Genomic DNA, 72,089 nt, shown 5'->3' with positions numbered 1-72,089 from the left:
TCTACACAATTGCTTGTGGATTTTTCTCAACTCTTACCTTTCCATTTCTATACCATTGAGAGGTTGATAGCCCAAAAACTTACCACATCCTTTCAGAGTATCAAGTGAGGTTTTGGTGCTGCTAGGAAGCATCACAAGAAGTCAAGGATGGCAGATGCAACATGGAGCTTGTTGCGGGATCCGAAGAGCCAGATAAGACGCGGTTCCGAGAAGTCTTGTTAGAGTAGGAGCTTAGAAGGCTTAGGTACATTGAGTAGATTAGGCTTGGAGGGTCTCTTGCTAACCTATGTATCCCAACTGATTGTCTAATGGATCAATTACTGCTTAAAGGGCAGCGGAGAGATTTTTCATCGAGTTCTTTGATTTCCTCTTTGATAACACATTGGCGTGTTATCTTGTGTTTGCATCTCTCTTCTCCACTCTTTTAGATTCTATTTTACTGCTGTGTTGTCATGATTATGGATTAGAGTAGCTTTTTTGTTTATCTACTCGCATTTACACTATTCCGCACTTAATATTAAGTTAGTGTAAAATCTATCGAGCCGTAACTTTAATTTGGGGGTCTAAATAGCTCTTGTGTTTTCAACACATTTTCGAGCTTTCAATGGTAATGTGACTTTTCAAGCCTAATTTACCCGCTCCCAAACACTCTCTACATTCTGAAAATGTATAGGTTGTGTTTGGGTACAAATCTTCTCTCAATGTATGACAATAGGAAAGGGAAGGTGAAGAGGCTACAATGATGGATGTGGTGTTGTAGAAAGCCTATCTAGGGTTTTTCTATCTGAATGGTTTTTTTTACATTTGTGGGTAATAAGGGTATATATAGTATGATTGAAGGGTAAGAAAGTCACACATAAAAAAATCCTCCAGACAAAATGTTTCGTGACTACCTCATGGGAAGGCCTTACCCACGAGATACCCGTGAAACTGATAGCCTGAGATGACTCTTCAGCTTCTAGTCATGTGCTTCTCACGTGGCTACTTCGCGAGTTAGCTTCTCGTGAGCTTCTCGCAAAATCCACTTGATCTTCAATTAAGCTCGAGTCTTCACCAACTTAATACTAAACCCAATACAATAAAATCTCACAAAATACAAGGAATAAAATTAAAGCAATTACAACACTTTCTGTCATGCAATAAGTGAACACTAAAACATAGTTGTAAATCACAACTTTATATAGTTGTATAGACTCTAAAAGGAGCTTTGACACCTAATTGTCCAAAGTTAGGCAGAAGGATGTTAGCAAAGGCGTTGGCCATGGACAAAGGTATATTGAACTCCTTCAACCTTATCTCTGGATGCTAGCCTTGAGCTAAAAAAAGCTTGCAGTTGGGTCGACTGCATTGACGCTGTGGGAGGGTAAGGTCTGAGTACAGAATAGAACCCATAGGCCCAGTTCGAGGAGGTGGAGGGGCCCACCCACACATCAGTCCTGACTCAACACATGGATAAGAATTCAAGGAGGAGAGACAAAGAGGCCGACTCCCTGAGGAGCTCAAAGAGCAAGTGTTCCTTAAATTACTTCAAGCAGGCCACTTGCACCAGAAGACAAAATAACAATGAAGACGGTAGAGATGTGCAAGCAAAGAAGAAGGAAAATATACATATAAAGTATGAAGGTTATAAAGATAAATGCAGCGGAAAATAAGTTTTAAAACGGATCTACTTCATTCGATATTGATAACATGCACAAAGTAAATTTCAAAATTAGAGAACAAGAGAGTGTACCTTGAAGCGATAAATTTCAAAAAACTGAAGATTGAAGCACTTGGGACTACTTTTAATCTTCACTCCAATTCCACTAACGCCCAAGATGTGTGGTCTCTCGATTGGTAACAAAGGGATGACTTGTGAGTGACAAAAACTCACATGCACACCACTTTCATGATGTTTTTCTCACCTATATATTTCTGTACGTTTTTCCCTTTGTATCTAACCAATTTATCTAATTGGGCCGGCCTTTTGGGCCTTACCAATTGGGCTTAAGTGTGTGGCTTGGAGTGGGACCAAAAGGGACCAATAAGACACTAGCTCCAATGGGCCTTGGGCTTTTCTGTCAACTCTTGACAAGTCCAAAGTTACCATTAACTATTTTTTTTTTTTTGAAACAGAAGCATATCATTCAATTAATCTGAAAAATTAGCATCTTGGTACAAAGCTTCCCTAGCTATTGGAGGAACATCTTCCATCCAAAACAACTCATGACTAATGTTTCTAGCAAATTGAGTACGAACTATAATTCTGAGTTTACAAAGAACTTGTGATTTATATCTTCTGTGACTCTTCACATAAATCACATACTATGCATCTCATGGACTATATGATAATGTCTGAATATTCATGTTACCATTATTTCAGATAATAATAAAACAAATTTATTAAACATAATATTAAGTCATACATAATGTCAAACACAATGTCACACTTAATATTATACATAGCATCTTACAATAGATTTAAGGGCACCAATCCTAACAATCTCCCACTTGCCCTAAAGACTATTGTGCACTAATCTAACTCCCATTCTTTCCAAATGCGACTCAAAAATCCTTTGAGGCAAAGCTTTAGTAAATGGATCTGCCAGATTGTTTGCACTTTCAATCTTTGCTACCACCACATCTCCACGAGCAACAATATCTCGAATGATATGGTACTTCCTCTCAATGTGCTTTCCTTTCTTGTGATTCCTTGGATCTTTAGATTGTGCAACTGCTCCACTGTTATCACAAAACAATGTGATTGGAACTTGCTCCATTCTTATTACACCAAGGTCAGAAAGGAACTTCTTGAGCCATACAGCTTCCTTTGCTGCTTCACAAGCAGCAACATATTCTGCCTCCATGGTGGAGTCTGCAATACAAGATTGCTTAATACTCCGCCAACTAATGGCTCCACCTCCCAAGGTGAAAACACATCCTGAAGTGGATTTTCTGAAATCTAGATCCGATTGAAAATCTGAATCTGTATAGCCAATAGGTATCAAATCCTCACTTTGGTAAACAAGCATATAATCTCTCGTTCTCCGTAGATACTTGAGAATATGCTTTACAGCTTGCCAATGTTTTGGTCCTGGATTTGATTGATATCGGCTGACCATGCCAACTGAATAGCAGATATCTGGTCTAGTACAAAGCATGGCATACATGAGACTTCCTATTGCAGAAGCATAAGGAACTTGTCTCATCATATCTTCTTCTTCTTGAGTCTTAGGCCTTTGGTCATCAGACAGAGGAACTCCATGTCTGAAAGGAAGCAATCCTTTCTTGGAGTTTTGCATGCTAAACCGTTCTAGAACCTTATCTATATATCCAGCTTGTGATAATCCTAACATCTTATTCTTACGATCTCGCAAAAGCTTGATCCCTAGAATAAAGTTAGCCTCACCTAAGTCCTTCATATCAAATTGGCTTGACAACCAAACCTTTACTGATGACATTACCCTACATCATTTCCAATGAGTAGAATATCATCAACATAAAGCACTAGGAACATTACTACTTTATCTTGATGTCTTTTGTACACACATGGTTCATCAAGATTTTGTTCAAAACCAAATGTCTTGATTGCTTGATCAAATCTGATGTTCCATGACCTAGATGCTTGCTTAAGTCCATAAATGGACCTTTGCAACTTGCATACCATATGCTCTTGGTTCTTTGCTATGAAACCTTCCGGTTGCATCATATAGATTTCTTCTTCAAGATTGCCATTAAGAAATGCAGTCTTGACATCCATTTGCCAAATCTCATAATCAAAATGAGAGCAATGGATAAGAGAATTCTGATAGATTTAAGCATTGCTACTGGAGAAAAGGTTTCATCATAATCTATACCTTCTTTCTGTGTATACCCTTTCGCCACTAGCCTTGCTTTAAAGGTTTCAACCTTTCCATCTATCCCTCTCTTCCTCTTGTAAACCCATTTGCAACCAACAGGTTTAATGCCGTTAGGCGCCTTTACAAGATCCCAAACTTGATTGGAATACATGGAATCTAATTCAGATTTCATAGCTTGGACCCAATGATGTGCATCTATATCATTTATAGCTTCATCATATGTGTAGGGATCCGATTCAACCTCTTCTGAGATAGCTTCATAAGTTTCTCCCAAACCTATGAATCTTATAGGAGGCCGAACAATTCTCCCACTACGACGAGGCACCTGAGTACTAGACATGTCATGAGTAGTATCTTGTGGTGTATCTAATACAGCCACATCATCCCTAGTTTCATTTATTGGTTGTTCATTTACAGATTCATTCATTTCAGCCAACACAACTCTACTTCTAGGAGTAAAACTATTCATATAGTCATTTTCCAAGAACTTAGCATTTGTACTAACAAAGACTTTGTTATCTTTACGACTATAGAATAAATAATCCCTAGTTTCTTTTGGATAACCTACAAGCAAACACACTTCTGATTTTGGTTCCAATTTATCAGGCTTCCCTTTTAAAACATGTGCTGGACAACCCCAAATATGGAGATATTTCANTGACTAATGTTTCTAGCAAATTGAGCTAACTCATGAGCAACTCTATTCCCCTCTCGCCTAGTACATTCAATCCTAACCCATTGCAAGTTCCTAACCAAATGATGAATATCCCCAATTACATTCCCAAGCAAAGAATAATCATCCTGCAAAGCCGAAACAGTTTTCATGACAGAAGAATTATCCCCTTCAATGACAAGTTCAGAGAAGCCAACATCAACGGCAAATTCAATAGCTTTCCGACATGCAAGAAGCTCAGCCTCCTCGCTACAAGATACCTCAGGACCCTTTGCTGCCATGGCTGCCATAACCTCACCTTTTTCATTCCGGATAACTGCACCAAAACCTGAACTGTTAAGAGCCGGAAACAAAGTTGCATCAAAGTTAAGCTTGAAGATCGAAGTAGGAGGGGGCTGCCAGGTGACCCGAGAAGATTGCTCTCTGTGTGCTGGTCCCATCAGTCCTGATGCAGTCCGAAAATCCTCAAGAAGCTCTGTTGCCCGAATATTCAACCAGCCTGGATCATGAAACTTACCTCCATGCACAACCCGATTTCTTTGATTCCAAATTAGCCAGGCTTGAATGAGCACAACCTCCATATCATGAGACTCTACCCGCTCCATTAAGTATTCCATTAACTGAAGCATATCCACCATACCTGACCCACCTTTCTGTAGAATTTTTAAGCTACCTGCCCACACATCTCTAGCCGCACCACATTCCCAAAGCGCATGGACAACTGATTCTGGAAACCTCAGGCAAATTGGGCACATTGCATCTGCAATAATTTTTCTCTTAGACAGATTCAATTTTGTTGGTAAGATTTCATGACAAGCTCTCCACCCAAACACCTTTATTTTGTTAAAATTCTAAGCTTCCAAATTGCAAACCAAACCTCCTTTCCAGCACAACCCCTAGAACTCTCAGCTACCCTTCCTTCTCTCAATACTTCCCTAGCCACCTTGTAAGCGGATTTAACAGTAAAAATCCCCTTCCTTTGGTGCATCCAGATCATAAGTCCTCCACATGTCTTCGGCTAAGCTGTATTCTACAAATAGCTTCGGCATCTTCTTTTTCTGTCAACTCTTGACAAGTCCAAGTGTACCATTAACTATTTTTAATACCACTATATAAAAATAGTTGCACTCTAGGTCTTATCTATAAATTATATCCCAAGACTTTATTATACATGCAACCCCTTCATAAAATATTCGTAGTAATACAAAGTCATTAATGTAGACTGCCACTTTGTAAATTACTACATCTTAATCCTTGAGTACCCGGTTTAATCCTTTAATGTTATTCATTATATATTTATGAAATCCAATTCCATAAATATATACTTTAGTCTTACTAAAGTGGTTAGGCCTAACTCTTTGAATAACAAACCCATTAAACTTATCTCAAGGGAATATTTTATATCTCCGTTAAGAGACTATGAATTCCATCTTGAGAATACATGTTCCATCAACACTAAATGTGGCTGCCCAACATACTGAGGTTTTGACCATAACTGTAGATCTCACTCCTGATATATCAAAGCAACCTACACCTCATGATCAGGTTCATTATTCTCTCAGGATTAAGAGTTCATGCAAATACAAGTCGTGAGATTTATTATTCATTTGACAGTCATTAGGAGAATAATAAATCTCACAGCGGTCCAGTTCAATATGTCTTAACTCTTAAAACATATTAACACATCAACTAGAAGTCTCCACTTCCATGATCAAGACAAATCATCGTAGTTGATATGTTATAGTCTTCGCAGATGAAATGCCCAATTTCATCACCGACTACGAACTATAATTCTGAGTTTACAAAGAACTTGTGATTTATATCTTCTGTGACTCTTCACATAAATCACATACTATGCATCTCATGGACTATATGATAATGTCTGAATATTCATGTTACCATTATTTCAGATAATAATAAAACAAATTTATTAAACATAATATTAAGTCATACATAATGTCAAACACAAAGTCACACTTAATATTATACATAGCATCTTACAATAGATTTAAGGGCACCAATCCTAACAATCTCCCACTTGCCCTAAAGACTATTGTGCACTAATCTAACTCCCATTCTTTCCAAATGCGACTCAAAAATCCTTTGAGGCAAAGCTTTAGTAAATGGATCTGCCAGATTGTTTGCACTTTCAATCTTTGCTACCACCACATCTCCACGAGCAAAATATCTCGAATGATATGGTACTTCCTCTCAATGTGCTTTCCTTTCTTGTGATTCCTTGGATCTTTATACTAGGCTTACGCCCACTCCACAATTCCATGGGTGTTTTTCCATCTCCAACAAAATTCCCTTTTAAAACATAGCTTGTAACACATTTTTCCATCTCCAACAAAATGCTAAAGGGACAAGAATCCAAAGGAAGGTCAATGACTGTAGAAGTGGAGGGTTAGGATGTAATTCAGCTGACTATATAAAGAAAGGAAACCCCTCCAAAACGAGGGACAAAAAACTGAAAAGAAACACTTCCTGTGTATCACTATCTTGTAATTGAAACTTGAATATTATATGAATTGATGTTCCTCGGCCCAACCTAAGGAAGTTTTAATCTAAGAATTTGCTACTCTCTGGTACTATATGTTATATTTTTCCATTCCCTATCTTCTAAGACCATATAAGCAGATCAAGGTTGACCTCGGAAGCTCACTCTCTAACAAATTAATTGTATTGGGCCATTATATTTAAATTTTCTATTCTAGAAGGGCCTAAGTATATACACCACACCTACAGACGCTATCCAAATCCATTCCAAACTCTAAGGTAGAGTCATTGAAACTTGGGACAGAACTAGAATTTTGATTTTGGGGGAGGTGACGCATGAACTAAAAAAACAAATATATATATATATATATATATCAAGAATAAAAATATATAGAGATTCAAGACCAAATATGCTATGAACATTTAAACTAGTATCCATTGAATGTTAACAAAATATATACAAATTAAATAGACAAAATATTTGTTTCTTAATAAATTTTGAACCAATCATTTAAAATGGAATTCAACTTTCCTTTAAATTCAGAAAATATTCTATGATTAATTTTGTACCAAATTTACAATAAATTTCTTTTCAATATCAATTTTTTTTTTTTTAAAGGGAAAATATCAAAGTCAAGTAGTCATTTAGACTTTCTTTTTACTACAAAGCCTAATTTTGACAATATTTATAAACTCTTGTCTTGTAATTGTATAAACAAGAAAAGTGAATACAAGTACAATCACTCTCTGAATAAGTTGGTAGATTGCCGCTTTTTCAATTCTTACCAATCATTAAACACAATTCATAATAAATAAATAAATAATTATGATGGGAAAAAAAAAATCGTTTCGGATCTACTATAATCTTTCATTAAATTAAAATAATAATAAAATCTAATATTGATTATAAAATAGTTAAAAAAAAATGCACACATACACATATAAGAGACAAATTAATTTAGAATATATATAAATGAGCGATCTTACTAAAGATCCTTAGTCTCTTATTTGTCAATTTGCCCTTAATATTTTACTAATCAAGAATTTTTTTTTTTTTTAATTTTATTTACTTAAGGATTTTAGTTGAATATAGGGTTGCAAATGAACTAAACAGTTTGGGTTAACTCAATAAAAATGCCATTTATGTTTGTTTGTTTATAAACAAGCCAAGTCCAAGCAAAGAAACATGGATCGATAATAAAAAAAAAGCTAAATTTAGGTTGGTTTATGAGTTCAATAATAATTTTGATATGAACTTGAATAATAAACTCAATCGTACTAAATCTTTAATTAATTGAGAGTTGAGACCAATGCCAATGTTATTGATCCCGTTCCGTTCCAGCCGAAACAGCCAGAATTTCTCAATCCTGACTAGAAACTAGAATGGAAACACCTTCTGTTCTACCTCAGATGAAATTACGACATGTTTCAAGCGTTCTAGTCTGTTTCAGGTAATTTCGGCCGGTATGAATTTTGGCTTCCTTTTCCTTTTCTGAACCTACCTCTTTCTTCTTCTTGCTGGGTCTAAACTCAAAGCCACACTGTTTCTCCTTCAGTGAGTCTACACTCTAAAACTCAAAGCCACTGTCTCTCCTTTAGCTTTATCCTTGTCTTTGAAAGTTTCTGAAAAAGAGATTGGCTCAAGCATTTTTCGAAGAGAATTTTGCACAAGTAGAGGCACTCTTTGGAGCTGACCATAACGGCAGAGGAGAGGGAGATAGAGACCTATAGCAGACTACTATCAGGAAGAAGAGAGAAGTCTACACTATTTAGAGAACTAAAGTCCTAAAAGTTAAAAAGAAGAAGAGAACTTCAAAGAAAATTTTGAATACACGGCTGGGATGGGATTTGGGAATTGGGATGTGGAAATATTGGGATTTGGTAGAGACAGGACTTAAGAGAAAAAGGAAGATAAAGGAATACGTAAGAAAGAAAAGATAGAGAAATATATAAGAGAATTGGTTGGTGGGGCCGGTTTTAGAGTGGAATGACTAAGCCTAACCAAACTTGAAATATACAAACACAAATAGAGTGGTGGGATTAAAGCAAAGCAAAGTTGTCACAATTTTTGTGAGAGTTCTCAGTTTATATCAAAGGAAACCACAGTTCCTTTAATACATAGCAAACCGCATCCCCCAATACATTCAAGGGTATAAATGAATGACTCTTTTGTTTTACTTTTCTCAAGCTTTTAAGATAACCGGTCAAATACTCATTTCTTTGGTTTCCCTCGTCATTTCTATCTCTCTCTCTCTCTCTCTGCAGGAATTCTATTTCCAATATTTGACTGGAATTCATATGAAGTATAAATGTAGATTTTAGTAATGATGTATAAATTACAACATTTAGTTTCTACATTTGTATCCATATGAAGTTAAGAAATATGTATGTATGTATTTGGTCTTTCTGTAAATTTACAACATTTAGTTTTATATTTGTTTCCATAAATTTTATATTTTTCTCCAAATCTATAGTCTTTTTTCTTTTTATTCCCAATTCCACAGCCTTTGCATGTGCCTTGTTTTCTAGTTACCATTTTGAGTTATGACACTCATGACTCATGCAATGCATGGGTTCATTGTGGCTTCTCTTTCATAGTTTTTTTTTTTTTCATTCATTTCATTTTTTTGGTTAAATATAGAACCATATTTGTTAGAGAAGTGCTACACTCACAACTTTTTTACAACAAATCATAAGTGATAAGTTGTTACTAATTCTAATTTAAATCTATCACTAAAATTACTTTTTTGCCTATCAGTAACAACTAGTAACAATCTGCCACTTAAAATTTGTTGTGAAAGTTATGTGAATATATTGTAAATATAATATTTCTCTATTTGTTACAATTTTCTCAACAAAAAAGATCTTTGTAATAATTTTGTAGTTAAAAAACTAACTAGATAAATAAATTTCTATCAGTTAGACTTATCAAAACTAACCTACATTAATGGAGGGTTTTAGAGAAAGGATTCCTCAAAATCTCCAAAGAAGAGAAGATTTGAGGGTTTTTTTTTTTTTTTTCTCTGAATGATTTGAAGTTGATTTTTAGTGCCAGAATTAACTAAATCCATCCTTAAGTTAAGAATATTTGCAAATATCTTTAATCATTTCAAATTTCATAGTTTATAGCTTTGGAATTGAGGATTCTTTCATAATTGAAATGATCTTAGTCGCTCTTTCTAAGTGCTCTCATGCTCTCGTGCATGTAGTGGCAAGTAGGGTCTTGCGTTTTACTGCAAGAGATGTGTGGCTTCCCTAGGAGTGAGGCCAACTTTTCTGTACCCTTTCGTAAGTGTAGGGCGTGAATGGGTTGTCTAACCGAATGGTAGACGAGCTTGAGGAACTGTGGAAGAAACTGATTATCACAGAAGAAGAGGTTGAAAGAAGCAGGGAAAATTGTATAGTCATGAAGATTCTAACTCAGTGAAGTGTGAACATGGAAGCAATGAAAAAAAAAAAAAAAAAGAATGCTGTGGAAACTGAACAAAGGTATATAGATAGCGGAGATTGAAGACAACTTATTCATTACGAAGTTCGGAGATGGTCGTGATAAAAGAAAGGTTATGGAGATGAGACCATAGAGCTATGAAAAACAACTAGTCCTCATGCAAGAGTTTGAAGGGGAGCTGGTCCCGAAGGAGATATCTTTGAAATGTTCTTCATTCTGGATACAAATCTATAACCTCCCCCTTATATGCATGATTAGTGGCTCAGGCCATAAGATAAGGTCAACGATATGGGAGGTGATAGAAGTAGACATGCTTGATAAAGGGGTGCAGTGGGGAATGTATCTTAGGGTGCGTGTAAGTATTGACACAACTAAGAAGTTAGTCCGGGGAAAAACGATTAGCATAGAGGGTGGTGAAGGCAGATGGATGTTTTTCAAATATGAGCAGCTTCCCAACTTTTGCTATAAATGTGGCATGCTTGACCATGGTGAAAAGAATGCCCATAGAAGGAACAGGGGGAGGACAGCAGCGGTCGGGGGAGTTTGTAGTACGGACTATGGTTAAGAGGCAAACCAGGTAGATGCTTTGGTATAGAAGCTGTAAAAATGGACGATGGAGGTTGGCCAAATAATAGAAATAGGGAGGAAGGGTTAGAAATGGAGCTAGGGATACCGCCAAAAAAGAGCACCAAGCTGGGCCAAAAAACAGGGGTAGGTGGAAAACCAGTGATAGGGTCTGGTCAGCAAAAAAAGAATAGTCCAGTACCTGGTGACAAGGTGTCAGGGGCCTTGGTGTAAACACCATATTTTGTACCCCTTATAACTTGGGCCCTTGTTCCCTAATGATGCCAAAATTCCAAGGCCCAGGTTGGTTTAGAGCCTAATCAGATGTTAAATTAACTTGAAAGGTGTTAAATGGAAAATATAACTTTTAATGAGAAAAAATATATTTTTGAAAAATAAGACTAAAGAAAACCCATGGTTTGTGTACATAGACACAAACTTGCATACGCAGGCCACACATTACGTATGCAGGCACAAGTCTGTGTACGCAACTAGGGTTTTAGAGATATAAAAATGCAAGTTTTTTGCATTAAAGATTAAGATTTGAAATGAATCACACATTGTCTGGGAGCCATTCCAAACTTCTATTTTTTAACTATATAAAGTCTTGCATGGTACCTTTCCATGACACACAGAAAATCCTAAGGGAAAACCTAAGATTTACTAGAAATAGTGAATCAAAGAGTAAGTTTTTCATAAAACATCCTCAAGTTAATTTTATTTGATTGGGGCATTTTCTGGCCTTGATCCTTTGAGTTTAAAATTACTAATCACATTTTTATTGATTTGTGAATAGATTAACTGAGGGGAATGATCAAAATCAAGCTTGAAAGCTTCTTTTTAAGGTATTCTTTTAAACATTTCTTTTTCCATTTCTACCTTTAATCTTTTCTTTAATTTGTTTTTTTGTTTAGTTTATGTTTATATATGTTTGTTTAGGTTAGTTTTAGGCTTTCTTTATGTTTTTGAGCATGTTAGAATGTTAGATTTATCGTTTTGTGCTTTGCTCTGCTTTGCTGTGTTGTTAAAGTTTTTGGGCTGGTTTCCACATACGCATAATCCTTTTAGCATACGCAGGCTTGATTATGCGTACGCAAGCTTGTTCATGCGTACGCATGATCATGCTCAAATAATTTAGCTCTTCTGTTTTGTTCTTTATCTCGTATAATGTGCTTTTGTTTTAGATTCTTTTTCACATGTTTATGGTCTTGAGTCTCTGTTTCACATGTTTTTTGTTTGTTTACCTTTCACATGTTGGTTGTTTGTTTACATGTTTGAATTAGGATTTTCTCTTCCTTTCTTGTCTTAATGCCATGCACATTCATTCACATGCCCAATCATTGATGCCATAAGTGTTGTAATGCAAGGAGGTAAGTAAAGGTAAGTCATGCATTCATATGTGCATGCACGTTTGTTTTATAACATGTTTTGATGATGAGCATGAATGTGTTTGGTGATCTTCATATTTCCAATGTGATCCTTTGATGTTTACATGTTGCTGCCTTGGATGAGATATGTGATATGATGCTAGATGAATGTTAGGTATGGTAATTTCGGCCGGTATGAATTTTGGCTTCCTTTTCCTTTTCTGAACCTACCTCTTTCTTCTTCTTGCTGGGTCTAAACTCAAAGCCACACTGTTTCTCCTTCAGTGAGTCTACACTCTAAAACTCAAAGCCACTGTCTCTCCTTTAGCTTTATCCTTGTCTTTGAAAGTTTCTGAAAAAGAGATTGGCTCAAGCATTTTTCGAAGAGAATTTTGCACAAGTAGAGGCACTCTTTGGAGCTGACCATAACGGCAGAGGAGAGGGAGATAGAGACCTATAGCAGACTACTATCAGGAAGAAGAGAGAAGTCTACACTATTTAGAGAACTAAAGTCCTAAAAGTTAAAAAGAAGAAGAGAACTTCAAAGAAAATTTTGAATACACGGCTGGGATGGGATTTGGGAATTGGGATGTGGAAATATTGGGATTTGGTAGAGACAGGACTTAAGAGAAAAAGGAAGATAAAGGAATACGTAAGAAAGAAAAGATAGAGAAATATATAAGAGAATTGGTTGGTGGGGCCGGTTTTAGAGTGGAATGACTGAGCCTAACCAAACTTGAAATATACAAACACAAATAGAGTGGTGGGATTAAAGCAAAGCAAAGTTGTCACAATTTTTGTGAGAGTTCTCAGTTTATATCAAAGGAAACCACAGTTCCTTTAAAACATAGCAAACCGCATCCCCCAATACATTCAAGGGTATAAATGAATGACTCTTTTGTTTTACTTTTCTCAAGCTTTTAAGATAACCGGTCAAATACTCATTTCTTTGGTTTCCCTCGTCATTTCTATCTCTCTCTCTCTCTCTCTGCAGGAATTCTATTTCCAATATTTGACTGGAATTCATATGAAGTATAAATGTAGATTTTAGTAATGATGTATAAATTACAACATTTAGTTTCTACATTTGTATCCATATGAAGTTAAGAAATATGTATGTATGTATTTGGTCTTTCTGTAAATTTACAACATTTAGTTTTATATTTGTTTCCATAAATTTTATATTTTTCTCCAAATCTATAGTCTTTTTTCTTTTTATTCCCAATTCCACAGCCTTTGCATGTGCCTTGTTTTCTAGTTACCATTTTGAGTTATGACACTCATGACTCATGCAATGCATGGGTTCATTGTGGCTTCTCTTTCATAGTTTTTTTTTTTTCATTCATTTCATTTTTTTGGTTAAATATAGAACCATATTTGTTAGAGAAGTGCTACACTCACAACTTTTTTACAACAAATCATAAGTGATAAGTTGTTACTAATTCTAATTTAAATCTATCACTAAAATTACTTTTTTGCCTATCAGTAACAACTAGTAACAATCTACCACTTAAAATTTGTTGTGAAAGTTATGTGAATATATTGTAAATATAATATTTCTCTATTTGTTACAATTTTCTCAACAAAAAAGATCTTTGTAATAATTTTGTAGTTAAAAAACTAACTAGATAAATAAATTTCTATCAGTTAGACTTATCAAAACTAACCTACATTAATGGAGGGTTTTAGAGAAAGGATTCCTCAAAATCTCCAAAGAAGAGAAGATTTGAGGGTTTTTTTTTTTTTCTCTGAATGATTTGAAGTTGATTTTTAGTGCCAGAATTAACTAAATCCATCCTTAAGTTAAGAATATTTGCAAATATCTTTAATCATTTCAAATTTCATAGTTTATAGCTTTGGAATTGAGGATTCTTTCATAATTGAAATGATCTTAGTCGCTCTTTCTAAGTGCTCTCATGCTCTCGTGCATGTAGTGGCAAGTAGGGTCTTGCGTTTTACTGCAAGAGATGTGTGGCTTCCCTAGGAGTGAGGCCAACTTTTCTGTACCCTTTCGTAAGTGTAGGGCGTGAATGGGTTGTCTAACCGAATGGTAGACGAGCTTGAGGAACTGTGGAAGAAACTGATTATCACAGAAGAAGAGGTTGAAAGAAGCAGGGAAAATTGTATAGTCATGAAGATTCTAACTCAGTGAAGTGTGAACATGGAAGCAATGAAAAAAAAAAAAAAAAAAGAATGCTGTGGAAACTGAACAAAGGTATACAGATAGCGGAGATTGAAGACAACTTATTCATTACGAAGTTCGGAGATGGTCGTGATAAAAGAAAGGTTATGGAGATGAGACCATAGAGCTATGAAAAACAACTAGTCCTCATGCAAGAGTTTGAAGGGGAGCTGGTCCCGAAGGAGATATCTTTGAAATGTTCTTCATTCTGGATACAAATCTATAACCTCCCCCTTATATGCATGATTAGTGGCTCAGGCCATAAGATAAGGTCAACGATATGGGAGGTGATAGAAGTAGACATGCTTGATAAAGGGGTGCAGTGGGGAATGTATCTTAGGGTGCGTGTAAGTATTGACACAACTAAGAAGTTAGTCCGGGGAAAAACGATTAGCATAAAGGGTGGTGAAGGCAAATGGATGTTTTTCAAATATGAGCAGCTTCCCAACTTTTGCTATAAATGTGGCATGCTTGACCATGGTGAAAAGAATGCCCATAGAAGGAACAGGGGGAGGACAGCAGCGGTCGGGGGAGTTTGTAGTACGGACTATGGTTAAGAGGCAAACCAGGTAGATGCTTTGGTATAGAAGCTGTAAAAATGGACGATGGAGGTTGGCCAAATAATAGAAATAGGGAGGAAGGATTAGAAATGGAGCTAGGGATACCGCCAAAAAAGAGCACCAAGCTGGGCCAAAAAACAGGGGTAGGTGGAAAACCAGTGATAGGGTCTGGTCAGCAAAAAAAGAATAGTCCAGTACCTGGTGACAAGGTGTCAGGGGCCTTGGTGTAAACACCATATTTTGTACCCCTTATAACTTGGGCCCTTGTTCCCTAATGATGCCAAAATTCCAAGGCCCAGGTTGGTTTAGAGCCTAATCAGATGTTAAATTAACTTGAAAGGTGTTAAATGGAAAATATAACTTTTAATGAGAAAAAATATATTTTTGAAAAATAAGACTAAAGAAAACCCATGGTTTGTGTACATAGACACAAACTTGCATACGCAGGCCACACATTACGTATGCAGGCACAAGTCTGTGTACGCAACTAGGGTTTTAGAGATATAAAAATGCAAGTTTTTTGCATTAAAGATTAAGATTTGAAATGAATCACACATTGTCTGGGAGCCATTCCAAACTTCTATTTTTTAACTATATAAAGTCTTGCATGGTACCTTTCCATGACACACAGAAAATCCTAAGGGAAAACCTAAGATTTACTAGAAATAGTGAATCAAAGAGTAAGTTTTTCATAAAACATCCTCAAGTTAATTTTATTTGATTGGGGCATTTTCTGGCCTTGATCCTTTGAGTTTAAAATTACTAATCACATTTTTATTGATTTGTGAATAGATTAACTGAGGGGAATGATCAAAATCAAGCTTGAAAGCTTCTTTTTAAGGTATTCTTTTAAACATTTCTTTTTCCATTTCTACCTTTAATCTTTTCTTTAATTTGTTTTTTTGTTTAGTTTATGTTTATATATGTTTGTTTAGGTTAGTTTTAGGCTTTCTTTATGTTTTTGAGCATGTTAGAATGTTAGATTTATCGTTTTGTGCTTTGCTCTGCTTTGCTGTGTTGTTAAAGTTTTTGGGCTGGTTTCCACATACGCATAATCCTTTTAGCATACGCAGGCTTGATTATGCGTACGCAAGCTTGTTCATGCGTACGCATGATCATGCTCAAATAATTTAGCTCTTCTGTTTTGTTCTTTATCTCGTATAATGTGCTTTTGTTTTAGATTCTTTTTCACATGTTTATGGTCTTGAGTCTCTGTTTCACATGTTTTTTGTTTGTTTACCTTTCACATGTTGGTTGTTTGTTTACATGTTTGAATTAGGATTTTCTCTTCCTTTCTTGTCTTAATGCCATGCACATTCATTCACATGCCCAATCATTGATGCCATAAGTGTTGTAATGCAAGGAGGTAAGTAAAGGTAAGTCATGCATTCATATGTGCATGCACGTTTGTTTTATAACATGTTTTGATGATGAGCATGAATGTGTTTGGTGATCTTCATATTTCCAATGTGATCCTTTGATGTTTACATGTTGCTGCCTTGGATGAGATATGTGATATGATGCTAGATGAATGTTAGGTAAATGTTGTATGCTTCTAACATGCAATTAACATTTGCACACTTCATGCCATATAAGTCACACCAAGAAGAGTACCAAGCAAGAAAGTCATGCTACTCTGGGAAATTCAAGCTCTACCTCCCATGCCTATGATGAACAGCTAGACAACATCATGACTACACTTTAAGAAATTAATACCAAAATATCTGGACTAGCAACCATCATGCACTCCCAACACATTCGCTTCGACCCAAAGTTCACATCTTTCCAAACTCAGATGGACCAAATTCAAAGGAAACTAGAAGAACATGGAGACTAGCCATTCCATGACAAAAATGGGGAGATGGTGTCGTTGATAGGGGGAGTGTAGTGATAGGGGGAGAAGAAGCTAGAAGCTGCTGTTTGTTTGTTGTCTTTATTGCTTTTATTTAAAGCTTTAGTACTCTGTTTTAAATTTTAGTTTATATTCAATATTTGTGTTTATCTCAATGCTTTGTAGCATTTTTTTTGTACTTTTAGAGGTTGATTATATATCTTAAGTACCTCACTCTTGTACCCTGAGTAGGATTTTGTATCCTAGATGCAAAGAGTGTTGGACATGCAATTAGTCCTTGTGATTGTTCTTAATTGCATTATGTGTCCGGATGAGCATTTACTAGCTAAATGTTCATTGTAGTCATTCTTTAATGACTGTTCCTGTTTGATCAAAATATGCTTACATGTTTTATAGTCTTTACAAACTAGGTCGCACTTTACTTGCTCATATACATACCATGTATTCAATTTGTCATAAGCTTAATGAAAGTTTTGTTTGTGTGCAAGTGCTTTAGGTTACAAGTATATACGTGCAAGTGCTTCACAGCTTCTAGATTAGGTGTGAGTGAGTTTTTCCACTGTTCCCAAATTCAAGTTCAAGTCTAAAGTCTGTTTTAGGGGTTTTGTCACGGAATAGCCAAAATGGGAGATTGTAAAGTTGTAATTTACAACTATATGTTTTGTTGGCTTTTATTCCATGCCAAATTTGATTGTAATCATGTTCAATCTTTTATACCTTGTATTATTTGTGGGATTCCATTGTAAGTGTTGAGAGAGAGAGAGAGAGAGAGAGAGAGAGAGAGAGAGTGTGTGTGTGTGTGTGTGAAGACTCAAGGCATGAAAACTAAAGTTGTTTTTGTGAGTAGCTTGCGACTAAGCATCCCACGAAGTAACGCATGTGCCCTGCACATGCCTAGAATGTGAAGAGTCAGGACAGGATGGAGATAGCTATGTTTCACGAGTAGCTCGTGAGTAAGGCCTTCCTGCGAGACACCCGCGAAATATTCTGTTTTGCCAGACTTTCATTTCTGATACACACTTTTTGTGCCTACATTATTTATACCCACATTACCCATAAATGTTGAGGAGTGCTTCTGAGAGAAAACCCTAGCCACAAACCTTGAGAGTTAGAGAGTTACACCCACATTTAAAATTTGTTTGTTAATCTTTAGGAAAAGCTTTTTATTTTAAAAAAAAAAAAAAATTTTGTTATGTGTGATTAATCTTACATTTTTTTTTTTTTTTTGAATAAATCTAGATTAAAACATTTGCAAAACTTTGCATACATCTACAGTTTCTTTTGTAGCCTCTCTTTCTTCTAATTCATTGTATTTTAAAAAATCCTTCTTTGCCTATCCTTTTGTTGAAGCACAGATTTACACAGTTCTCTACCAGATACAACGGTTTGCTATTTTGCAAGAAGAGATACCGAATCATATTGAAAGGTTTAGATTAGACTAATTTTCCTTTTTTTAATCTCTTTTTTTTGGGTTACATTTTTTTTTCATTTGATGTCTTTGGGTTTGAATTAGTTTTTTCCTTGCACAATATAGTCAGAATTGTTTTTGAAGTATTTGGTATCAATTAAATTTTTTTCCCTACCTTTCCCTTCAATTAAGGCAGTGCTGCCATGTTAGGAAAAAAGGCCACTTAAAAATCAACCACGCGTTTTAAAAAAAAAAAAAAAAAAAGGTACAAAACCCAAAACAGCAAAACTGATAATGCCATATGTTGTATCTATTCGGTCAAAGTTTAATAAATTCAATCCAAACTGTGCATTCACATTCACTGCTTCATTTCTTCAAACACTGATATAGTCCCTCACTCTCGATTAAAAGTAGATTTATACCTTCACGTTAGCTGCCAAATGATACAAATAATACCATCATAACCTCAGAAATCTTCACTCAACCCTTCCTCTAACCACCACCTACTTTCCATTTCCGAGTGATCTAAGGAAGAAGATAATTCATGCTGGGAGCTATGGTGGAGGAAACAATATTAAGAATGAATTTGTTCAAACCATGGAAGGCAAAGCCGTTCTAGGTGAGAGGTATTTATCGGTGTGACTTGCTTATTGATTGGCTAAACACTGATGTAATGAATATGAATAGTATTTAATGCAAGTTATCTTTGATTAGTTTAAGGAAAAAAAAAAAGGACCAATACCCCAACATACTATCTCTCTCTGAAATGCTTCCAAAAAAGAAAAGTTTCAGTTGCTCCATATACTCCATGGTGGTTTTGATATATGATTCTATGTTTTCCAATTTGTACTTCATTTGTTTTGACTCTTTCTTTTTATAAATATTATTATAGCTACCTTTTCATTGATTTGTTTTCTTTTATCCTCTATGGGCAGATGCACTTCCAATGTGGACCCTTATGATCACTATTACATTTGTAGACATTTTTATGTCGATTTCAATTTCCAATCATTAGATTCGATCCATATGTGGCACCCTAAGCATGTAATAATTCAAATAAATTTTGTTAGGACATATTTGAATCATGTTAGGAACATATGTCATTTAGAATTGGCTTAGCCTTTGACAAAACGTACTTTACTTGTATTTTGGTAGATCTAGGATGTGTTTAATACTTCAAATAACAAGAGTTCAAGTCTAGTATTGAAGCCATGCAAATCTATCCAAGAAACAAATGAATAAGTGCTAATTCATAAAACCTCGATAGCTCTCGATGGCTCGCAACAGATAGCTCAATAGGTGGCTATCTATCGAGAATTATGAAATTCAGATTTCCAAATCTAATTTTCGACCCATGCTTATGTATTTATGTAGGGTTTCTTTTTTCACAGCCTTAGACATATATAAGGCTTATTTTAAAGGCTGTCACATATGAAAATACAAGGAGAATACATGCAAAAGGTGACCGATGCCTTATTTTTTTCTTAAAAAAGCTACTGCGTCTTTGCACCTTAGGGTTTTGTAACCAAGTGCTTCTTGATTTTCATTATTGATGAAGTGAAGAACTTTGCAGCCAATATCTTTTTTAAGTTGGTGAGTTAGTCACGTACTAGGAGTCGTGCATCATTTGTTAGTCACGTATTGGGATCCGTGCAAAAGGGTGGCGTTCATATATTAAAGAGTTTAGAGGTTTTGAAACGGTAGAAGGTTTCTGCTATAAGTTCATCTACGGGAATTGTAGAGTTTAGGGATGAAGGTTTTGTACTAGATCTGAAACTTCTCTTTACTATAGTGAACTATTTTTCGGGTGGGTTTCCCCCTAAATTTTTTACTGTGAAACTAATTTGTTTCATAGGTTTTCCTGAGTCATCATGTCTTGTCTTATTTACTTTTCCGTTGCATTTATTTTTGACATGATATTGATGTTTATGTGTTTTAACAAGGTTTATTTATAATAAATCTAATTAACAACTTGGATTTAAAACCTATTAATTCTATTAACCAAGATCTAAATTTCACAATAAATTTATTGCAAAAATAGGTAGGAGGGTGATTACTAGTTTACTGTCAACACTTTCATTCATTTACACTTCTAATACATGTTGCATTGAGGGATTTATTTTGAAAAATTACTAATTTTCTCAATTTGCTATAACCTTAGTGATTTTTCCCCCCTACAGGATATTAAAACTAAGCAATTATGGGGTTAGCTTTTAGTTATATTTGATTAGTTTATATTAGATTTCATTTACATTGTACAGCGTCACATGGCAGCAAAGAGAGCAGGAAAAATAATGTAAACAAAGTAGGTATAGGCAATAGAAAGAGGCTTTGGTTGAACTTTGAAGTTCACGAAGAAGACAATAAGGTTTTTTTTTTTGTTAGGACATATGTGATTCACTTGTTAGTAACACATGTCACTATTTTATGTAATTGGCTAATCCTTTAATAAAACGCACTTTACTTATATTATGATAGATTTAGGATGTGTTTAATACTTCAAGAAATTTTGTTTCAATATCAAGTGTTAAAGCCATGCAAGTCTGTCCAAGATTCAAGTCTGAAAAGTGCCTGTCATTAAAGCTCGACAGCTAGCCATCTATCGAGCTTGAAGAGCTATTCCAGCCCCATGGCTCGATAGCAGCTCGATAGATAGGGTATTTGTTGAGGTTTATGAAAAATAGAATTTCAGTTCTATTTTGACTCTAATCCATGATTATGTGTTTGCTTTTCTTTTCTCACAACCCTAGACATAGAAAAAGATTATTTTAAAGGCTGTCAAAGTGGACACAAGTTGCACAAGTGTTGAGCAAAGTTTGTTCAAGTAAATTGTGACCAAAGACAGAATTTGCCCTAGTTCATCTTTCTTGTGAAGAAGTTGCTATGTTTGTGCACCGTAGGATTTTGTGATCAAGCATCTTCTGGATCTTCATCGTGTGATAAACTGAAGAACTTTGCAGCCAACATCTTTTTCAAGTTGGTGTGTTAGTCACGTACTAGGAGCTATGCATTTTTTGGTTAGTCACGTACTGGAATTCGTGCAAAAAGGGTGGCGTTCATATATTAAAGAGTTTAGAGGTTCTGAAGCAGTAGAAGGTTTCTGCTGTAAGTTCATCTACAGGGATTGTAGAGTTTCAGGAAAGTTTCCCCTCAGGTTTTTTACTATGAAACTAGTTTGTTTCATTGGTTTTTCTGAGTCATTATATCTTGTCTTATTTATTTTTCCGCTGCATGATTTTGACATGATATTGATGTTTGTTTATTTTAACAAGTTTTATTCATAATAAATCTAATTAAAAACTTAAGTTTAAAACTTGTTAATTCTATCAACTGGGGTCTAAATTTCCTAATATTTGTAATGTGGTATGAAATTTAGTCTCCTTCTCTCTATATCTCTTCCTTTATTTTTTTTATTGTCCAAAAAATTTATCACGCTCTTTTTTTTGTTCTAATTTTTTTATATCATTGTTTTTCCCTTTGCAAATGTTAATGTTTTGTTATTCACTGGAATTGTTTTAGGGGCCCATGAAATATATCTAGCCTGCAATTCAAATATTATCAATTCTAGATCTCTTGCAAATAGCAAAAGATTTCACATTCTTACCCTTTTTTACCGTCACAACTCCAAAGCCGAAATAGAACAACATTTTGGCCAAACTTCTACTTCTCTTATTGTGTTTGCTGTGTTTATATTCAGTTGCCATTCTTATTAATTTCTTCTAAAGAAAAACCCATACAATATATCTCCAGTTTTTTAAATCAAGCTCGGTTAGTTTGAATGCAATACTAAAAATGTTCACCTCAATTGGAGAAAGAGGAATATGCAAATACAAAATATGTCTATTATTTAATGCCAATCTCTTCCTCACTCGTTGGAAGACTAACAATTAGAGGTTTTATTTTTTAAGGGCACTATTTGTTTTCTCTATCCTAAAAGACACCATATATATATATATATATATTTAAGGACTATTATTGTTTCTGTATTTGAATGAATGCTTTAATGCATGACAAAACCCAAATAACCAAATATTTATTACAAGTTTGAGTATCTTAATTTTGGAACTCTGTGCATCCATCTTAATTTCACTAATTTTTGCATATAGGCTCAGGCTACTGTTCTTCCTATTAAATAAGTAGTGTTGTACTCAAAGTTGTTGGGTTGTAAGTGAATGGTTTGATTCAAGTGCTAATTTTAAGGTAGATCAAGATGTTTTTTTCATATTTAGGTGTGAGTAGACTCAAGTTTGAATTGGTTTTTGTTCTGGATTCAATTGACCTATAACACTATTTTGATTCCATTAATCTTTTTCAATCTTCTTCCAATAGCCAAATAGATAGTTAGAGTTCTCTTGGATTTTTTTTTTTTTTTTTCCTGCTATGTTTTGTAATCAAGCTGGGCTTATTTGTGTGTTTGTGAGTTTTTCCAATTCAATCTAACTCAATGGTTACATTGTCTTGCTTTTAAGGGTTTTGAGTTCTAGGAGTGATTATTCTATAAGTGTTGAAAATGCATGATTTATGTTTTACGAAAAAATTTAGTAATTCCCACACATGAAGTGCTGTTTATGCCTAAAGTTAATATGTCTAGAAGTTCACATTATAACTATAATTACAAAAGACAAAAGACAGTACTTTATAAGCTTATGATTGCCAAATGCTATAATTACGATCTTCAATTTAATTATTGTTACTGGATTACCATATTTTGAACCCTTGATTTTGGTACATCTAAATATGGTAGAGATCATTTTCAATTCTTAAGACTTAATTTGGTTAGTGACTTATCATGTTTTAGTTAGAAAAAAAAGTTTTGGCTTCACATTTGCCACTTATCTTTTAAATTTTGTAGCACATTTCTACGATTTGATATGAAGGAAAATGGATAATAAGTAGGGCTCATCATCATGGCTAACTGCAACATAAGAACATACTAGAATAGATTAAATTCATTTACTTTGGGAGTTATATCTCAGAAAGCCTTTTAATTCTCCATTATTGGGGAATTTCACCAATTGAAAATATTTATGCTTTAATGTTTAAAAAAAAAATGATGCATTCTCTTTGAGAGAACCTTTAAATCCTCTAAATCCTCCATTATTGGTGATATTTTTAGATCGAACATATATGTGTTTTACTACGGTTAAAAAAAAGTAATGCTAACTATTGTTTGTCCAATTTTATCCATAGTTTGTACTTATCAAAAAAAATATTTTATTCTTAGTTTGTAATTTCAAAGTTTTTTCTATTATGCCTTTTTTCTTTTATGTGAATCAGATATGCCAATTGAAGAGTGGTTAATAGTATTGCTAACATATAATTTATAAGATTTCCAATTCAAAATCAATATTTTAAAGAAATTTGACTATAATGAGAATTGTTTTTATACTTATTTCTTTTTTGTAGCTATGATCTTATATGTTTGGATAGTGGGTCATCTTTGTTTACTATAGGTTTTGATCCTCCACAATGCATGTCAATACCATGTAAAATATTCTTTACATCATTTTGCAGTTGTGAGCATATTTAGGACTCCAACGATATTGAAATTCTTAAGTTACCTTATAATGCTGAAGTAGGTATCTTAATTCTTTAATTTTTAGGTGTTAGTTCTAAATAAGTTGGCTTCCTATCACAATGATTGGATATGGAGTTCTATGGTTTTTTTTTTTTTTTTTTTTAATTCATTAATCAAAATAACGTTAAGTTTCATTTTCATTGTCCAAGAATATATACTCTATTTTGTGACTTTAGTATTCTAGTCTAATATGTATGGCCTTCATTATAACCACTATATTCCATTTTATTGATCACTTATCTATGAAGCAGAACAAAAAATATTAAATTAAGTAGTTAAAATTAAGTTTGGTGTTAAACAAAGTTCAAAAGTGTTTTTATGGTTCATTTGTTTAAACACAGTAAGCTTTTCTAGATTTTAGATAATTATAATTGCTAACTTGGTATACAGACAGTAAATGAAATTTATTTCTAAAGCCTCATGCATTCTAAAACTTTTCCTTTCCACATGTTTTTGTAGAAGCACAAAAGCAGATAAGACATGAATTATGGTTTCTATAAAACAAATTAAGGTCCATTCATTGTAATAGTCACTTCAACTATTGTGAAAACTTATAGACGTAACATTTCTTTAAAAGGTATATAATGCCTCAACATCAATAATCCAAATACCCTTTTTTTTCTTTTTTCTTTTTTTAATTTTGTAGGTAACTATTGACTATCATCCACATGGGCAACAAAGCTCTACATCAACTTTGACATTCCAAAAGTCACAAAGGAAATTATGCCAAAAAGACCTCCTAAACGACTGGATGGATAACTTTCTTACATAATAGAAAAACAGTTCTAAAATAAAAGACTTGGAATGGAACTTAAAGACAAAGGTATCAACTGTGCTTAAACAACTTAATTTACACCTGAATTTTTTTTTTTTTTTTTTTTTTTTTTTTTTTTTTTTTTGTTGAGAATCAATAGTTTGGTTTTTATTGAAATGGTTGGTAAATCAACTAATAACAAGTTGGAAATGTCCGAAGGAACTGTCTCCATCCAAGCTTCATATTGACTACAAGATCTAGCTCTCCTAGCTAAGGCATGTGCTACTACATTGCCTTGCCTATGAATGTGAGAGAAAGACGAGCTCCTAGTGGAGATTACATAAGCTATCGTGTCATTGATTAAATTTCCTATAGTAGAATTCATCCTATACCCATTTTTTAGAGCCGAGATAATGGACTGGGAATCTCCCTCCAAGATTGACTCTGAAATACCAATTTCATGCACAAATCTAGTTGCACGACGAGCTGCAAGAGCTTCCACAGCTTCAACCGAGAATGGGAGGGGAATTTTTTCAGATAAGGACGCCATTACTTCTCCAGCTGAGTTTCTGATCACCACCCCTATTCCTACTTCACCTATTTCTTCAAACACTGCTCCATCAAAAAAAAATTTATACATACCAAGTGGAGGTGGGTGCCATCTAGTCCTTGGTAGAGGTTTTTTCTTCTGAATTGTGCTATTCCTAGACTTGTAGGTAGCAAGATAATGATGGGCTTCCGCTGCAATTTTTTGGAGGGGTAGGACTGGTTTGTTGAGCCGTGCCTTATAGCATAAAAAATGCTTAAGAATTATGCACCAAGTTCTTTTCTTCATACCCTTTTCTTATTTACTTAATTTTTTGTTTTAGTTCAGATTATGAGAGATTTAATTTTCTGTATTTAGGCTATGGTTTTGTAAACTGAGCATCCTAAGACTCTTATATCAACATGAATTTTAAGTGTTGTAATATATGTGATTCTAATTTTGAACTCAGTCATAAGTGTAGATTGTAATTCATTTGTCTCTATTAGATTGCCACACTGTTCAGTGCAGCTTATTTTGGGAATACAAGATTGATGAAATTGAGAATGCTATGAGTATGCTTTTTTATAGGTGCTACATTAAAAAGCTTCTAATTTCAAGTAATGAATCCGAGTCCTAATTTTAAGTAATGCGCTTGATTGTTGACCTTTTAGGTTGATATTATACAAATAACAACTGAAGGCCATAAACAAGGCAAATATTTGGAGTTGAGAAAATCAAAATGAACCATTACAGGAGATTGCCAACTTTTGTAAAACTAAATATCAAGAAACCTATTAGTCTATTGTGCCCGGTCTCTTACTTTTTTCCTTTTTTGAAGTCCAAGTTGTTCAAGTATTAGGAAAGTTGTTAATCTGTTAAATAAATAAAATGGAATAGCATAATCATAACATATATTCAATTTTACCACAAATAAATCAAATTAATTGGTGACGTGCGAAGCCAAGATTGTTAACGTTAACAACAGATGGGGTATTATTTTTTCATGTCTTATATTCAACACAAAATTCAAACTTATCAAAGGAGCTTTATGGTGTGAGCAATGTAAAGGTGAGCCTAAATTATAAAATGATCCCTCACATTGTGCGGGTTAAATGCTAGTATTAATAAAGGCAGTGGCTTAAGCTACCTCCAAGTACACAATGAGTTGCTTCAAGCTCCTGGACTCTCTGTGCTCGGATTTTAACTCTACAATGGGAAGTTTCTGGTGGGGGTAGAAAGTAAATGAAAGAAAACATGTCTAAGTTTCATGGAAAAAGCTTTGCTCCCCAAAGATCAAAGGTTGAATGGGGTTCAGGGATTTAAAGGCTTTTAATATTCTACTGGCAAAACAGGGCTGGTGAATCCAACAAAACCCAAACTCACTAGTCCACAAAGTGTTCAGTGAAGTATTTCGCAAAGACATTTTTATGGAAGCTTAGTTGGGAAAAAGGCCATCCTACATATGGAGGAGCATCTTGGAAGCTAGGGAAGTAATTAAGGAAGGATATAGGTGGGTGATTGGTAATGGGAGGAATGTGCATATCTGGAATGACAAATGGATCCTAGTTGCAGAAACATATAAAGTAATGAGCCCAAAAGTCCCAATCAGCAAAGGAGGAGAAATGGTATCAAGTTTGCTGGATGAAGAGAGAGGAGCATGGAACACAAACCTTTTTCGGAACACCTTTCTACCACATGAAGCAGATGTGATTCTAAGCATCCCCATAAGCCCTATGGCTTCGAAAGACTCTCAAGTGTGGGCCAAAACCCTAAATGGAATTTTTACAGTCAACAACGCATATAAAGTCACATCTAAGTTGCTCAAGGAAGCTAAGGAGATGGATAGTAATCCTAGGATGCTCAGACAATACCAAAATGCGAGCTCTTTGGAAAGCTATTTGGAATTTAAAGTGCACTAGCAAAATTAAGCACTTTGTGTGGAGAGCTTGTAGGAATATCTTGCCCACAAAGCATTGCTTGCAGCATCGAAAGGTGATTATGGACGACAATGCAACTTATGTGGGGAAAGAGAGACATTAGAGCACATTCTATGGAGCTATGAGATCGCTAGGGAGACGTGGGATGTGTTAAACATCAAGGTCACCAACCTAAATGCATCCATAGAAGAGTTCATTGACATGGTTTGGTTGCTTCGGAAAAATGAAAGGGATAAAGATTGGGAGGTGATAGCCACTAATGTGTGGAGCATGTGGAATAACAGGAATGTGATAAGACACGGTGGGCAATGCAAACAGGGGAAAGTCATAGCTACGGAAGTGTAGAAGTATGTCGAAGAATTTCGTGCAACCATATCTATCAATCCCCCAAAGGCCACACCGCCCCCTAAGAGGTGGTCACCTCCGCCGCCTGGTTGGTATAAAGTCAACATGGATGGTGCTGTGTTTAGAGATCAAGGAAAGATTGGTGTGGGAGTAGTTATTAGGAATGACCGAGGAGAATTGATGGGAGCAATGAGCAAGAAAATCCACTTCCCCTTGGGAGCAATCGAGGCCGAAGCAAAAGCAATGGAAGAAGGAATTATGTTGGCGTGGGACCAAGGTTTTAAAAACATCATCGTGGAAGGCGACTCCTCGGTTGTTATTCAAGCTCTAAAAGGCATAACCCCCCTACTACCTCTATCTAGAAGGTTATTGAAGGTACTAGCTGGTGTTTAAAGAAGTTTGATGCTTGGAGGATCTATCATTCAAGACGAAGTAGCAACACAGCTGCTCACTCTATGGCTAAAGATGCCATTTCAATTTCAGACTGTGTAATTTAGGTTGAGGATATTCCCCCTATAGTTGCTAATCAGATTCTATGTGATGTAATAGCTATGGACTCTTGTCCTATTTAATGAAATCAAGTCTAAGTTTTTCATCAAAAAAAAAAAAAAAAATGATCTAAGTCAAATGATTGTTCTTCATATTTTAATGAATTTTGGGTTTGAGAACTAGGTTACTGATAAGACATTAATATATTGACTTTTGGATGAATTATTAAGAAAATTAGCCCTCAATATAGTCTTGACTTTAGAATTTCATAGAAGTAACTGCATATTTGTATTCTACTTGAACATTGAGCAGGAACCTCAACTGGTTCAAGAAAATAAATTGTAGAATTATTTTTATTATGTTAAATTCACAAATCTAGGGGAAGTTAGAATTCCTGACAAATCTCACTGGCTAAGTCACATGGCTAGGGAGAGTTTGGATCACCCCTACTCCAATCAAGTAAGGCCTATGATAGTTCACTCACCCAAAAACAAGACATAAACTCTACCTTGGGCCAAAGTTAATTTAAAACTTGTAATTCCTAAAATGTTTGAAGCATTAATAGGTGATATTTTTTTGGGGTGATATCATATGGGTATATTCAGCTTGATAAGATCAAACTGTTAGGATAGTCTTACTATATTTCTAGAAATAACATTGTTTAATTTGGTTCCGAAATCCAAGTTAGATTGAAAATGCATAGATTTAGTTAGTTACTAAATTTTGAAATTAGTAAATTAATTTGCTGAAGTCTTTACTAACAAATTCTCCATTTACAATCTTTAAGGGCTTGCCGGTTGCAATGAAGGTCTACCTTTAGTAGCATGCCTAATTGGAGGAGATACAAAATGTTAAGAAATTTGTACCCCAATTAATCAATATATATATATATATATATATAAAAACAGAGACTACATTATGTAAGTGTCTAAGCTTTTGTAAAGCGGTACTCCCCTTTAAAGATTCTCTAAAATCATTTAACTTTCTCATTAATTGCAACCGCATATGTGTTAGTACTTTTCCTTGGCTCTTCAACCCAAACATGTGGATTGTGCTAAGGGCAAGGTTGATTTCATGGGCTCTTGTGGGCCTCTCTAGGACCAATTTCAAGTCTTGGTTCATATGGATGATGGGCCAATACAAGTGGGCTTTGGGCTGGTAATTTTGGTTCTTTTAATTAGAAAAATAAATGGGCCTTGGAGATTAATTGTGCAGGCCTAATTCAACCAAATTTCCGGTTTTTATTTTCATGGATATTGGGTTGTAGAAGTGAGTTTTGGGCTGAATTTGTGGGCTTTCAACCTACTTATTTGTATCCAAAAATTTGCCACTACAATATTCTTTCAGAGTCTAGGAACACATGATGTAGCTTCGAACTGGTTCTGAGTTCTGAGACCAAACCTAATACCAGAGAAAACATCATAAAACAAAAATACTTGCTAAGTTAGGAACTGCTGTAAAGCCTAGACACGGGCGATCCAAAAAATCCAATCCTTAAACAATCTGTGTCTAAATGAAGACAGTACGTAGTTGGACAATTTATGTTATTAGTTATTAGTTATTAGTCAAACAAACTAATTAATAGAGTAGCTTGCCTTGATCTTAAATACCATAAGTATAAGGAGAAAGAAAGTATTCTATTATTTTTTATGTTGTCCAATGGCAAAAATGCCACTTCTCGATCTAGTACATAAAATATTAACTTGGGGACACAACACATGCTGTGACAACCCATCATTCAGAAACAAATTATAACTATGTTGCAATTAGTTTTGTTTATATGATACTCAAAAAAAAAAAAAAAAATGGTTTTGTTTATATGATACGCTGATTGCTAGCATTTCACACGCCTCGTCGATTATGTTAACGGGTGCCAAAACATTTTTTTTACATATTTAGGCAGCGTGATGGTTTGCACTTTGCACTATTATCCAATTGATGCAGTTAGATGACTTAGATCCATCACATTAATTGAAAAATAAATAAACTCTTGTCATTGGCTCTGTTCAGATTTAAACTTTTAGAGACTTTCATAAAGGAATTCGTATAAAATTGGTAGATTTGCACCTATAAAATTGAAAGGACAAACCAACCGAATCTTTTCTTTACAAATACAAAACATGTTATGTTTCTATTCTCAGTAAATCATTTCTTTATGTTTCTATCATCCCTCTTTTTCTTTCTCTTTTTTCTTTTTTTTTCTTTTTTCAGAATACTAACTATTTTTAACACGTACAAGAAGAGAGGAGAAGGTCTTAAAAAAACTTATAATGATATATATTCAAAAGAGCTTAACTTTTGAATGTCTAGGTACTTTAAAGGTAAAAAAAAAAAAAAAGAATAAAAAAAAAATGCTTTTTTGGGTGTTTGATGTGCTCCATTTTACCTTCTGGCTTCTGTTTTGTAACTTCTGTTTCCTTTTAAATGATATATATATATATATATAATCAGGCTTTATCTTGGGCTGTTAACTCAAATTTTAATTTTTGATGAGAAGGATGATACCCTAAACAAGTGAGTTTGGCTCCCATAGGTTTTTTTGGTTAACTTGCTTGTTAAAGTTAAGACAAAAGGATTTTTTTTTAAAAGATCTTGTTTATTGTTAAAAAAAATGCTAATTTTGTTTCTTATTTGATAAAATGTCAAGAAAAAAGTCAAACTTAGAAGTACATTTGATCTTTCTTTAATCTCATTATTTTCATTTGACATATATTATGATTGATTTGGGATCGTAAGATGTTACACTACACACATAATACTTGAGGGACCAGGCTTAGATTCAGTTTCTAGTAGTACTAGACCCGTTGAAATGATGACATGTGTCCACTTTTAGACATGTGTCACCATCTGACCGGGTCAGTGCACTAAATGCACTGGACCTAAACTAAGTCCATACTTGAGTACTCTACAATGAGCTTTTAAACTAACACATTCATGATCTTGTGCTAGATCCTGATTTTCATAAGTGGGTTTGGGGACTAGTTCAAATTCTCATAGAATCAATCCCATATCAACACTGAACTACAATTTATTTGGAATGGAGGGAGATGAGATGAGAGTATAGAGGAATGTGGTTAGAATATACTAATATTTAGTATATTATAGTCTTCTTTTATTTTTCTCTCTTCTACTCTTCTTTTATTTTATTCCATCCAAAAATAGTGTTATTTAAGTGAATATATATATATATATATATAGAAAATAACATATCTCGCTCATAGTTTAAAGTGAATTTGTGCATTTAAGTCAAATAAAATTACATTTTCTAGTATTAAGTCGCACCTAATATGAATGGATTTGCCTGCTTTTTGTTCGCACATTCAAAACGCGTAAGCCTTTAACCCTTTTTGATGGAGCCTCTTCCGCTCTTTCCATACGACCATGACAAAACTGGTTCAGTGCACAAAGGAGAGAAAAATAGTTGAAATAAAATGTTTTCCATGATTTCAAATGTTGCCTATATATAAGTATATTATTTATTAATTAATTAATGTAGTACTTGGGAAGGAAGAGGATGACAATTGACAAGTGGATTCGTTGGCAGTGCTGCTGGCGTGGCCACAAGCCAAAAAAACATGATGAAGTCCTGCTCTTTAATTTTTTTTTTTTTTTTTTTTTTTGAGAAAGTGCTCTTTAATTAAACAACTAAAGAAAATAAAAATGTATAATAAGACATTTTAAATTACTATATATGCAATCTAAGGAAGGACCTACACAATCACACATAGTGATTCACAAGCTAGCATCCACGTGCTGATGTTTGCCATTTCGATTTTCGACCACCATTCTGGGCCCCGCCCCTTTTCAATTGGATCCTATCAAATCCAATGACCTTTTTGAGGTTTGACCAAATTCATCATTTTTAGTGTCACATCACCCTTGCTGTTATGCAGTATTTAGGCAGTGCCATTTCTTTTTGATCAGCAGAACACGCCATCTCACAAAACTGCTAGCGGCAGTTTAGGTGATGCCATTTCTATCCTACTGGTCCGGCCACTGTTTTATAATTGTGATTGGGCTATTATTATAAGTGTTATTTGTATTTATTCACATTGAAAGAAAAAACTGTGTCCGTATCATTACTATTTCAAATTTCAGCGATGCATATATATGTTTGTGTGACAGAATCACATATTTTAGGTATGTTATAGTACGTGTTACAAAAAAGAAAACAAAAATGAATTTTGCAATTTCAGGAGCCTAAATTAAGGAACAATGTGAATATGTGATGATGATAATATCATGAATATTTTCCCCTTTCATGAAAAATTCTATTTAACACGTGCTCTCCCGCTAGCTGAGCAGGAAATTAAGTTCCCCACCAACCCCAATTTATAGAAAAAGGCAGATTCTTTGTCGTGCTCAGAGATAATAATGGACTTATCTCTCTCTCTCTCTCTCTCTCTCTCTCTCTCTCGATTCTACGACTCCATCAATCTCCCCTAATCATCATCCTCTAAAAGAAGACACTAATGGCGGTGCGGATTGTACGTACCAAAATGTACATTTGACGGTGCATACATAAAGGGCTGTTTTCATTTCAGGATTCAACTGATCATGCAGACAACTCATGTTTTGAGTGAAAGTTGTAGTTCAAATCGTACGACTTGTTTTTTTTTTTTTTGGTTTTTGGTAAGGCCTTGACTTGGGTCCACTATTCCTCAATTTGTAAAAATATAATAAACATGTGTTATGCTTTAACGAGTTTAGGGGCATGTTTGGTAAAAGTATTTAAATATATTTTTTTGTTTTGGAATCTATAAAATAGTGGGTATTGCACTTGAATTTAGAACAGGATTTTGAAAATGGTCAATGAGTATTTTCAAGATACAGAAAATGTTTTTAATGATATAGTTGTAAATAAATTGAAAACAATAAACTCTACATATATGTCCAAACTCTTATATATCTTAAATTAAGGAGCTTATTTTTATTATAAAAAGAATTTTTACACTTCAAATTTGAAACTTATCATTAAAAAAAAAAAGTAACTACAAATTCTACATGTTACTTTTAATAATTTTGTTTTTTTAAATCTTAAAAATAGAAATGGTCTCCCAAACAATTATTTTTTGCTTTTAGTATTTTGAAAATTATTCTTAAAAGTGAGAGCCAAATACGTATAATATAAAAATTATTATTTGAAAACTAGTTTCAAGTTCAATTTTTTGATAAATTGTTTTTATACTATGTTGAAAACAAAAACAAAAATCCCCCTACCAATCAGGTCCTAGTATAAAACAAGTCTAGTATAGAAGAGTAGTAGACCCGATCTTTGTGTTTCTTCTAAATAGGATATCATTTACTCACCAAAACTCTTTAGATAAGGTGCAACATTTGTTTAATTACCCATTTACCCTACTACATGGACTGGTTTAGTGTTGAAAACTTACCCAAAAAAGAATGAAGTTGTGCTTATGATTTGCGCTAGTTACCACACGTTGACGACCTAATCAGGATCGTAAAAATTCAATCACGATCGGATCTGAGGGTTGAGTGTACTAAAAAATTGACATGAATATCAAGCCCTACCTAACTCACGCAGATCAAGTCTTTCTTGACTAAACATCATATTAGTTGTAAGTTGTAACGCAAGCTTATGCAAGTTGTTAATTTTCTTCAATTAAGGTATGTGGATATTTTAACCTTTTCTAATACGATGTTCCAAAGATTGGACAAGATGCCTACCTTATTAAAATGATAACATGTTATTGTCACGTGCATGCGAACTAATCTTCAAGGGTTTCTTTAAACTTTCAATAGATAAAAATTAACCAAAATTCTGGATCAATGGCGGATGGCCTACGCAAAATGAGATTAGTTGTAAGTTGTTATCCAAATAATCCTTTTTTTATTTGGGTGTGGTCCACTTTTCGCTTTAGGCTGAGTTTGGATAGCGGCAAACTGCACGTCTGCGTTTTTTTGGCTGGGTCCTGTGTATTGTTCACAGGACCTACAAGTACAAAAAAACGCAAATTTAATTTTAAAACTGGGTCTCACGGCACTATTTACACATTTAAAAAATTATTTCACTACAGTGTTTTCAGTTTTCAGTTTTCAATTTTCAGAATAAGTAATATCCAAACAAACCCTTTATAGGAGGTCCCTTGTCTTGTTGTACCACTAGCACTGAACTCTTGCATCTATGGCTAGGTAATTGGACGTGCACCGATCAGGCCAATCAACCTTAACTATGCCGAGGGATGGAACCATAATTTCTTGTTAGGGGATCAAAGTACTTTTTAGTTTTTACCATATAAGAAAAAGAATTATTATAAACATTCAAGACTAAATTAATACATAAAAAATAAAATTAGTATCTATTATATGTTAACAAAATATAAATAAAAGAAATTAAAGGAAAAAAATAAATTTTTTTAATGCATTTCAACTTAATTGTTTATGAAAATGCAACTTGACAATATATAATTGACTATGTATTAAATTTTATGTCAATTTTCTCGACTTCAAACTTTAAAGATGTCAAGAGTTTTGTACATAACTCAACTAGCTCAAAGTAGACATCTAAAGTTCAAATTCCTCCTAAAAAAAAAAAACTTTCTCTTAAGTTAGAGGCTACCTTAAATTTTCTTGTATAAACAAGATTATATTATCATATCTTGTTTGGTATATACCTAATTCCAAAATAATTAATTAATTAACATTAGTTAATTAATTAATTATTTTGGAATTAATAATAATAATAATATTAATAAAACAAAAATGATGAATTAATGGATATGACAAAGAAAAATATAACTTCGATAAAATGGAAAACTAAACAAATTGATGCGAAAATTATACTTTCAATTTAATTCTATCAAATCGAAACACTTAACTCCTAAAAGGTTTTTTAAGTAGGTTAAGAGCATCAACATTGGTGGTGGCAAAAATTTAGCAATTTGGCACCACAAAAAGTTACTTTATCTATTTTACCATTGTTGATGCCCACTTTTGACAAAAGGCCCAATGACAAAAGAAGCCCAATAATATAAAGAAGATAGGAAGAGAAAATAGTGAAGCAAAGACCAGCAGGCCGGAACAGCAAGAATAATGATCAATAGGCCTACAAAAAAAAATAATAAGTGGCAAAGAAGAAGCAAATGGGCATAGGCAGCCCAAGAAATGAAGTAGTAAACTCATGAGAATAATAAGAGGTAAAGAAGAAGTAAATGGGTTAGGGAAGCCCAAGAAATGTATTAGTAAATTCATAGTGTTGGCATAAAGGCCAATAAGCCCGAAAGGTAATAAGAGGTAAGGATGTGGTAATTGGGTCGGGGAAGCCCAAAGGATTTAGAAAAAGCCCATAGGAGTAAAAGAGGTGAAGAAAAAAAAATGGGCCCAGGAAGCCCAAGGAATGAAATAGGCTGAGAAAGCTCAAGGAATGGGATGGGCTGGCATAGCAAGAATGTGACCCAATAAAAGCCCAAAAGAGGTAAGGATGTGGAAAGTGGGCTGGCCTAGCAGGAATGTCAGCCAATGAAGCCCAAAAGAAGAAAGAATGTAGGAAATGGACTAGTATGAGCCTCAGCCTGTAAGCCCAAAGGTAATAACGAAGTAAAAGAGAAGTGATATCATAGTATGAGTAGTGCAGTGGCATGGTAGGATCATCAACCAAGCCCATGGACACAAGAAAGAATGGGGCATGGGCTAGGCAGGAAGGAGAGGGCTTGCACCCAAGCAATGCCCAATCCAAAGAATATAAAGAGCACAAGCCCAAAGACCCATGTATCTTTCACGCCGCAAATGCATGAAGGCCAGAAAAGTAATGGATTCTGATGGAAATGGAGCATGCACACAGAGCCCAAGCACCACCTACCTGTACCCAGCTAATACAAGGAGGTGGGTCACGGGTCACGCATATGAGAATGTGTGGTCTGGCGGTGAGGAGAAGGGGGAAGCTTATTTTGGGGTTACCGCTCAAACTTTTTTAGGGAGAAATGTCATGCTGGGATGACATCTCACCCAAAAAAAGTAAATATGGGTTGGAACTACTAGATACATGACATAAAGGTAGGTGAATGAGAGGTTTAACCCTTATCTAAATAAGAGTATTGAAAACAAAGAGAGGTAAAAGACAAAACAAAACCACTTTTGTCTAGGAATGAGGCGTGGTGCAGCCAACACAGTGTAATGGTAGTGGCTGGGCAACTGGTAAGCCAGTGGGCAGTCTTGGAAGGATCCACAACGAGCCAAAAGCGGTTAAAGGGTAAAAATGGTAATTCTCGTCATGGCAGGCAGTATAAAAGGCCATTGTCGTGAACAGTGGATGGGGGGAGGGGAAACAACGATAAGAAACAAAGGTAGAAAGAAGAAAAGAAAAGCAGATTAAAAAAAAAAAAAAAAAGGAAAGATACAGAAATCCCAAAGAAAACATGAGTAATAGGAATAGAGGCATGCACCAATAAGCTACCTATTTCTCTCCCTTTCAATAGATACAATCTCTGATAAGCTAAGAATTCAAGTTCAAGCCATCTAGGTCCTTTTTCCAAAGTGTGTAATCTCTACAGCAAGAGCCTCTTTAAGGTTACCCATATTGAAGATTGGTTCCTTTTTTGGACTTGTGTCTGCTGAATAGCTAAGCCCTTTTCTTTGGCAGACAAATCTTGTTTTTGGCTAACGTATTACATTATTACTGAACTGTTTGCTGCAATTTTGTTATTTGTGATTGTATTGCTCTGCCACGACTTCGTTATTCTTCCTTGTTGTGTTATTTATGTGTTATTATTATTTGTAGAGGTGTTTTAGTTATCTTGCCGTATCATGTTTCTTGTTGTAATATCTATAACAATCGTTCTTGCCGTGAGCACGTTGTACATTTGAGGCTCCTGCCAAGACGCGTCTACATAGGGATGGCCCAACTTGTTCACAAACTAGCCTAGGTGTGTTTCAGTTAGATTAGTCACAACTCTTCTACCTCAGAATCACAGGCTGTGGTACAGTAGGAGAAATCAAGCCCAAAATGCAAAAGGCCCACCACAACCATCTCACTTTACAAAACACCCAATATTAGTAATTTTATTTTAACATTCAACACAATAAAATAATATTAACAACACAAAGATGGCTATGCATAGAAGAGGACCTAATATAATAGTGTTATTTGTTTAACATCTCATGAGCTACAGTGCACATGCAAAGATGGTTGTGCACTATAGCTCAATAGCAAAAAATTATGGCTTTTCCTCCACTGATGTAAAAGCATTTTGTTATATTTAGTTGGTAAATTTAGCATTTTACCAATTTGCTTCCACCAATACTAATTCTCTTAGACTTAAAGTCCATGCCCCCTACAGACTTTGATGTAAAAAGAAAACCAAAAAGCAATTCTCAAGTCCCATTTTCAATAAATCAGCCCTTGACATATAGAAAAAACAAGCAAAATTGTCCCACTTTTGAACAACCCAACCTGAATGAAAAAGAGGCACAAAAACTATCAATTTAAAATTTAAAACAAATTAAGAACATCTATCAGTCTAAGCAAATTACTTCCAATCTAACACCCAAAAATCAAACCACCAAATTATTTCATTTTTTTATAGTTAAATCAGTAAATCTATCACACATTTTCACCCCTATTCACAATAGCTCTTTTTTCCTACCTTTTTTTGGTTCTCACAACAACTTAGCTTGTGGATTTGATATTTTACACAAGAAGGGGAAAAAAAATCAATGTCCCAAGTTCCCAGCTATCTTTTTTCTCTACAGTCTAAAGCCTTAACTATCTTTTTCTCTACTCCATCTCTTGCTTTGCATTCATATTTGATAGGCCAAAAACGTATTGACCCCTTGTGATGAATTAATTGATTAATTAGTCAAGTTTGTTAATTAAACAAATTAACATGCAATTGTACGTGGCAGCACAAACAAATCACCAATTAACTAAAGTATGCAGCGGAAAATAAATTGACACGGTAATTTTTTTACGAATGGGGAAAACCTACACGGCAAAAACTCCACCTAGTGATTTTAAAAGGTCACCACTCTCAAGAATCCACTATTATCAAAACAAGCAATTACAAGTAAAGGAATTCCAGTACCTTATACCAACCTACAGTTGAACCCTTACCCCAATTACCTAATTGGACTTGTTTTGTAATGACAATCTCTCCTTTTCAATGCACGGCTCCCAGTATGTGACTAACCAATTGCGCGAATCTCAGTACGCGACTTAACCACCAACTTAAGAAGGATGTTGGCTGCAAAGTTTTTCTATTCATCACACGACGAAGATCATGAAGTTGCTTGGTCACAAAACCACAACAAAACAAATGAGATATGAGAGCCACGAGTTTCAGCAGCTTTTAAATCTCGATAGATGCTAGCTGTCAAGTTTTAAAATTTGGTACTTCATTACTTGATTCTGAGACAGACTTGCATGACTTTAACACTTGAACTTGAAACCTTGTTTCTTGGGCATTAAACACATCCTAGATCTACCTAATTACAAGTAAAGTATGTTTTGTCAAAGGATTAGCCAATTACATAAAATAGTGACATATATTCCTAGCATTGAATCACATATGTCCTAATAATCTCCCCCTTTGGCAATCTATGACAAAACCACAACAAAACAAATGAGATATGAGAGAAGTCATAAATCATTGCAATATCTATGTTATTTAGCAAAAAAAAAAAAAAAAAAGAGAGAGAGAGATAGAGAGAGAGAGAGAGAGAGAGAGAGAGATTATAATATCTATGAGTTGAATTTATAAAAAACCTGTGGCTACTCATTCCATCATTGGTACTTTATTCTTAGTCTTTTTACATTCATAAATGTGGTATTTACAAATTATTTGATTCCAAAAAATTTGTCACTGACAAACATTTAATAATTAGCGATTAATGACTGTTAGCTTATTTGATTATTTGCTTATGTACAAACAATTTTTAAGACTCTCACTTACACTGTCAACTTTCAACAAATAAAATTTTCTTAATTAAATTCATTAAAACCATTGTTCAAATTTTCTTTATACGTTTGTATGGTGTTTTCTATCAGAAGGCGGCTTGGTTTTTGAAAAAGGTTTTCAAATTGGAGGTTTGTTGAATGAATTGTATTTCTTCCTAATGTATCATATAATATTATATATTGTGGTACATGTTATGTACTCAATAGCTTCCCCGTGCATTGCACGGGTTAGCAACTAGTTTATGTAAAATCCATGTTTATATTGGTTTTATTCTATGTCAAATTTATTTCTAATTATTCTCTTTTTTTAATGTATCTTTCCAGGACTGCAATGTAATTTGAGGTAGATGCACTTGAGCCTCTCCCTCAACATTGGAAAGCTACATCAACTAGTGGTCCACGACCTAGAGGCGATTTGCTGGCGACCAGATAGCCTGCGAGTGACACATGGCAAAAGATCTAGAGTGACTGTTGACAGGACCATCTCGCAACCAATCAGCCTGCGACAAGGTTGTGAAATACCCACTAGCAGTCTACTCTGTTCTTATTTTGATCTTCTTTTCAACCCACACCACATAAGCCAAGACACATGTCCTTTGCATGTATAAATAGGAAGTAAGTGTGCGAGCAAAGCTTATAAGATCAAAAGAGAGCATTTGTTCATCCCAACCCTTTTGTATCAGAGAGAAAGTGCCTTAGCCTAGAGAAACATATCTCTTTATCCCGTCTTCTCCTTTTCTCTTACAAATGACATATCCTTCAGAGAAATTTGTAACCTTCACCTTTATCACCAAACCTTGAGTGTTGTGAGTTTGTTGAAGGGTTGGAAACTTAGTGAAGGCAAATCAAATCCAAATCTTTTGGTGGCTTTCTGTTCGCAACTCAATGATGGTGACTCTGGTAATCTAGATGAAGAAAAGACTCAGTGAAGTTGGTTGATGTGCATGAAATATATACAATAAAGTACTCACATATCAACATATTTAGCCTTACTTTTATGTTATTTTGTGACTGATTATATAATATCTTTGTGTTGATGGTAACAAGGGCTTTACAAGCAAGTGGGGCTAGGCCAATTGAATCAAGCCAAATTACATCCAGCCAGGCATGAATATTAAGAGTAAGGAATCAAAGGAAATTTGCATCAAATCCAAGTCCAATTCAGATTAGGATTCCAGCCTGCACATCAGTTAGTATTTTTGGCATAACTTTCGGCTCAAATGTCCAATCGAGATGATTCAAGTTGGGCTGGAAATTTAACTTAAAGGGCTACAACTTTTTAGTTTACCAGGATCCCGAATTATGAAGTTAAATGGGCCAAAATAGTCAGTTAAGTGAAGCCTAAAAATCTGGGATTTTCTCCAAACGGGAATTTAACTTGTAATAGGATTCCTTGACCTATTTAAAGGCTTTTTAGGGAAAAATTCAGGGAGGCTAGTGCTAGGGCTGAGATGCAAAACAGAAAATTGGAGCAAGAGGCAGTGCCGCATGTGGCTTCTCTGTAGCTTTTCTCCATGATAGCATTGTGACTATTTCTTTCTCTATTTTATTTTTCTAGTTTAATGTTTAGTATTTTATTCTTTTTTTTTTATTTCAATTACCATGAGTAGCTAAATTTATAATTAGGGTTGAGGATGAAACCTTGTTAAGGATTACTAGTAATATTTATGTGATTTAATTTTTCCCATAATAGTTGTTCTTTAATGATTTAAATTGTTCTTGCTTCATATCAATTGACTGAGATGGGATTCTAGATATGAGTTTAATCATGTTTTTCTCATGATTTAGGATTTGTCTTAATTAATTGAATGCTTGGTTTATTAGTTCTTCATTATAAAATTGGACATCGTTTGTGATTTGTTTGTCAATGAATACAATTTATGATTTGATTTTTAGAATTGGATATATCTTGTGATTTTTTTGGCTACGAATACAATTGATAATTTGATTTTATACTTAAGAAGTGAAGAAGAACATGCTTTTGATTTTTAAAATAAGGATTTTAACAAGAATATTTTCCATGATAGCAAGATTGATTTCTAGATTATCATATAGTGAGGTTGGAAAAATTAATGATCATAAATATATGCTGATATGACTTGCAAGGCGGATTCCAAAACCTTAATTCCTTTCCCTTGATTGTTTACATCTTTTTATTGCTTTATATCTTTTGCTTAGTTTAACTATTTGCTTAGTTTATTTAATTTCAAAACAACCAATTTTTGTTAAACTAGATTAGGATTAATTTGGTTAAGGTTTAATTAATTTTCCTACGTTTATTCAAGTCCATGTGGGTTCGACCTCGTTCTTGTCAAACTATACTTCGGTATGGTTCGTACACTTGCGAGTATTTTAAAATTTTACTGGTTGCTAGCTAGAACTTGGAGGGCTCAAGTACACAAGGAGATATAGGCTTGGAGGGTTTATAGTCATCTATGTACTCTAACTATTCATGCTATTGGAGTTTTCTGACAGACGGTCAGTAGAGAGGTTTTTTCACCAGGATGATCTGGTTTTCCTTTTTGAAAACACTTCTTGGTATTTTCATGTGGTTTGTTTTATTTTCTGCATCTTTCATATTGCTCTTTACTTGCTTTAGATTGTTCTTTATCATGTTTGCAATATGAAACTTGACTAAACACTTATATTGGACTAGGTTCTTAGTTTAGTATTAAAAGTGATTAAGCCGTAAAACTTTTTGTTAAAGGGTCTAAATACTTGCTAGGACACATATAACATATTTTCAATTTATGTCAAAAATTTACTCTTAAGTAGTCCCGTGGCATTGCTTTAGACTCTCATAAAGAATGTGCACCCTGTGAGATTTTTTATTTTTTATTTTTTAATTTATTTTTTATTTTTATTTTTTATTTTTATTTTTTTTTTGGGGCAAAAGCCTTGCCCAATCAGGCAATACTTAGGTAGTCTTCGACCTTTCACAAAGTGGGTGAGCCCCATGTTGCGACCCAAGTGTAAGGTCCACCCACTTTGTGAAAGCCCAGAGCAGGGACTAGCTAAATTTTTTCCGCCTAGAGCAAGAGCTAGCTAAATTTTTTTCTGCCCAATCGGACACCCCAATGGGCACGCCTTTCAGCTCATAGAGAAGTGCGAAAGTTGAATGTCGTTTCTTTTAGCCAACCCTCCTCCACAAACATCAACCAAAAACAAAAACAAACAAACAAACAAAAATAAAAATAAAAACCATTAGTCTTCAAGTAAACAGAAAGCAGTACCAGTAGTAAAATAAGTTTCCACTATTCCAAATCAGCTACAAGACGCATAACTCACCAACACAAACACCAATAACTAAACGAACTAGCATTACTATATCAGCAATTAATTATAAGCATCTGATCTGATTATTCAACGGGGGTGAGGGCAGAATGTGACCAAATAGTTGCCACCAGTGCAAGTAGCAATGCTAGTAGGATCATCATAAGCATAAGAGTAAGCCTTAGGACAAGCCGCCTAGAAAATCCTAGAGTATGCTGTGGGTTTACAAGCCTGAGGACTTCCAAAGCTCCCAGTATAACACTACCCCGGCAAGTTAAACGCAAAGCAAGCACTCTCACAAGCCACAACTCTTTTATTATCATGGGACCGAACTTGAAGCCCAACTGGGCACATCATGTTGAGGTCGCTAACACACCCAGCGTAGCTGCATTTGCCTGAGCCTTTGATGGTTGTGATTGAAATGGCCAAGTTGTAGCCATCAACAAGGCTTACATCATAGAAGTCTTGCTCGTTTCCAAGAGTTATTTCTGCTAGAGTGGCTGGTGGGGTGCCACCTAGACCGTTGCAGAGGAGTGAGCCGCCACAATGACCAGTGGCGCAGAGGCCATGGCCGGACCAGAGAGCAGTGAGGTGGAGAGAGTAGGCCTTGCTTGGTTGGAGCTTGAAGCCTTGAAGTCACCACGGGCTTAGATGGGCTTGCCTGCGTTGGGTTGAATGCCTGGCCAAACTGGATGGGACCACTTGTTGTAAAGGTTTATGGTACTTAATTGACCATATGAACTTTCCCAAAGAAACTACTATTAATTTATGTGCTTGGATTAATAACAGAGAGACATTTATTAATTTAAAAGAAAACCGCAAAATCCCAAAAGAGAAAAAAATGGAAAGATCTATACAGAGCAAAACAAACCCCAAAAGAGAAAGGAACTACCTTTAGCCTAAGCAGAGACAGAGAGTGGTTTGTGGTGGAGACTAGAGAGAACAGATAACAGAGCAGAGAAAGAAGGGAGTTCAGTTGGTAGAGACTAGAGAAAGTGAGTGAAAACAGAGTTAGGGTCCGTTTGGATACAACTGAAAATTGAAAACTGAAAAACACTGTAGCAAAATAATTTTTAAATGTGTAAATAGTACTGTGGGACCCATTTTTAATGAAAAAGTTTTTGAAAAGTGAAATTTGTAGGTCCGTGAACAATGCACACCATGCACTGTTCACGGGAAAAGTCAAACATTTCGGTTCCCAAAAAAAAAAAAAAAACAGCTGAAACGCAAAACGTGCATTTGGGAAGCGCAAACATGCTTCCCAAATGCACACTTAATGTTAAGGCGGGAAAAGAGAATGACTAATTTGTTTTCCGGCCCAAATTGTCCCTCTTTAGTCTTTTTTGTAAGAACATATGTAAGTTTTTGTAATAAAGAACAAAAAGATTAAAATGTTATATTGTCTTACAAATCCTTACAGAAGCCATTTAGATGCAGCTAACTAGAAGCTTTTTTAGCGAGCTTCAACCTTAGTAATTGTCACGTCATTTATAGAATAAAAGTCTCCCCCTTTCACTAATCCCAAATCATTGGTACGTCTTTTAAAAATAGAAGCAGGTTGTTTAGGAGAAGGAAGAGTTGTTTCACTACTCAGCATGAGAATAATTGCTAACATTGTTGGTCGATCTATCACATTTTCTTGCACACATAAGAGCTCGATTTGAATGCATCTCAAGACTTCATGGGAAACAAATGTCTCGTTTATTGATGAATCAACTATATCCAAGGCTTTATCCTCTCTCCACAGTACCCAAACCTATGTGGTTCATAGCATTATCCATAAGGGTTGTATTATAAAAGCAAATGGTAAACATTGTTATGTTCTGTTACTTTCATGCCCTATTAAAGTTTGGGAAGGGTGATTCTTATAAGAATTATTGTTCCTCTTGCCACTTATGATCTCCAACAATATGACACCAAAACTAAATACATCTGATTCGGTTGAAAATTTCCCAAAAATTACATACTCCGGTGACATATAGCCACTGCATATGAACAATGTTAAAGATAATGTTAAACTTTGTGTATGCCATTATTTGTTGTATGATTGGCATGTGTTTGTTTGATACTTACTATGTTCCAACAACTCTAGTTGTCTCATCTTGAATTTGATCCCTTTTGAATATACGGGCTATCCCAAAATCTGAAATTTTGGGGTTTAGCTCAGTGTCTAATAAAACATTGCTAGTTTTAAGATCTATATGAATAATTCTTAATCTTGAATCTTGATAAAGATACAAAATCCCATGCACAATCTCAATGATGATTTCAAAGCGTTTCCTCCAATTCAGCAATGAACTTCTTGATCTAGTGTACTCAAAATACGTTGTTTTATGTACTTCAAAATTATTCTTTGAACATATATAATAAAAGAAATTAAGATCAATGAATGCAATAGATCTTTAGAAAGAAGTCATACCAAAAATGAAGGAGTCCTAGCTTTTGTTGGGCATGTACTCATAAATCAACATCTTTTCTTCCTCCTGAATGCAACAGCCAAAAAGCTTGATAAGATTTCTATGTTGAAGTTTTGCAATCAACATAATTTCATTTTTGAATTTTTCTATTCCTTGTCTTGAATTCCTACATAGCCCTTTTACATCTATCAATTGGCCATTAGATAATTGACCCTGAATTCATAATTCAAAATTAAGCATAATAGTATGTCATAACTATTAGTTTTAAGCAATTGAGTTCAATGCCTATTATTTCTTATAGGCTCTTACCTTATGAAACTCATTTTCCCCCATGAATTTTAAAAAGTCAGGGAAGAGAGGGAGAATCATTATGAATTTTAACTATACCTTAAAAACAGAGCCAAAACCACCTTGCCCAAGTTTGTTGGCTAGAAATAAATTGTCAGTAGCAGCAATTATGCAACTTAGATCAAAAAGCAACAAATCTGGATGTCTACTACTGTCCTTAAGCTCATTACACTCCAAAGAGAAATCAATGGAAGCAATTTTGTTACCTTTTTTTTTTTTTTTTTCCCTCTTCTTCAAAAGTAGGAATGGCAACGGGCCGGGCTCGGGCCGGGTTTCTTTATACCCGAACCCGACCCGCGGGTCTATATTCATTACCCGAACCCGACCCGGTTAATAAACAAAATTTTTTCCCAAACTCCAAACCTGACCTGTCGGGCTCGACGGGCCCCGCGGGCCCCGCCCACTTTAGGGCCCAATCCTAAGTCCTAATGGGTAAACCGTGGCCCGATTTAAAAAAAAAAAAAAAAAAAAACAAATTCCGTAATTAATTTAATAAATTCTTCTGTTCATTACACAATGAAGATCATGAAGTTGCTTGGTCACAAAATCCTATGGTGTACAAAACACTGTAGTTTCTTCAAGAACTAGGGCAAACTAGGTTTTTGGCACACTTTTCTTCACACTTGTGGAATTGTGCTCTTGTGCAACTGTGTATGTAACCTTTTATGACCCTTAAAATAATCCTTATATATGTTTAGGATTGTGAGAAAAGAAACCCAAACATATATTCATAGATTGAATGAAAAACAGCTCTGAAAAACTAAGTTTCATAAACCTCGACAGATACCCTATCTATCAAGCTAGTTGTCGAGCCACTGGCTTTAGGAGCTTTTAAACCTTGATAGATGCTAGTTGTCGAGCTTTAAAATCTGGCACTTCATTACTTGATTCTTGGACAGACTTGCATGGCTTTAACACTTGAACTTGAAACCTTGTTTCTTGAAGCATTAAATAGGAATGGCAACGGGTCGGGTTCGGGCCGGATTTTTTAATATCCGAACCCGACCCGCGGGTCTTTACCCATTACCCGAACCGGCCCGTTTAATAACGGGTTTTTTTTAAAAACCCAAACCCGCCCCGTTGGGCTCCACGGGCCCCGTGGGCCCCGTCCAACCGTTTCTGAACCTAATCAAAAGCCGTGGCCCCAACACGACCAAATCATAAAATAAAAATAAAATAATAAAATAAAAAATCAATTTTACATCCAGATCCAGAAATCACAAGATTCACAACCACAGATTCAGAAACACAAATCACAAACCCAAACATAACACATTTTTTTTTTTTTTTTTTTTTTTTTGATCTTCTTTGTTAATACAGACTCTTCACTCATAAAAAAAAATTTAAAAAAAAAAAAAACTCAAATCACAAACCCAAACCTAAATAGAAACACAAATCAGCTTTTCTTTTTGGCCCTTCTTTGTTAGTACAAATTTTTCACTCATTAAAAAAAAAAAAAAAAAAAAAAAAAAAAAAAAAACAAAATAAACAGAAAATGCAAATCTCTCTCCGATCTAACAATCCTATGCTCCGATCTAACAATCCCTGCTCCTCCGTGACAAACTTCAACCACCATAAGATCCACACTCCTCCGACCTCCGTGAAAAACAACAACCACGTGATGAGAGTAAGGGTGAGGGGCGGCTGAGAGAAAATGAGAGTGAGAGTGAGAGAGATAAGGGGCGGAGTGACATCGTGAGTGGAGCGTGAGGCGAAACGAGGCCGTGGGGCCGTGAAGCTGAGTAAGGCCGTGACCGTGAGGGGAGCGTCTGAGGGCAAGGGAGGGTGGTCGGCGATGAGAGCTTGAGAGACAAACACAGAGAGAGAGAGAGAGAGAGAGAGAGAGAGAGAGAGAGAGAGAGAGAGAGAGAGGGGCGGCTGAGAGGTGAGTGTTAGGTTTAGTTTTTAGAAAATGAAGTCTGAATGGAAAAGTGAGTATTTATACTCTAGGGTTTTAAACTTTTTTTAATATATTATGTGTAAACGGGTCGGGTTCGGGCTGGGTATGCATAAAACCCGGACCCGACCCGAACCCGCTTCGGGTTTTTTTTTTAAAAACCCATACCCGACCCTATAATTTATCGGGCCGGGTAAAATCCGACCCATTAGGGTCGGGCCGGACCGGGTATCCGCGGGTCGGATATAAATTGCCATCCCTAGCATTAAATACATCTCAAATCTATCCAATTACAAGTAAAGTGAGATTTGTCAAAGGATTAGCCAATTACATAAAATAGTGACATATGTTCCTATCATTGAATCATATATGTCCTAACAATATTAAATTTTATATAACAATTATTGTTGTTTACCATTGTTATTTATTTATTTCTAATGTCAATTAGTATTTTTATATGCAAATTTTTTTAATAATATTTCCTTTGAGACAGTCTTCCTAACTGAAATTCTGACTCTGTCACTGCTAAAGACTCTTGAATGATTTTCTTTTGACTCGCTTAAAATAATTGTATGAAATCACTTGAGTGTGGTTTTGTAAGTTATATGCATTGCACATGATAGAGACACATGGCATCTTCCCATTTTTGGTTCACTACAAAAAATGCAGCAGTAGACCAATTTTTTTTGTAGTGGTTGTAGCATAAGTTTACAATTACGTTTGTACCCAAGCTTTGTTCTAAGTGAAAAACTTGTTTAATTCTCCTATTTTCTTAGGTGTTCATATTGGGCAGTGAGATAACAACTCGAGGAGGTCTTTTGATCTTGTCATTGTAGATGTATTGGAGAAAATTTAGAAGGCAAGAAATTTTTTTATTAATTCATCATTTTGGCATTGGTAGGAAGAGATGGGGAAGGAAAGTGTGGATGAAAACATTATAAAGGAAGTGGATGTGAGCAAAGGTTTGGAAGAAGGTGTCAATGCAATTAAGGTCAACTACATTGAGGGGCATTCTTCTAAATTTAGTAGGCATTTGAGAGAAATTTGAAAATAACACTTCGAGCATTCCCATTGAGTAATGCAAATGCATTACACTATAACAAACAAAACATAAAAAACACACTCCATTGGGTTATTTATCGCCTTAGCAAAATGCATATGAAGAAATTAATGGGAATGCTCTAATAAAGGAATAATTTGCACATGAAAGTTTGACCCTCAAATTCTAGATGTGTGTCATGAGAGGATTTATTAATAAATAATTTTAAGAAAGTTTTGATATTACTTTTATATAAAATATAAAAAAAAAAAACTATAAAAAATAGTTGTCTTTTGCCTTTTCCATAAAAAGTTTTCAAAGTATTTTTTAAATATATATCCTTAAAGTGTCGGTTAATATATATATATATATATATATATTTTTTTTTGAAACATTCCAATTGGATATATTTATTCAAGAAACTGGTAAATCAGAATTAAGAAAATTGATTATATTTGGGGGAACAGACTCCAACTAGATAGAAAGCAGAAAAGAAAATTTAGCTCTCCTAGCTAAAGCATCTGTTACAACATTGCCCAGCCTTTGTGTATAGAGAAATTATAAGATCCGCATGGTGGACAAATGATGTGGTTCACCATTCCATTAAAAAACTGCTACTTGTTTAAAATTGTCAGTTAGAAATTTTTTTTAAACAAGTGGAAGTTTTTTAGTGGAATGGTAAACAAATGACGTGGTCCACTATATAATATATAATTTCTCATATGTATGAGAGAACCACTAGCTCTTTAAAAAGTTTAAGAGTAACAGGGTGTCCAAGAGCAGTTGTCCATATGTGGAGTGGAACACATCTCCATTTTTTAGAGCATTGATGATGATTTTCGAGTCACCTTCCAGAATAGAGATGTCCAATCCAATCTCCTTGACGAATGACACAGCACGTTTGGCTGCCAAAAGCTCCAAGACAGCTACACTAAGATTTGGGATTTTTTCAAAGAGTGAAGCCAAGACCTGACCCTGTGCATTCCTGACGACCAACACCTTCCCCCCCCCCCCCCCCCCCCCCCCGTTTGCAAAGATTGCGCCATCGAAGTTTGTCTTGTAGCAGTTGCTGTTCAGTGGCTTCCATTTCACCATTTTAAGAGGCTTCACCTTCACCAGCATGGCATTATATTTCCTGAACTCGGAGACGTATTGGCATGCTTCACTTGGGACTTTAGCTAACAATGGAACAACTTGCTTTAGTCGAGTTTTATTTCGCCTAGTCTAGATTATCCACACTGTGATGGCAAATAACTTAAGTTTCTGAGGTTCGGTGCGAACCATGTTCCATAAGTCTACAAAACTCCCTCGGTTAGCCTTCCTTCTATCTATCCAATCAAAATCCTGGTTCCAAACAAATTTGCTAGCTTCACAGTTCCACAAATCGTCGTTAGAGATTATTCTCAGCTTTCATAGATTGTGTTTAGTTGGGAGAGATTTTGAATAGGCTTGCCATAGGAAACGCTTGATTTTTCCTGGGACCTATAGCTTCCACAAACCTGACTAGAAACCTTTATGCAGCACCTGAAGAAGAACTCGAGGCATTATCCCTGACCTACTCATCGCTTAACAGTTTGTAGCTTGTCTTGACAGAGTAAGGACCGTCCTTGCTCATCAGCCAGATAAGGATGTCTTCTTGAGCTACAACATAGATTGGTATGGCTTTGATTCTGGCAGCTTCAAAGGTAGAAAGTTTGGATCAATTGTGTGAGAATTCCACCGACTAGACACTAGGTCTATGAGGTCTGCAAGTCTGCAACAACAACATTAGTAAGTAGGCTTGAGACTGGGGAAATCACTCTACCATCCCCATCACTTGGTAACCACTGCTCACCATAGACCCAAATTTTTTTCCCATCACCAACTTGCCACTTAGCTCCCATACTGATGACTTTTCTGGCTTTTAAGTATACATTTCCAAGCATATGAGCCGCCCTGCTTCAAATATAGAGGAATTTGGAATATATTTGGCTTTGAAAACTTTGAAAAATAGAGAGTGCTCATCCTGAATTAGTCAACAAACCTGTTTTGCCAACGTTGCCTCATTGAATTTGCTTAAATCTTTGAAACCCAACCTCTCTTCATCTTTTGGTTTACACAAAGTATCCCAATTATTCCAATGCACCTTCCTACGATCACCCCGCTAGCCCCACCAAAATTTCCGGATCCTCAATGTCTTTGCATAGACCTAATGATAATTTAAAGCAACTTATAGCAAAGGTCGGGATGACTTGAACCACAGATTTGAACAAGATTTCTTTACCCTCTTGAGATAGAATCTTCTCCTTCCAACCCTAAAGCTTTCTCCACACTCTTTCCTTGATATAATTCAAACTAGCCCATTTATTCTTCACATCTACTACAGGTAACCCCAAATACTTTTCATACTCCTCTATCTCTGCCACACCAAGTAGATTTTTAATAGTATTTTTATCTCCATCGAACACTGACCTACTAAAGAAAAGATTTGTCTTCTTTTTATTAATCTGCTATCCTGAGGCTTTTTCGTAGATACCAAGAAGAGTTTGGATAGTTTGAACATCCCCCAGTTGAGCTCTATAGAACAATAAATTGTCATCTACAAAAAAATAACTGTGAAATTTGAGGTCCATTCATGCAAAGAGAGTAACCCCTTATCTTATAAACTTGCACAGATTGTTTAATAAGTTGTGTTAAACCTTCCAAACATAAAAGAAACAGATAGGGGGAGAGCGGATCCCCTTACATGATTCCACTTGTTGGTTTAATAACACTTGATGGCTCTCCGTTCACCAAGAGTGAATAAGAAATTGTATTGATACATTCAAAAATAAGTTGGATCCATTTTTTTGTCAAAACCCATTTTATCCATAATTTTTAAAATTCTCCCTCATAAATTGGGGCCTTGCTCATATTTAGCTTCATGGCTACAAAGCCCCTTTTTCCTAATTTCTTAGTTTTCAAGTGATGGAGTGTTTCAAAGGCCACCAAGATATTGTCTAAGATTGATTTATCCAATTGGAAAGCATTTTGTGAATCAGATATAATATGAGGGAGATTTTTTTTTTAATCGGTTTGTTAAGACCTCTGACACCAATTTATATAATACATTGCAAAGAGCAATAGGCCAAAACTCAATAACCTTTTCAGGGCTCTTCACTTTAGGAATAAGTGTTAGATAAGTATAATTTAAATCACACGGTATTTTCCTAAAATTCAAACAAGAAAAAACTACTTGTGAAATATCATTACCAATATGTTGCTAATAATATTGGTAAAAGATAAGAGGCATGCTGTCAAACTCGGTGCCTTTAGAGGTGCCATTTGCTTCAAAGCCATATCAACCTCAATCCGTGTAAATTCACCAATCAAAGTGCTGTTCATATCATTAGTGACAACTAATGGGACAACTTGCAATACCGCTTCAAAGTCTGTTGGTTGAGAGGAAGTGAACAACCGTTGATAATAGGATACCAATAGACCCAAAATTTCTGCCTCACCTGTGCATAGGACACCATTGTTATTTTTAATGCCAAAAATTCTTTTTCTATAGAGTCTCTATGAAGCTTTGTTGTGAAAGAATTTTGAATTCTTATCACCCGATTTTAGCCAATGAACATGGGATCGTTGATGCCAAATCTGTTCCTTAAGGAGTAGTAACTCAAAAATTTCCTTTTTGATGGCAAAAACAAGTTCATAATTACCTCCAACCTGGGCTACTTTTTTTGCATTCTTGAGAGATGATTTTTTTCAATGAAGGAGTGAGAGATGTTGTAGAAGGGTGTTTACTCCACCATTGTAAGCCATTCTGACATCTCTTGATTTTTTCACCAACCTGTCCCATTGTAAAGCAATCCAAATCTGCCTCTCATGCTGTTCTTACAGTGTTAAGGTAGCCTTCCTAAAGTAACTAGACTTGTTCGAAGTGCCGTGGCTTTTGCCTCCTTGCTAAAATCCCCAAAGGATGGATATGGATCGGTTTATGATCAGACATCCCACATTCTAGGTGAACCACTCGAAAAGCAGGAAACAAGCTAACCCAATCTTCAATACCAAATGCTTTGTCCAAACGTTCCTAAATGACTGTTCCATCCGAATAGTGTTTGGCCGAAGTAAATTTATTCCCCACATAGCCAAGATCTCGAAAGCCACATTCGTCAATCACGTCCCAAAAATCTTGCATTTGATTGTTAGGGCAAATAAGACCACCAAATTTTTCATTGGACTTAGTGTTGAAATCCCCAGCACAGAGCCAAGTTAGTGAATATAGAGTTTGGAGTGCTCTTAAAACATTCCAAGATTCAAGACGCCTCAAAGTTTCAAGGGCTCCATAGAAGCCTGTGAAGCACCACCCATCATCCTTACCAGTTTATTATTGCATCAATGAAATTTGAAGACAAGTTCACAACTCGGAGATCAAAATCATGTCTCCAAAAAAGAGCCAAACTCCCTCCATGGGTAACTCTTGAAACTCCACAGAAATTCTTGAAGTTTAAAATGTCACACAAACCACTTAGCCTAGCTTCATCTAGCCATGTTTCAACTAAAAACACCATTGCATGATCTTGTGCCTGGATTAAATCACCAAGCTCTTGAATTGTTTGTAGGGTCACAAGCCCATGACAGTTTCAATGTAGTCTACTCATTGCTCCCAACGGGGCTAGGAAACATCCTCCATTGATGTATGAGAAGAAAAGCTAACATCTTAAAGAACCACCCATTTTTTGTTAGGTAGATCCACATGTTCACCAAGTGTTGATGAGTGACGTTTAGTGCAAACATTCTTCTATGAAGGTGAAACTAGGTTGGAGCCTACAGTGCGAGAAATTCGTTTCCATATAGTTGACTTAGGGGCGACTAAGTTCTCAAACCCCAAGGAATATGTGATATTCGAGAGTACAACTTGAGTTTTGCATGGGGAAGGAGTTTGCAGGCTGGGGCACGTGAGGTAGACTTAGGGCAACTTGGCTATTTTGATAGAATCTCATCACATATCTACGTAGCTGTGAGTCTTGAATTTCCATCACTTTGATTCCCATAATCCCCAAATTTTTACAAACTGCAATCTATATCAAGAAGTTGTTGGAAAAAAGGATCAATGAGATTTGTTTGACTTGAAGAATTAGGAGTAATTTGAAATGTACCCACTATGGACTTATGAGAATTTGAATTTGGGAGAATAATAACGTCCTCTGCAAATCTTGGGGTTTCTAAATTAGGGCAATTCATTGTGGTCGCTGTAGCAAAGGATCCGATCACCGGAATTTCAGTCGCAGGTGCCTAAGTTCTCACTTTAGGCTTGTCATGAGAGTGTTGGGGTGCTTATCTTTCCTATCATTGAAGTAACCAGAGACATGCACCACACTATTTTTTGGAGTGAAAACTTGGTTACCTCTCATGAATGATTTGAATTGTTTTGCAATCACAAGCAGCGTTCCTTTGCTCTCAATCCATAGCACACATTCCCTGTTATCATGGTTGAGGCAACCACACCAATAACATAAATTGGGCAATCTCGTATTTGAAGGGACACCCAAGCTCTCCCTCCCCCCCCCCTTTTTTCAAGATGCATCACTCTCCCTCGACAAAGAGGTTTTGTGACATTCACTGTAACCCACACCTTCATAAAAATACCACCTTCCTCAGTTGGATGTTTTCTAGATTAATTGACTTCACCAAGAGTACCACAGATATCCTCAACCGCTTCCTTTGTCATATACCTAATCGGGATATCATGCACTTGAACCCAAAAAGAGGCTTTGTGGAAACATACTTCCTAGAGCGGGATGTTGATATCGTAATTCCGAACCACCACCAAATGCTTGTCAAAGCTCCAAGGCTCACCGAGTAACACCTTGTTAACATCATCTGGATGATCAAAAATAAATAATAGTGTATGGTCACCAAGCTTCTTGATTCTAAACCCATTAAGTGAATGCCATAGTGGTTTGAAAGTTCACCCACTACATATACATTCACTGCTCTCCTAGTTAGAAACTTGGCTACAATGATGTATTCTTGGGAACATTTGCTTTTCCCAATAATGATCTTGTCACCCTCCCCATCCAACAGAGAGAGTCTAGTCCACTATTTTGATAGATCTTCCATAGTATAATAAGTAGGAAAAAAATAGTTAATGAGTGCAAGAGAAAAAAAAAAAGGAAAAAGATGGAAAAGCAGACGAGAGAAGAAAAGAAAAGAAGAGAGAAAGAGAAAGGAGGTGAAACTGTATTCCAGGACCTTGAAAAAAAGAACATCCTACTAGCCCTAGTGATAACAGTGTTATCGCAGGGAACAAACAAGCCTTACAGAGAAGGGACTGAAATTCCATAGCCTAGGAAAAATTTGACAATAAGCCAGAGCTTTCCTAGCAACAGGGAAACTTTTTTTTTTTCGGTTAATAAAATCTTATATATATATATATATATGAGATAGATTCAAGTTACACATTTTTAAGAAAATTGATTTCTATAAGATCTAATGGTTAAAAATAGTCAATTATACCACATCAGCAAAATTTATTTTAGGGTGTTTTTTTTTTTTTCTCTCACCTTATTTATTACAACCATAAATCCTCTCTCTCTCTCTCTCTCTCTCTATATATATATATATATAAATGTGAGAATTCACTTAACAAGTAACTTTTCATGAGAAAATATTCTACTTTATGATGCACTCAAATTTTAATAGTAAATCCTATAAAAAATCTTAGTATTAAATTACTCACCCAAACAAGTGGTTATATTTATATACATGTAATTCCAATCCCCCCACCATCCTTTCCCATAACCAACTAAAAAAAGAAAAAGAATTAATTGTGGAGAGAGAGAGAGAGAAAAAAAAAAAAAGAAAAAAAGAAAAGAAAAAAGCAATCGCCAACTCTCTGACTGTATCCGGTTTTTTAGTATTTGATAACAATTGACAAATATATATATATATATATATATATAAGGGCACCTTTGGTAGACTATAATGATAATTACATAGGAATAAGAATATGTATTACAAGGAATACGAGACGTTGAAATGTAATGCTTATTACTATTCATTTGTTTGGTGACAACATAATAATAGAACCCTAAAGATATAATCATACTTCCTAAAAATAATTTTTTTTTAATTTTTATAATTGTTATATACATATAAAGAGTTTGTTTATTTGGAAATATATTAATTTTAGAAACTAATACACCTATTAAGGAATAGTTATTACTTTCTTTTTAGAGATGAATAGTTATTTCACATTTTAAAGAATAGCTATTTATAAGAAATAACTATTCCTTGTAATAAAAACATAATCAAACTACTAAATAGATAAACCATAAGAATAATTATTAGATTACAGTGTCTATTATAATCTATCAAATGTACCCTTACTAGTTAGAGAAAGAGAGAGATTGAACTTCACTCTACGATATTCAAACAAAGAAGGAAAATGTTTAGTTTAGAAAATTACGGTACACCTTCCTTGGGGGCCATGAATAGACGATGTTATCCAATTAGTCAAAACTTAGAACAAATGTATGACCGACTGAATCCCCATTCCTATCCCATTCCCCTCCAAACAGTTTATATAATAGTGATAAAATAAAAGAATTATCTTATGACAGGTGATAGATCATGATTAATTTTTGTCACTTTTACATAAACTATAATTTTTTTTCTTCTTGTTACTTTCAGTTTACCACATTAAACTTTCTCAAAAAAAAATTTGCCTCAATCTCAAAAAATATTTGCCACTATTTAATTGTGGCCAAAAAAAAAAAAAAAAAAACAGATTATATACAATATTCAATATAGAGGAGTAATGCTACAATCATACAGGGGCAACGCTAGGTTTAGCCCAAAGTTCAAACGAAACCCGAACCGGCAAAGAAAAAAATATGTGAACAAATTTGTAATAAGAAAAGTATGTAATTTGCGAGATTCATCTCCTATTTAGGACTCATATTTTTATTGACTCCTAAAAAAAAAAAAAGATCTAGAGTCGCAACTGAAACCACAAACTATTTTATAATAGTTTTACAAATTGTTAATGTAGTTAATTTTTAATGTAAGCTCACCACTAACATCAATTTTTCATTTGCCATTAAATCACTTGAGCATCAGCATTGATGGTGGTAAAATTTAGTAATTTGGCACAAAAAAAAGCTACTTTATCTATTTTATTACATCATTTTACAAAATATCCAACATTAGTGATTTTATTTTAGTATTCAACATAATAAAATAATATAAATAATATAATAATCATTTAATAATTTGAGGGACAATGATCTGAAGAGAGAGGAGGCGTGCAACGGGAAAATAAGGAAGGAAGAGAAAAAAAAATCATTTAATAATCTAAGCTACAGTAGAGAACTAATAATTTACTTTTCTTTTTTGTTTAACATCAGACCAATGGGCACATGACAGCCAAAAATTTTGGCTTTTCCACCTATGCGGTCTACTTTTGTTATATTTAGTTGATAAATTTAACATTTTTGTAATTTGTCTTCACCAATAATAAGGTTAATAATTTGTAAAACATCTTATTTATACTATTATTTATGAGACTTCCCTATTTGATATTTTCATTTTTTTTATTCAAAAATGGCCCTATAGGGCGTACACTCTTATGTTACCCATATGTTTAAATAGAGACAAAACTAAATGACAATCCAATAAAAATACAACTCTAATTTTCATTAAAATATTGCCTTAAAAATAGGACAACTCTCTTGTTGATTTTTAAATTGTTGTATCAACTTATAAATTAGATTCTCAAAGTAAAAATTATATACATAAAATAAAAGAAATTAAATTCTATAAGGATGGAGGTGTAAAATTCATGTTTTACATCATCCAATAAGTAATTGTCACATCAATATTTTACTTAAAATTCAATACATTCTACCACACTTAATAACATTTCAATAAATTTCCAATTTGATTGGATTTATATATGAATAGTAGAATTGATTGAGTATAATTGTATTTATTCTTAAATATGTGTAAGATGATGCGATATGTTAAGATTGGAGGGGTATAACATGAATATTATAGAATTTAATCTCAAAATAAAAACACAATATTTTTTCAAAAAAAAAGAAAAGAAAAGCGCGATGAGCTGTGACCAGGCTAGTAAAATACTAAAATAGTTTATACATAAAACATTTTTCTTTTATGATTTTATGGGGTCTCTGTCTCCAGTCTTTTTACCCTGTACACTGACAATACCGGCCGGTAATTCAACGAAGACAATGATGGCAGTTTAGGTATACCAAAAAAAACTTGCAAATAACGCGTAGCGTAACCGGTAAAATCCGGTCGCATTCCCCTCCACCGACAATATCTCCCAGTCACCAAACACCATTCCGTACACCCTCACTCACTCACTCGTCATACCACTTCGCCACTTCCTCCCTTTTAAATTCCAACCCTTCCCGCACTCAATTCTCACCAGAAATAGAATTCTCCAATACTTGGCTTTTTTTAAGGGGAAAATAAAAAAAAAACTGCTTACATATATTGAAGTCAGACTCAGACCGCACATAGAATAAATATATATGTTTATTATATTCTTACACAGAAAACTTTTGTTGCTCTGCTCCACATGAACGTGATAATCCCGAAGTTTGTCTGCTAGCGTTTTGCGAGGCCCAGACTCAAAGCAACAAAAGCCTGGCTTCCATGACCGTGAGTTCCATTATTTTTTTTACTCTCTCTCTAACTTTTTACTGTTCCGTCGTCGTTTTGCTATGTTTGTCGGTCATGTACTGCGGAAATTGACCACACGGGAAACATGCATTACCTCGAGCTTCCTAAATAAATCTCTGATCTGTGAAATCTCACTTTCGTTGCTCTAGTTTGTGTTTTATGTTAGTGAATTTCGTTTCTGTTTTTGCTGAACTTTGAGGTTTGTTCTGTTTGGAAACATGGAAATGGCTGAATAATTCGTAAGTTCTAAATCTTTGAATTTTTTGGTATTTTCCGCGTTTGTTTGTTTGTTTTTGATGTTTGGATCTGGTTGTAGTATTGTCGGTGAGAGTGAAAATGGGGGAGACACATGATCAGGTTTTTGAGGCTCTTCATTTGACTTTTAATTTGAGAGAGTTAAGAATTTACTGTAGTTCTTTAAGGTGGGAAGTTTCGAATAATGTCCCATTAGAAATTATGTAACTGTAAAGTGAGGACCATACGGTTACCGAAGATAGTTTTGTTGTGTGAGTGCGCTGGTTGTCACTTTGTGAGGTTCAAGTTTTCCAACTCTTTGTGGTTATGATTAGAACCGAATCCAGTTGCTGAAAACGGTGTCGCTTCAGACATGCATCTAAGATCTTTTTATAGACTTATTATTATTGTACTAACTTGTCGGTGATTGCCAACACGAAATAAGTTAAAGACAGACATGGCTTATTATCAAGTGAATGAATTTCAGCAAGGTTGAGAAGTCTTGGATTTATTATTATTTTTAGATAATTGACAATTAATTCATGTGGAGTTATACTAACCTTATTCCAATCAAGAATAACACAATGGTGATGGAAATTCTGTAGGTTATTTTATTTTATTATTTTACTTTTTAAATTCAATAGTTGGGAGGGAGGAGTGTACTTTTGATGTATTCTTGCCATTTATTCTTCAGGTTCTGGAAACAATTATCCTCGTTGGTAGCATCTAACTCTGTAGTTTGTATTAGTTATTGTTGTGAAGGCTCTGATAATTTATACCCACTTTTTCAGTTGTAGCTTGTTGAAGGGTTTGAAAATTTGTCTCCTGTCCTGTTTCTGGCTCTTTTTTTTTTTTTTTTCTTCATCCCTGTATCTCTGAAGTGCAATTGCTGTTGCCTTTTTGATTGTTAGCCAGGGCTCGCTCAAGTTGAGATTATGTTTTATCCGTATTATTCTTGATCATTGGTTGACATTTAGTTTAGTTGTCTGCCGGTGGTTAGCTTCTAATACAAATGAAAATTAGATCAGATTATACGTGTTATACCTGGCACTTTGGTATTCCATTTTTTCTTCAATGTTTGGTGGGTTTTGTTGAATATCAAAACTGGTGTCTTGTTGTAGACTTACTGAAGGCTGACATAAGTGGTACAAGAAGTTTTCCCTACATTTTAGATGCGGAGGAAGACAATTCAATAAAAGTAAGTGTAATTATTTGCTTTATAAATCTAGATTGACCTTTTCATAAGTAGCTTGCCTAGGTATATTGAATTTTTTTTTTTTTTTTTTTAAATCTTTTCTCCCTTCTTAGGATCTTCGTTTGTTTGCAATTGGAGAAGATTTAAAAAAGTATGAAAGAGATAGACAAAAAGAAAATTTCAAATAACAACCAGACAAAGCGCCCAGGAAAAACTGATAGGAGAGACCATAAACTGCATCAAGCGAATGTCAGCAAAAATTTAAAAGCAAAAGAAACTCGTTCTAAAGCTTCGTCTCCTACAGCACAGTCAAGTATTTCAGTAAGTGATTCAAACGCAGGCACAGAGCCCTCTGAAGTTTACAAAAACATGGTTATACATTATGTGGATGATGCTAACAGGTTTGAGGCGACACCTCAAGATTTGAAAGCAAATGCAATGATTGCCAAAGAGAACAAGGATGATGTTCTAGATAATCATTCTACTGATTTGGAGACAGAACCTAGCATGGGTAAGGAAGAAGTGTCAGATTCTGAGACAATAAAAGATTCAGTTTCATCTCAAGGGGATTTGCTGACAGCTGATGATGACAAAGTAGAAAGACCTTCAAGTGTTAAAAATAATTCCTCAGAGGATTGCCAAAGAAACAAACCACAATCTAAAGCAATACATAACACTCCTAAGAAATCCATAGGTTCAATAAAAGGGCCTTCTAGAGTTGTTGCCAGAAGTTCTTCCAAGGCTGACTCCCAAAATATGAAATTTCCTTCCAAACTGTCATCAGAATCTTCTGAAGGAGTTGATGATAAGTCTGTTAAAGAGGTAAAAGAAGTAGATGAATTGGATGGGACCTCAAATGGTGCTCAGAGTTTTGGAAGTGATGATGAAACAATCGATGCTGAAGAAAGTGATGAACACAAGGATGAGGCAGCTTTGGAGCAAAAGATTGAAGAAATGGAGACAAGGATTGAAAAACTAGAAGAGGAGCTGAGAGAAGTTGCTGCTCTTGAAATTTCACTCTATTCTGTGGTACCGGAGCATGGGAGCTCAGCACATAAGGTTCACACACCTGCTAGGCGCCTTTCTAGAATTTACATTCTTGCTTGCAAACATTGGACTCTAGACAAGCGAGCCACAATTGCTAAAAACACCGTATCAGGGCTTGTTTTGATTGCCAAGTCCTGCGGTAATGATGTCCCGAGGTATATATTCCTAGTCATAAGAGTGTTATAAAATGCTTTGTCCATTTTTGTGTAATGTGAAGCTAACAGGTATCTTTTTCCCTTTATGTTTTAAGGCTAACCTTCTGGATGTCCAACACTGTTGTGCTGAGGGAGATCATCTCACAAGCATTTGGCAGTTCACGTCAGTCCAGTTCTATGACCAGGCATACTGAGTCAAATGGGAGTGGCAAGAGAAGTGATGGGAAGTCTCCAATTTTGAAATGGAAGGGTAGCTCTGTTAGTAAACAAGCTAATGGTTTTATGCAGTCTGTTGCTGATTGGCAGGAGACAGGAACCTTCATGGCTGCATTGGAAAAAGTTGAATCTTGGATTTTCTCTCGGATAGTTGAGTCAGTATGGTGGCAGGTAATAATCTAAGGGACTGAGCAATGAAGTATTATGAATTAATCTAGATATTATAACAAGGCTGAATGATGTTACACACTGTTTTATACATTTATAGATGTACAAAATTTCAAGTCCTGATTTCAGTGCATTTTGTGCGTATACAAATGTCTTAAACAGTGTGTGTATAACAAACACTGCTCTTTTATTTGCAATATTATAAGTGGCTTAGACACACCTTCCTCCTTTATACTGACTGCATATTATGTTTTCAGGCTTTAACTCCATATATGCAGTCACCTGAGAATATGTCAACCAATAAAAACGGTGGAAGGTTGTTGGGACCAGCTTTGGGTGACCAGCAGCAAGGCAGCTTTTCTATCAATCTATGGAAGAAAGCTTTTCAAGATGCTTTTCAACGACTCTGTCCTGTTCGAGCAGGGGGACATGAATGTGGTTGCTTAGCTGTGTTGGCAAGAATGGTATGAGGTTTTTAACACCTGTTTGGATTTTCTTTGGAACTTGAATTACCTTGTCACAGATCTTGAAATACAAGTTCAGGATACCAAAATTTGTCATCTTCCTTGAAATTTTAGCAAACTCCAACCTCTAGCTTTTTAAGTTCCCCTTGCTTTGGAGGGTTAATTAGATATGATTTCTTTGATCAGGTTATGGAACAATGTGTTGCCAGACTTGATGTTGCCATGTTTAATGCTATTTTGCGTGAGTCAGCCCATGAGATTCCAACTGATCCTATATCAGATCCCATTGTTGATTCGAAGGTTTTGCCCATTCCCGCTGGAGATTTGAGTTTCGGATCTGGTGCCCAGCTCAAAAATTCTGTATGTACCATTTTACACTTTTATGTGGTTTGCATATTTTACATAAAATTATAAAAATGTAAAGATTTGGGAAAAACATATTATTAATGGGAATAATCTGTTTTGCTGAGAAAATGAAAAGATTTTCTGTTTTTTATTTTTATTTTAACAAGGTAGTCTAAATATTTTCTGTTGATTACCGCAGTGACTAGTGGGCCTTTGATGGAAGGCACTACATTGTTGATCATAATTTATATTCAAAATAAGGAGCCCAACCTGCAGAAACATAACTGTCCAGTGGAGATGAACATTCTTTGTTCATTTCATATGAAATTTGAATATACAATTTCATGTTTAAGAATGTAGTTGTTACTTAACTAAATACATTTTTGAGTTGTGCTGTACTGAGTGGGCCCTTCAAATACGTTGCTATATAGCAGAATGATCTAATTTCCATAATTCCATGTAATCATAGTTACATGTGTATTGGGAAAAAATTGAAAACGGAAAAAGTGGGTGTCCAATATATCCCTAAATGATGTGACTTATCGCATTGTGTTAAACATCCTTAGTATTTATATTTTGATGAGTTGTCATTCCATTTGTTGATATGAGGCTATTCTTCACGCAGATCGGCAATTGGTCTAGATGGCTTACTGATATGTTTGGCATAGATGCTGATGATTCTCTGAAAGAAGATCAGCATGGCAGTGAAGATGATGACGGGAGGGGTGGAGACAGTGAACCTAAATCTTTCCTCCTCCTGAATGATTTGAGTGATCTTCTGATGCTTCCAAAAGACATGCTTATGGACCGAACAATTAGACAAGAGGTTTATTTCAGCATTAATGTTGAAATTGTATTCCTTTCTTATTCTATTTTGTGTTCCATATCTTTTAAGTTGATCAAACTTTGTGGTCTCATGTTTTCTAGGTGTGCCCATCAATTAGTCTTCCACTGATTAAACGAATAGTCTGCAACTTCACTCCAGATGAGTTCTGTCCTGATCCTGTCCCAGGGGCTGTATTGGAGGCATTGAATGCTGAGGTTTGAGTTTTCTTTACACCAATCATCCCATACATTCTCATGGTTGTCTTAAAAGTATCTTTTTGGTCTCTCAAGCTCCACTACTAGTTGATTGTGCAACTATGATAGATAGGTTTTGGAACACTAAATAGATCCAGTTCCAGAAGTTGCTTTCAAACTGCGGGGGAGAAAAAAGCTGCTTATATATAGAGGCCATATTGGTTCTATTGGAGGTCTCCTGTGTGAGAATAATTTGCTTAATGATTATCTTCATTCAACACTTATCATTTGGTGTTGCTAATGATATACATTTAAAGTTTAATATTTTATGTTTTGAGTCTCAGTTTTTAATTGAAACAAAATTGGTAACTGATCCATATGTTTGATTATTTCCAAAAAAAAAAAAAAAAAAAGGAATATATATGTCCAATTCCTCACAGATGGGAGCATCATTTAGGCCTATAGATCTTTTTACTCTCTCTCTCTCTCTCTCTCTTCTTCTTATTCTTCCCTTTTTTTTCTTTTTCTTTTTAAAAATTTTTAAGACCTTAAAGTTTTGTCCGATAGCCCATTCTTTGTGGATGCATATGCTTCGGTTGTTTGGGATGGAATGGGTCATGCCAGGCTCAGTTATGGACTTATTATTTTGCTGGTATCATTGGCTTGGGAAGCATAGCTCAGATATTTGGGATTTGGTTCCAGGATGTTTAATGTGGATTATCTGGACTGAACGGAATCGACGGTCTTTTGAGGATGAGGAGAAAACTGTGGTTCAGTTGTTAGAGTATTGTTAGCGGACCCTCTTCGATTGGTCTCATTGTTGGGGCTATTCGGATTGTTCTACCTGTTGGATTTTCTTTCTTCTATTAGTATAGATTAGGGGCTGCTTATGTCATTTTGTTTTTTTTTCTTTTGTTCACTACTGTGAACTTTGTGTGCTTTTCTTGCTATTCTTTTATTAATAATATTCTCTTCTTACTTATCAAAAAAGAAAAAAAAAAAAGACCTTAAAAGTTTTGTGTGGTCTACTAAAAAGAGATTTTTGCTGGAAAATGACCATATATGGTTCTTTCCTTTGATTAGAGTATTGTGGAGCGGAGATTGTCCGGAGACTCAGCTAGAAGCTTCCCTTATACAGTTGCCCCTGTTGTCTACAACCCTCCTTCCTCAGCTGATGTGGCAGAGAAAGTTGCAGAGGCAGGAGAAATATCTGCATTGGCTAGGAATGTGTCTGTTGTACAGAGGAAGGGGTATACCAGTGATGAAGAACTAGAGGAACTGGATTCTCCTCTTACATCCATCATTGACAAAATGCCTTCTTCACCAATGATCGCAGTAAATGGAAATGGTAAACACGAGGAGCATGCCAGTAATACTGGCACAAATGCGAGGTATGAACTCCTTCGGGAGGTCTGGTCCATGTAAATATTAAGAGTGACTTCTATATGTAAATTTATTGTTTTTTTGTATGTAAGGAAAAGAGAGGAAGGAAATAGAGGCAAAAATTTGTGAAAAATAAAGGGCCAAAAAAAAAAAAAATTCCAGTTGATCTGATGTCTTTGGAAATTCTTGCATTTGGCCAAAACCCAAGCCATCAGCTTTCTTGTACATTAAACAATGATCATAGATCATAACCATATATAGTTTAATGATAGATTTCATCCTATTTGAAAAATTGTTCGCTGGTGTTTGATTAGCTCGTGGTTCATCAAGCAAACAAAAACATACCAATTCTTAACTACAAAACTAATGAATAAATGACTTACTAAAATTATAATTTTAAGTGCCTTGACCGATTTGAAGCTTGGATGCTAGAGTTTATTTCTGGGCTCTTCCTCTTGTAAATTCTCGTATACTACGTTGTGCCCCCCCCCCCCCCCCCAATCTCTTAATGAAATTTATTACTTATCCAAAAAAGAAAAAGAAAATAGAAAGACCGAACAGCTAGGTCTTAAGTCATTGGGTCAACTATAAATTTGGTGACAGAAACTGGTTAAGCTCGAGTCATTTTACTTTAAAAATAGAAAAATTATCTTATGAGATGATTTTATGAAATTTGTCTCATAGAATGTACGGATTCTAATGAGAGAGATATCTTAATTCTAATGAGAGAGAGAGGTCCTTTAAGATATCTTATCCTATAATTGTTAGTGAGATCCTTTTAAGGCTGCAAATATATTGTATCGAAGTTGAGATAAATGATAATTTTTGCAGAAAACTTACGCAATAAAAAGTAGTCAAGAGTCAAGTGAAGCTTGGTGCAGTAATGTGGGCGTGGGTAAGATTTCTACAAAAATTGGGTTAGTGTTAGAGTGCTTTTTAACTATCCTCTTTGAGGGCTTATAGTGTTTGGAGGCAAAATTTTGGGTTAAAACATTTGGCAAAGCTAAAGTCAAGAATTCAAACATCATCAACATTGGAATGAGTACATATTAAAATTTATTAGTTACTCCAAGATTACAATGAGAATGGTGCTCCATCTTTTTACATTTATGGTATACTTTATCATTAATTTAATTAATAAGATTTATCATGAATGTAAAAAGAGTAAGTGTCATATTTTACTCTGAAAGCACCTAATAATTACTCTAGCAAATTTTTCTCCTACATAAAATAGGCTAATTGGCGAGCCTAATATTTGATTTCACAAGCTTGAGTTCATGATCCTTAATAAAATCAAATTTCATGAATTTGTAAATCAAATATGACTTGCAAGTCAAGGTTTTTGACCTGCAATTACTCAGGTTGTACTTGTACATCCAATGCATTTTTACCATACCAATAGAACTTTATGATGATTTCTTGGTCTCTCTCTCTCTCCTCACTGGTTGGATCTCACAATCATTTGCCTTTTATACACAAACTGTGTAATTAAGTAGAAAATGCCAAAGAGATTGTTTATTTGCAAGACAAAGAAGCAAGTGGGCTTGTTATTTAAGACAAGACCTAATCCCGTACCTCTTTTATACAAAAAACTAGTCAACGGGTTCGTAAATACTTGAAATCCACATCTATTTTGAAGCAGGATAAATGGTTTGGTTGGACAAAGTAAGCCTTCAAAGCCCATTGTACCAAAAAACCAGATAATGGGCAAGCAAATTTTCAAAACCCAGTTCATCATCTTTTTTTTTTTTTTTTTTACAAAATAGAAATTCTATTCTAACATAATTTAAATAAATATGTGTGAAACTCTTTCATGAAAACTTGAACTTCGTCCTTTATCCCCCCATACTCCACAAACACTTATACTTGTGAAATGATACGTGATGGTCATCACCCTCTTCTAAATAGAAACTACTTCACATAATCACACTCTCATTAATACCCTTTTTATATTAGGTTTACACTTGTTGATACTCATTTTCGCGACACATTTTCTACAAGCTCGATTCAACCAAACCCGACTTCATTGTGGGTTCAATTCATGTGTTATATTTTATTTTATTTTTTTAAGCATGACCCAAGCCCATGTGACTTATTGGGGAAATTGAAAAGTATAGTTTGGAGGGTATGAGTTGGTTTCTTTCGGACCTTTTGCATGAGCCCAATCCATGCGTGTTACCAAGTGGGCAAGGGATACTAGTAGCACCTCAGGCTCATGGAAGATGTCTTGTACCCAAAATTTTCACCTCAAAAGAGCTTTTATGCTCTGGGTGACTGCGGCCTAAAGTTTCTACCATAACCCACTTTTACCTTTAAAACATAGTTGGCTCTCATTGGCCAACTCCATCTGCTAGCCCTCACTTAGGTGAGCCTCCCAATGGTCTGAAATGTCTGACCAAAGGCAACCAATTAGAGCAAGCCCCATTTATTTCCAAAATTATGTGAAAAGCATACCAAACTTTTCCCTAAACAAAAGCAACCTAAGCCAAAACACCAAATTAGTATCATAGGAGATAAAAGCCTCTTCCACTACTCAAAAACCAATCATTAGCAACACCCCAAATTCTACATAAAACTCTCTTTTCAGTTCAAAACAAGGGCAGCCACGTTCTACCTAAAGACCTGAAACTTCAGAGTAAAAACTTATTCAGCCAGTCAACAATCTCACAAATCCGAACCTTAATGGTGGAATATGGGTACAGGGGAGCGTTCCCTTTGTTCCTCACAACTTCTCTCAATTTCCTCTTCTGGGTGACTGTGGGTCGAAGTTTCATACCTGTTGAACCACGTTTTCCCCATAGAGCTGAAACTTGAGAGCAAAAACCCACCGACCTAGGAAACATTCTCACAATTCCGAACCTTAGGGGTGGAAATATGAGTATAGGGAACCTTCCCTCTCTTTCTCATAACCTCTCTCAATTTCCTCTTCTCGGTGATTGTGGGTCGAAGTTTCAGACCTGTTATGTTTTTATACTTTTTCTACACTTTTGTTATTAGCATTTTGATTCTCTCTTGTCAAAGCACCATTACCCTTTTGTTCATTATACATTTAGAATTTTGGACTTGATTCTCCACAATAAAGACTTCTAAAGAACCCAATGGGAGATTTGGGTCATTCTCGCATTTTCGGCCCTTGTCACAAAACTTCCCTGACAACACTCTACTAAGTTGGGGCATTAAAGTCATTTAATATAATATTGGAGTTGGCTAAGTAGGAGAGGTGGTTGTTGGTTTGTCCCAAATGACATAGGGTCTTGCTACTCTAGTATATGAGGAGTCCGTCTTAGCTTACACCCTCACCCTTGAGTTAAAGGGCACCCCCATCCACCGAGGGTAGGTAGCTCTCAATAGTAATGTAAACTTACATTTTTTACATACAAATTGTGTATAATGTTGTGCACAATTGCAAATATTATACAATATTGTAAACTTTTTGCAAATATATATATATATATATATAACATAGTGCATTTTTTGTGTGTCTACTAATATAAGTTTATATTGCTACTAAAATATAAGCTAAGAATTTTCTTTATAATGTGATCAAAATATTCACGCACAATACCATAAAAATATATATATATATATATTCAAATCCAAACTCACTATTGGTTTGAGATGCAGTCAGAGGCTCAGTCGATGCTGTAGAAAACATCATCGAAGACGCTCAAGTGAATCTTTAATTGCGTTAAGACAGTCGATATTACTCACTAAGCCATTGTTTATTATTTCAAGACTATCAAATGACCAAACAAAGATGTGAAAAATAGCTCTGAACATTCTGGCCTTTAGAGCCATTTCACATTTGCTTAGTGCGTGGACTACTTAGAAAGAGAGATAAAAACAAATTCATTTAGAGAAAATTTCAAATTGGAAAACAGATCATTACCATTAATTCTTAAATCTTCAAAATGAGAGTATTTTTGAATCACATAAAAGTCCAGTTGAAAGAAGGAATCCTCTTATATATAGTTTTAGATATTAAAAATACTGTTTTGAAATATAGAAATTTTGAGATTGATCTTTGCCTAAAGATCCTTTTTTTAACGCACTTCTTTTTGTTTTTTAATCCTTAATCATCCAATTTTTCTTTTGATTTGTAAAGGGAAAAACTGGTGTTTGTAAAGCAACTAAAGCATTCCTCACTAAATGAAGGAATTTGGTCTCCTCTTTCTAAATCAATTGCATCTTTCAAAAGCAGTGCGGTGTTTCAGGCAGCACCAACATGGTATTTGACAACATTTTCGACGGCTCCATTTACAAGTTACAACAAAGACATAGAAACATTATAATAAATAAAAGCCAGAAAAACATAATATATAAAAGCAACCACCTTTGTCCATGGTTATATTGTTTTATAAAACTTTGTATGCTTCGGTCATCAAGCAACCTTTGATTAGATGACTCTAAATCATATAAGTCTCCTAGCAAAATACTAAAATCTATTTCAAGTTATGAATGTTTATATTTAGAATTTACTTTATGAAATAGGTTTTTTTTTTTTTTTTTTTTTTTTTTTTTTTTTTAAATCCTAGCATAGTTAGTCCTATCATGCATTAGAAGAGAGGGAACTCATCTAGAAAATCTCCATCCATCCAGCTTGAAGGAATTTCAAATTCTTGATTTTCCTGCCCAGAGTCTTCACCCAATTCACCATTTTCAATACCTTGTTGTGTCGAGTTGTGCTCCAAAATTGGTCCTTCAACTAGAAATCCACCAATGCTATCATTTGTATAATTCTTGTTAGTCCCCATCACTGCCAAACTCCCCCTTGAAACCCCACTACTTGGAAGTTCCCCTACAATGGTACAAAAATTTGCATTGTTGTCCCCTTGAACACCAGTAAAATCACAACCAAAGTCAGGAATTAATGTTTGAGACTCAAGGTTTTGGATTCCACCAAGAGGGAAAGAGATTGAGTTTTGATTTGGCATTGGTTGGTAACATTTCTGTCTTGATGAAATTGAAATTTTGTAATGACTCCATCTGTTGAAACCCCTTATAGCCAATAGCACTATCAACATTTTTTGTCAACATTGCATTTCCATCGAACACCTCAGTCATTGGAAATTCTCCATTAAGGTAACCACTTATGAACCCATCACTCTCTAAGCCACTTTCAACATTCATTGACTCATGAGGGAAATTAGAGTTTTGATAGTTAGGGTTTTGGTAGACATTGGGGGGGAAATTAGAGCTTTGAAATTGAACCTGATTAATATGTTTATTAGTATCCATCCATGCCAAGTGCCCATCTGAAACACCATTAATGGGCAATTCGAAATTATAGCCCAGACTTAAATTTTCATGGGTTCCATCCTCTCTACCAATTCTAGGTAATCCATGAGTAGCATTAAGATAGGAGGAGCTAGGGCTCTGATGCAGGACTTGGTTGGTGGTATTGTAGTTCTGCGGAAACTCAACAAGATGGTTCTTTCTGGCTGTCAAGGATTGAAGCAGTTCAAATGGTTTTTTCACTGAGTTGGGTTGAGAGCTACTTGAACTTCCAAATTGTAGGTAGTATCTGGGGGTATTTCTAGTATTTGCTTTCTTCAAAAGAACGTCCTCAACTGGAGTCTTCTTTATCAACTTTGAAGCACCCTTGCCAATTGGAAGCCTTGCACTTTCAGATATGTCTTTGACATTGTAGTTGCTCAAATCAAAATTGGTAACTGCTCTCATTCCTTTCAATCTTATGCTTGCAACATCATAAGCTTTAGCTGCTTCTTCTTCAGTATCTAATTTTTTGTACATATAGCAAGATATATCAGTCATAGTTTTGGTTAGGCCATTAAATGTAAGGTAACTAGTTCGTAGATTGAAAAAAATGTATGATAATATGAAGGGCAAGAACAAAAAAGTATGATAAACTTTTGACATGTTACACTAAACCCTCTTGTACATTAAACTAAAACATTATATATGAAAAAACAATATATATATATATATATGCGTTGAGTTCAAGTTACATACTTTTTAATTTGATGTGAATTTTGACAAATTGATTATTGGATTACATAATCTTTGTATATTCTCCATACTTTGTATATTCTCTATACTTGCAAAATTTTAAGGTGATCAAAGATCAATAGTCATGTTATCTATCAATTGTATAAATTCGAATTTTTGTAGTAAAATATGAGTTTATGAATTAAATAGTAAATAATATCCGATTGGTATGAAAATTGGTATGCATGTTTAGAACATATAGAATATGTAATCTAACAGTGGAATTTTCAAAATATAAATTCATTAACAAGTTATTGGGTGGTAAAACATTACTTAGAGTTACACCCAGTGTAATTTGAACCCAACCATATATATATATATATATATATTATTTTCACTTTATATAAAAGATAGAAATAGCCATTTCCCATTTATTTGCTATATTTCTTCTTTCTTTATCTCTTTCTTTAGGATAAGAGGATAATACCACCAACCTCCCAAATTTGCCCAACCTAAGTTCACCACACAATAGCACCTCCACCACCACATCACCACCACCTACTACTCCTCCCCACACAAAACCACTAAAAAACCGAAACAAACTCACACCTAAATACCCTGCAAATCTGCAATAACCACACCTAAAACTCCCTTTTGACCATTGACCATTGGCGTCCAAATCATTATTGAACATACTTACAGAAACGGCCAACACCTAATTACTACTAACAAATCAAAGTACCCACCACACAAAAACCCTAGAAAATCAATGGTTCTCGACTACATTTAAACACCCCAAATGCCACCTTGAGCCCTAAAACCATGACATTTAATATTGATTATCCCAAAATTTTAAATTCTTAGGAAACAATGAATTTAAACACATAGTTTACTCAAATATATTTCATAACACATAAATACATCTAACATAATGCCTATCAACTATGAACCATCATAAAATGATTAAAAAATCCAAGAAAATATAAACAGAGAGAAAAAGTCACCCTAGGATGGCACAATGAATTTATTCACAATATATGGTGCTAGGGCTTGCCGGATGTTTCTTATTGAGAATTTTAGGGTTTTGCTGGGTTTTTTGATCTTGGATATTTCATGTTTAGATTGGGTGGTAGTCAGATTTCATGATGATTCTCTAGAATGTTTTGATCGTAATTTTGAAGTTGATAGCCTTTTGGAATTCATGTAATGGTTTTAGATTGGATGGTGGCTGGAATTTAGTTTGTGTGGCTATTTTGTGGTTTGTGCACCGTAATAGTAGCTAATCTGGCCATTATGTGGTGTAATTGTAAAGAAATAGACATATTGGTGGATGAGAAAGGGAAGGGATGGAAGAATTGTAAGAAAAAGGAAAAGTTAAGAAGATAGGGCGAGTGGCAATGCTGACGTGAGGTGGTGGATTACTTAATTGTAACATATCAAAAATTTGAGGTAAATTGATGGGAGGCTTAATCACGAGGCAACATGTATTTCTCCGTAATATTAATAGCAAGTTTTAGGTGAAAAAAATACTATTACAAAAGCTATCATTTTCATTGACAAAGATGTTATTTTTGAGCATCTAATCATGATACAATCAAATGAGTGATTCAATAGTAATAGGACTTACCAAATGTTCCTATATATAAGCCTTTCACTCCTTTTCCTTTCCCCAACTTGGCTTGCCATTTTTTATTGTCAGAGTTCCTGTTCCAAAGTTTAGCCGTGAGAGAGAGGGAGAGAGAGAGGGAGAGAGAGAGAGTTATGATACCTTGAAACTCCACGGAAAATTGATGTTCCCTTCGCGAAGCCTCTACTTTTCCTGAAATTTGTCATGTTTAATAACCATCATGCGAAAAAAAAAAAAAAAAAAAAAAGTCAAAGCTACTAATTAACATGCCCAAGTGTTGTAATGAGAAAAGAACGTCTTTGATCTTAATTCTAAGTTTGGCACCAGTGAACAGATTTGTCCCAATTAATTTAAAATGCATGTCATTTTGCTTTTATAAAGCGGTTGAATCCAACTTATAAAATAGATATGTGTCGAAAAAGGGGGGGGATAGAAGGGAAGAAAAAATTATAAACATAGGTTTTTTTTTCTTATTATGATTCCTTCTAGGGACATCAAGTCATTTATTTACTTCCATTAGAAACACACATTAATTACAACTCTCACCTTCTAAGGTTTTGCAAATATTCATTCTTTGTCATGGACTGCATCTCCTCCAAATCCTTCTTGTAGTCACTCAACTACAATAATATATATAGCAAAACTATTAAAAGAAAAATCTCAAAGATGAAATGTAAATTTTAGGTTCGATCCTTTGATGA

The 72,089-nt window shown here is 34.9% G+C and overlaps 4 protein-coding genes and 1 pseudogene across 6 annotated transcripts in view; 1 reads left to right on the top strand and 4 right to left on the bottom strand.

The window, feature by feature from the left end:
- Nucleotides 1–4,493: 4,493 nt before the first annotated feature.
- LOC112003666 (uncharacterized) lies at nucleotides 4,494–5,267 on the bottom strand. The gene has a single exon (XM_024035868.2). It carries the CDS (start codon nucleotides 5,265–5,267, stop codon nucleotides 4,494–4,496), a length of 774 nt encoding a protein of 257 aa, XP_023891636.2.
- Nucleotides 5,268–42,220: 36,953 nt separating this feature from the next.
- LOC136061782 (thaumatin-like protein) lies at nucleotides 42,221–51,758 on the bottom strand (annotated as a pseudogene).
- A 5,559-nt stretch (nucleotides 51,759–57,317) lies between these two features.
- Nucleotides 57,318–64,104, top strand: LOC111985785 (uncharacterized). Of its 3 annotated transcripts, none has more exons than XM_024017436.2 (9): nucleotides 57,318–57,564; nucleotides 58,941–59,017; nucleotides 59,128–60,216; nucleotides 60,312–60,603; nucleotides 60,858–61,064; nucleotides 61,251–61,424; nucleotides 62,035–62,235; nucleotides 62,337–62,450; nucleotides 63,513–64,104. In XM_024017436.2, the coding sequence occupies exons 3-9, from the start codon at nucleotides 59,168–59,170 to the stop codon at nucleotides 63,852–63,854; spliced, it is 2,379 nt and encodes a 792-aa protein (XP_023873204.1). In that variant the 5' UTR covers nucleotides 57,318–57,564; nucleotides 58,941–59,017; nucleotides 59,128–59,167; the 3' UTR covers nucleotides 63,855–64,104. The 3 variants fall into 3 exon arrangements, with proteins under 3 accessions (XP_023873204.1, XP_023873203.1, XP_065616133.1); XM_024017435.2 differs by lacking the exon at nucleotides 57,318–57,564 and adding an exon at nucleotides 57,598–57,824; XM_065760061.1 differs by lacking the exons at nucleotides 57,318–57,564; nucleotides 58,941–59,017 and having other exon boundaries at nucleotides 59,221–59,335; nucleotides 59,416–60,216.
- Nucleotides 64,105–68,239: 4,135 nt separating this feature from the next.
- On the bottom strand, nucleotides 68,240–71,613 carry LOC136061788 (AP2-like ethylene-responsive transcription factor PLT2). The gene is made up of 3 exons (XM_065760086.1): nucleotides 71,530–71,613; nucleotides 71,389–71,465; nucleotides 68,240–69,550 (listed from the first exon to the last, which is right to left on the bottom strand). Exons 1-3 carry the CDS (start codon nucleotides 71,592–71,594, stop codon nucleotides 68,694–68,696), a joined length of 999 nt encoding a protein of 332 aa, XP_065616158.1. The 5' UTR covers nucleotides 71,595–71,613; the 3' UTR covers nucleotides 68,240–68,693.
- A 317-nt stretch (nucleotides 71,614–71,930) lies between these two features.
- Nucleotides 71,931–72,089, bottom strand: part of LOC111985787 (AP2-like ethylene-responsive transcription factor BBM2) — a 2,920-nt gene continuing 2,761 nt past the window's right edge. The window contains exon 4 of the mRNA XM_024017439.1: nucleotides 71,931–72,008. Coding sequence (XP_023873207.1) covers nucleotides 71,931–72,008 — 78 coding nt within the window. The remainder of the gene's footprint in view (nucleotides 72,009–72,089) is intronic.

Source organism: Quercus suber, unplaced genomic scaffold (genome assembly GCF_002906115.3).
Source record: "Quercus suber isolate HL8 unplaced genomic scaffold, Cork oak 2.0 scaffold_352, whole genome shotgun sequence".
NCBI classification, from domain to species: domain Eukaryota; kingdom Viridiplantae; phylum Streptophyta; class Magnoliopsida; order Fagales; family Fagaceae; genus Quercus; species Quercus suber.
The sequence above is the reverse complement of the archived record's forward strand: the minus strand, read 5'-3'. Positions and strand labels throughout refer to the sequence as shown.

Excerpts from the sequence above, each read along its gene's own strand:
- LOC111985785 (XM_024017436.2), top strand. The coding sequence starts at position 59,168 with ATGAAAGAGATAGACAAAAAGAAAATTTCAAATAACAACCAGACAAAG. Across the intron at positions 60,217-60,311 it reads TGCGGTAATGATGTCCCGAG|GCTAACCTTCTGGATGTCCA; the intron begins GTATATATTCCT and ends TTATGTTTTAAG. Across the intron at positions 60,604-60,857 it reads TTGAGTCAGTATGGTGGCAG|GCTTTAACTCCATATATGCA; the intron begins GTAATAATCTAA and ends TTATGTTTTCAG.
- LOC136061788 (XM_065760086.1), bottom strand. The coding sequence starts at position 71,594 with ATGACAAATTTCAGGAAAAGTAGAGGCTTCGCGAAGGGAACATCAATT. Across the intron at positions 71,466-71,529 it reads ATTTTCCGTGGAGTTTCAAG|GAACTCTGACAATAAAAAAT; the intron begins GTATCATAACTC and ends ACTTTGGAACAG. Across the intron at positions 69,551-71,388 it reads CTTATATATAGGAACATTTG|ATACTGAAGAAGAAGCAGCT; the intron begins GTAAGTCCTATT and ends ACAAAAAATTAG.